General features: G+C 38.1%; 2 protein-coding genes across 2 annotated transcripts; one reads left to right on the plus strand and one right to left on the minus strand.

Annotated features, from left to right (window-relative positions):
- Positions 1–47683: 47683 nt before the first annotated feature.
- LOC109186037 lies at positions 47684–49563 on the plus strand. Its single transcript, XM_019335952.1, has 2 exons — positions 47684–48386; positions 49439–49563. Exons 1-2 carry the CDS (start codon positions 47684–47686, stop codon positions 49561–49563), a joined length of 828 nt encoding a protein of 275 aa, XP_019191497.1.
- Positions 49564–49736: 173 nt separating this feature from the next.
- Positions 49737–50993, minus strand: LOC109186038 (uncharacterized mitochondrial protein AtMg00810-like). The gene has a single exon (XM_019335953.1). The coding sequence runs from the start codon at positions 50991–50993 to the stop codon at positions 49737–49739; it is 1257 nt and encodes a 418-aa protein (XP_019191498.1).
- Positions 50994–60948: the final 9955 nt, after the last annotated feature.

A 60948-nucleotide genomic window follows, 5' to 3' on the forward strand; every position in this document is an offset into this window, starting at 1 on the left:
GTAATGCGTGCTAGATGGGAAAATCTGCACGATTTCCCCTACCCCGCGTTACAAGTTCTAGTAAGTCTGTATTAGATTTAATTTTTACAAACGTCTGGGGTCCTTCTCTGGTTCCCTCAATAGATGGTCATAGGTACTTTGTCTTGTTCATTGATGACTACACGCATTATGTCTCGTATTACCCAATGAAGCTAAAAACAGATATATATGCAATATTCAATGTATTCCGTACTTCTGTTGAAAAGTACTTTTCCAAGTCAATAAAATCTATTCAATCGAACATGGGCGGTGAATACCGTAAGTTGCACTCGATTTTCACCACCGCAGGCATTTCCCATAGTAACAATTTGGTAATTTTGCATCTAGGTCAAATTTAAGGTACTGTGGTTTTCCTTCTTAAGGTGCATGATTTTCCTCATTAAGGTGCGTGATTTTTGTGCTTAAGGTGAGTGGTTTTTGTGTTGTATGTTTAAGGTGCGTTAGTTGTTAAAAACTTAAGTGTCGGTCTAAAGCTTTAGGTGCGTGATTTTCCTTTTTAAGGTGTGTGGTTTGTGTGCTTAAGGTGCGTCAGTTGTTGAAACTTAAGGTGTGTCGGCCTAAAGCTTTAGATGCGTGGTTTTCCTTCTTAAGGTGCGTGGTTTTCTTTCTTAAGGTGCGTTGTTTTCTTTCTTAAGGTGCATCGGTCTAAAGTTTTTGGTGCGTGAGTTTCCTTCTTAAGGTGCTTTGTTTTCCTTAAGTTGTGTTCTTTTCTTTTTAAGATGCTTTGTTGTTCCTTCTTAAGAAAAAATAAAATAAAATAATTTTTTTTAATTTGATAAAGATTTTCATGAATTTCCTTTAGATTTTTTTTTCATCCGAGGTAGGGGTGACCACGGTTCCGGTTCCGATTCCGGTTTGGTTCCGGTTCCATGGATGGCGAAACCGGAACCGGAACCTTATAGTAAGGTTCCGGCTCCAGTTCTGGTTCAGAACCGGCGGTTCCGGTTGGAACCGGAATTATTAAAAAAAAAAATAAAAATAACACTATAATATTTAATTTTTTTCGGTTTGGAACCGAAACCGTCGGTTCCGGTTCTAAGATTTTACAAACCTTAACCGGTTCCGGTTAAGAACCGGAACCGGAACTGGAACCGTACGGACGGTTCCGGTTCGGTTCCGGTTCGGTTCCGGTTTGCACCGGAACCGTGGTCATCTCTAATCCGAGGTGCTCAAATGAGACCATTATATTAATGAATGACACACATTTTTTTTTTAAAAATTTTCATTGATTTGAGGCATTGATCTAGATTTGATCAATGACTCAGATCTGACTCCATATTTTACCTGGGAGCAACCTCGCACCAGAACTCATTCATATATATATATATATATATATATATATATATATATATATATAATCTCCATCTTTGTTTGGTTTTTTTTTTTTTTTTTGAAAGTGTTAGAATATATATCAATATATGCACGAGAAACATTAATGAGTGGCAATTGAGGTTGCGGGATTTTAGCCGTTATTTGAGAAACATTAATTAATTTGGTGGGATGAAGGGACTCCTCCTACACTATTTAGTATTTACTACACCCATGCGTTTGTTTTGAAAAATATTATATAGACTTCTATTTTTTTACTCCCAATTTTTACTCTCTCTTACAAATTTGTGATGTAGACACTTTTCTTGAGACTACATAATGAAAATATCCAATCATTCTCTACCATGTGAAAGAATAAAAGTGAGGAAATAAAATTTAAGATCAGAGTACATGTAATAGAACTCGTTTGTTTTAGGGTCATACAAATTCATACACCTCCTACCTAATTCAATCTTCAACAGGCATGCATGCATCTCATCACTAAATTTTATGGTCAATTTTATTACACCTCTTTCACCTCTGTATTTTATATTTAGTAATGTTTATTCAAACCACGTTGTATATATATCCTTTTTTTTTTTTTTTTTTTTTTTTTTTTTTTTTTTTTGGCGAGACGTTGTATATATGTCTTCAACTAACTTATACAGTGCACTGTAAAAATTTCATTGTTATTTTTTGAATGCAATTTCATTGTTATTATTATTATTATTATTATTATTATTATTATTATTATTATTATTATTATTATTATTATTATATTATTATTATTATTATTATTATTATTATTATTAATCAAATGGTGAGACATGATGAACACCCTAAACATCACACATTTATCCTAACAAATTAAAATCGACGGAAGAGCCAGCGATGGAGACTCCAAACCCATTAGCGCCCATAACCAACTCTCTAAATCAAATCAATTTCTAATTGGGATAACACTAGCCAAGTTTATCGACTTATAGAGTTGATAACCATAAAATTTAAAGTTTTACACTTATTGGGAGCAACTAATTAACATTTTTGGTATGAGTCGAGAACCATTTCTAATTTTTACCTCCTCCCAATTTAATACTCCTATTATATATAGGAATTTTAGTCGATAATATAATATAATATATATAAAATAACAAATTTATAGTTGTAGAATAATTGGGGTATAAAGTTGCAGAACAGATATGTGTTAAAATAGATGTTGTAATAACCTTAACAACAGACGTGAGACAGAAAGAAAATAAAAGAAGCATAGTATTGAAGATGATAATATGATCTTGTCTTGTCCTCACTTATTATAAAACTTGTCTTTGAACCTTTATATAATTGTTTGAAGACTAAAAAATAGGATCAAACAACCTATAAAATAGGATCTTAACTAACTAAAAAGAATAAATCAAAAGTGAATAATAATTAAATCAGTATTATAATACTGATTTAATTATTGTTTGGAATAACAATAATTAAATCAGTATTATAATGATGGTCCAACAATAGTATCACTATCTATATCTAATTTAATTTTTTTTTATTTTTTGAATGCTACGGACTCTATTATATTATAATATCTGTTCAAAGGTTCAATCTCATGACCTTCTACATGGGAGAGGTCATTACATGTCATCTGAGCACAAGGTGCTTGTCATTTAAATTTTTAATTAGTTAAAAGGAAACATGTTTTTCAATTTGACATTATATATAATTTCTATATTGAAGGTGCACTAGGTACTTTGACAAGAAAGTTTATACAACTTTAATTTAATTAAGAGTATAAAATACAATTTAATTGTTTTTTTTTTTTTAATTTTATAAATATGATGTTCATATTAAAATGATTAATAAATACAGAGTATTAAAAAAAATAAAATCTAATGACGTTGATCTAACATAGAAAGCATTTGTTAACATTTTCTTAAAATGGGAAACAAAAATTGATGTATGAAGGCAGGGAGTGTGTTCAAACTGAAGAAACTAAGTCACGGAAAGCTAAAGGAGTGGAAAGCTGGCGAGCTGAGTTATATCTCCCTTCCATGCATGTATGGTCCTTCTCACCTGTCTCCCTGGTTTGAACCCTAAATATATTTCAGCATTTCTTTGTAGTAATATATACTCCGATCCGTTTCCACTTTCAATTTCATATGTCGTATATGTTTCATATGTTACTATGGAAGGTGACATGTGTTAGAGCGTAATGGAGCGAAGTGACTAGTGAGTAGAGTGCAACAAAACATGTAGAGCGACAACACCTGTTTCCCTGGTTTGAATTTGAATTGGATGGGTCGCTGAGTGGGTCAAAGTGCAAGGGAAACGCCTCTAGTAATAGGGTACATGAGTAATTTTGTAAATGTACTGTTGTAATTGTCGGCTTGTAACCTGAATGTTTTATATCACAATTAATAAAGATTCCTCCTCTATAGATGTAGACTCTTTTTTAATTTTCTTGTTCTCTTAAGGATCCCTCACTCTGTTCCTCTTTACAACAAGACCATATTCATACTTTTATTTTTGGGCTTTGGTAGGATTCAAACCTTACATATTGCGGTCATACCAAAATAAAGATTATAAACTTATTTTGAATTGATTCACTCTCGAGTGTTTCTTGAAACAAAGTATCATATCATTCTCCTATGTGAGGGCCGGGTGTACCGTTGTATTTAGGTAAAGCATTAATAATGGGAGAGGTAGCCTTATTAACTCCGTTTCAACTACTCTATCTACTGCTACTTAATAAGTGATAGGCAAGCATGGACACATGCAGAGAGTTTGCATGTGAACATCATAAATGAAAAGAGTGAATTGATTATTTGTCTTGAGATGTTAATTGTGGTCCCCCACTGAGACTTGGGACCGACTGACTTCATTCTACCCAGTCGCAGACCGAACCAGGACCGGGGTAGCTAGCGGCCCATGCATCCTCCAGGCAATCCTTAGTACATGTGTGTATGTGTCTTATATTGTGAGTTTTTGTATTTCGTGTAATGAAATTTAATACTTTAAAATATTAATTTTGTACCTAAAACAAATTAGTAATTGTGTCTTATGTTATAAATTTCTGTGTCTTGTGTTAGTGAAATTTTATGTCTATGAACACAAATTATGTACCTAAATTATATTTGAAAAATAAAAGTAAATATATAATGTGAATGTGTCTTGTGTTGTGATTGTTTGTGGCTTGTGTTATAAACTTATGTACTTTACGAGTATAAATTCTGTACTTCGTCGTTTCGATCCAAAGTTCATAATGCTATGTGGACTCTAGTTCATGATATAAATTGACTCCTCTAGGCCAACTATACCTCTCACAAGTTGTTATGCCATAGACTAGTAGGGTTCACCTTGCAAGGTGGATGATGTGGTAAAATTCACCGGATATATGTACTCGTGTATTGTCGTGTCAAAGTATGTAGAATAGAGTCTCGGGTTATAAAGTCCGAGGGCCGGAGGTCCCAAAGCTCATAAAGGTTCTAGAAAGAAAGAGCCCCAAAAGTCTATTTTCGCAAGCGTCTCACGGGATATTTAAAGAGGATTGTAGGGGACACATGCCGAAGGATCGGCATGTGTGACACGCGTTTCTTATACACTCGGTGGTTGTTGGAAAATTAAAGATGAAGTTTGGAGAATATGCTTAACATTTGTGTGGCTAGGGACAGTGCATATGGCGCCTAGTTGTGGACAGCGCATATGGCGCTTAGTTGTGGACGATGCACGCCCCTTCCATTTTTTGTGGAAGGGATGGAGGGGCTGCTTACTATAAATAGCAGCTCCCAACATCGTTTCAAAACACACCTTGAATTCGAGTCATTTATTCTATTCTCCTTCTCCCTCCCTTCGTCTGAGCAATAGTGAGGTTCGCCTGCGCGATTGCTAGTGCAAGCTATCCTTAGTATGTTTGTGTAGCCTGTCGAAAGCGTGCCAGGGTTCTAACTGCACCGTTACCGGGCAAATAACACTTTTAAGGTAGTGTTATTGTAACACGGCACAGATTTTCTTTCAACCATACACCAATAGTGTTCGTGCTTCTTAAAAGGCTTCCAGATCGCGCATTGACGTTGCAATTTTCCCCAACAGTTAAAAGCGTTATCTATAGCAACAGTCAACTACTCGAATCATGAAGCAGATTATAATATTTTTTGGCGACATGATGGTGTAGCAACAACAGAGATTAGCAGTGGAAGGCAACAGCTTTATACAGAACAATACTGGTGAAGCACACTACTTCGGCTTTTGTGTAACCTTTAAGCAAGGGAGTACAACAGAAATAATTATTGGGTTCATATCGGAGCTTTGACCATACTCCGATGAGGTTTGTTCCTCATATTTTAATATGACACATGCATATTTATATGATAATAGACTATCATATGCAAATGATTATTTTTGAGCACATGTAATCATACATTATTGGGCATTGACCATATTCCCTTAAAGCTATTATAATAGCATAATTTAGAAGATGGTTTGCCTATATCTCTGCATCCAGTTGATTATTATGTTTTGAAAGCATTTGAAACGTGAAATATATATTGTGGCAAACATTTTAGAAATCGCCATTTCATATTTTATATGGTGAGTGCTTTGAATGTTATAGAGAAAATTAACAACAATGTACACAAGGATAAGTGAATTGTTATTATTCACATGGATGAGCATTATGATTTTGTTATGTTAGAAGTGTTGGTTTAACACTACTACTAAGTGATTAAATCATCATCTTGATTTAAAGCTTATAAATTGGGTACTTATGCACATGTCAAATTTATAACATTATGTGTTATATTGTGGATATGTTACAAACATTGTACTATTTGATGAGATACATATATGCTTTTTCAGTCACTTAATCTTAAATATCTGATTGTGTACCGAGACTAAATTCCAAGGCTTTACTCACACTGTGGTGGTAGCATGGAAAAGTCATCCTTCTTGAATACTCTGTCTAGGAAGATGGTTTTTAAGTAAACTTTGGTTTCACCACTCGATCTGGGAGTTTTAAGAAGTAGGGTGTTGATCATGCAGGCTAGTTAGAGCGCCACTTGATCTTCACCCGAAATGAGATTGACTTTCATATGTTGTTAAACAATCAAAGCCTTGTAATAGAAGTTGTTGAAGTACTGCAATAGTAATATTGATCTGCATCCTATGAATGCTTTATATGAGTTTTAATTTCCTCAAGGGAAGGGAAAATTGTGTAAGTGGCAGCTCTGAAGTCTCATTGTTGAGAGATATTCCAAATAAATATGAGCTCAACAGATTCCTTGTGTATGACATTAATTTCTTATAAGAATATGATGTGAAATTTGTGATTATGTTGTTCAACTTGATGTAGCACGTGGACAACATTATTTCTATGGCTTACTAACAATGAGCATTTGTATATATATTATTTAAACTCTTGGTTGAGTCATATTGAAATACCTATAATTCCTAGTTAAAGGGTAATTGTGATCAATTGAGATAACCAAGTTTGTTGAAATATATTCAATTGTTGAGCATGTATCAGGTAGAGTGCGAAGCTTCTATAATGCTCCACAAAGCAAGTCAGCAAAACTCAGTCTACAAAGGAGCTAATGTTGGGCACCAAAGATCAGTCTGGGTAAGAGATCAAATACATTTGACAAAAATATTTGTAAGTGTTGCATTGTGGGGGTAATAAACTCCTTACATTTTCATCAAAAGTTTCTCTGTGGTATTGAGAATAATGATGAAAGATGATGTTTCATGTTAAACATGAAAATCTCAAGAGATTATTTATGAGTAAACGAAGTACTCGTCAAAGTACATGTAAGTTTGGTCAAGAGAATCAACTTACTTGAGGGCTAATTATGAGATTAGTCGCTGACTCATTGGAAGGACTTAAAGTCCAAGTGGTAATGAATTCGTGGTGGATCCCACTTCTGTGGTCAAACGAAACCATGAAAAGAGTTACAAAATAGTACACTAGTTGGTCATTCCGACAGTGTGTGTACTTGTGAGGTTGAGCTACAGCTCTTAATGAATTCATAACTCTTTAAGAAAGGGTGGTTTTGTTGAGACAAACCTAATGAATTCACCGCATAATGACATGAGTACTAAGTGCTCTTGGTGACTTATACTCAATTGGGATGGTCTATGTTGAGGTAGACTTAAAGAGATCTCTAACTTGAGTAGAAAAGGGCTAACCGCCTCTTATGAAAGATAATGGGGTTATCCCAAGAAGCTGAGTGGCTAAGAAACATGGTGATAACCGTGCAGTTGTGGGGGTGTCCAACACCTTCACCACATTGTGATTCACAAACTATCGTTTGTGTTGCAAATAACAGTGCCTATGATAGAAAGAAAAGACTTACAACTGATTTATGTCTTTAACTACTCTATAAGCCTATAATGGTAGTCTATATTAAGATAGACTTGATAGAGTTAAAAGTCTATATTGGGATAGACTTGATAAGACATAAAAAATCTGTAATGCGGTAAGACTTGTCAGAGTTCAAAGTCTATGTTGTGATAGACTTTGACAGGGTAGAAGTCTATATTTGAGACAGACGTAACATTCTTTAATACTAAGGGTGTTCATAAGAAGTCAAAGAGTTTGACTTTTATAGGACTTGCTTTTGAGTTGGTGTGTGCATTTGAGTTCAAAATTTATCTACCCGGTGAGTTCAAGATTCATATCACTCTTGGGAAGAAAATTACTCAGTGTCACTACGTGTCAGTTCAAGTTCGCAAACACTGACATTAAGATCAACTCATTTGTATTGCTCAGACCTTATCCTTTTCCTTTCCTCTTTAAATTTGTGGGGATTGTTGGAAAATTAAAGATGAAGTTTGGAGAATATGCTTAAGATTTGTGTGGCTAGGGACAGCGCATATGGCGCCTAGTTGTGGACAGCGCATATGGCGCTTAGTTGTGGACGATGCACGTCCCTTCCATTTTTTGTGGAAGGGATGGAGGGGTTGCTTACTATAAATAGCAGCTCCCAACATCGTTTCAAAACACACCTTGAATTCGAGTCATTTATTCTATTCTCCTTCTCCCTCCCTTCGTCTGAGCAATAGTGAGGTTCGCCTGCGCGATTGCTAGTGCAAGCTATCCGTAGTAGGTTTGTGTAGCCTGTCGAAAGCGTGCCAGGGTTCTAACTGCACCGTTACCGGGCAAATAACGCTTTTAAGGTAGTGTTATTGTAACACGGCACAGATTTTCTTTCAACCATACACCAATAGTGTCCGTGCTTCTTAAAAAACTTCCAGATCGCGCATTGACGTTGCAATTTCCCCCAACAGTGGTTTCGACGGCTAAGGAGACGCGTGCACGTGTAAGAGTGTATCTTTTATTTGTATTTCAATTTTTTTTGATCAGTTAGACTATATCTAATAGGTTTAATTCTTATAATATCATTTGGATTTATTAATTTTATATCTGCATAAATTTTTTTCTTTATCCCATAAGGTAATAGGATTTTTTCCAAAGTTTATTTTTAATAATTCTATATATTTTTGTTTTAGTTGTTCTATGTTATTATTTCTATATATCTATCTTAATATTATATATTCTCAGAAAATGTATTGGTAAAATTCTTTTTTCCGGTGGTTTCGGCGGGCGGCGGCTAAGGAGACACGTGCATGTGTAAGAGTGTATCTGATTAATAATTATTAGGCTCGATTTGAGTGCTATAGTCAGGATCATATCCAAGTAATTAGGTCGGGACCGAACACATGAAAGTAAGGACGGAAGCTCATTAAGCCGCAGAGACGTTCGGCCATCAGGTCGGGTCGGTCAATCACGATTTCAGGTCGAGTCAGATCAAGAAATGATACTTACCTTGCGGTGACTCATACCCGACCAGGTCCTCTGTATGGACGGGTATGTAGCCCGGGGTATATTCACTATTAGTGGACCATAGTCCTAAATGACGTATAAATTGTGTATCTTTAGTATTGGAATTGTGAATTTCTAAAATATAAATTGTGTTTCTAAGTCAAAACACATAACAACTGTAGAAGGGAATTTGTGAATACAATATAGCAGGGTCATCAAATCTTAATATGTTAATATTGTGTGACTGCAATATTCAAAAGGAACTTGTGAATACAAAACAAGGTAACCAATTACATATATGTTAATATTGTGTGTCCGTAGTATACAAATTGTGAATTTTTTTAAAAATAAATTGTGAACATTTAATATGTAAATTGTAAACATTTGGGGGTCTTGATAATTTGCGGCCTCTCAATGTCTGGGACTATCCATGCATACATGATACAGGTAACACACTTAGCTTGCAAGCAGTAACACTATCTTACTCTTAATATTTTCCGTTAAATATGACTATGAAGGACTAAGCTAAGTACGATTAAATAATTCTTCGTATGTAGGTTCTCTACATTTATCTTCAATTAGGTCTCAAGTGCATGCCACTCTTATGATTGAATTAGAATAAGAGAAACATTAATGAGTAAATTAAAGATGCATGTCAAAACAGGTTTAGTACAACTTGCCTAGCTAGCCCACCACCTAATAACATGGGGGCGGACTTAGGATTCAAAGGCCAACATTACTGGATAGTATTACTTATGTTCATGTTCTTGATAAGGTCTCTCTTTAAAATTTCGACTTCTCTCTTTTTAAAATTTTGACTTACCAATCAATTTGCATAGCCTGCATATCTTTATTGTATTCTCTAATGATAGACTTATGGCGTGTTTGGTTCATGGAATAGGTCGGGAATGGAATACCGTTCTCGGGAATAGACCTATTCCATTGTTTGTTTTGTCATTTTATGCAGGGAATAGTCATTCTTAGGGGACCCCTGGTATTAGCTATTCCCAAGTATTTGGGAATAACTTTAGTACTATAATATCGAAAATACCCTACCATCGCCCCCACTGCCGCCGTCTCCACCACCACCACCACCACAACCACCGTCGGCACTGCTACCACCGTCGCCACCACCACCTCCATGCCACCACCGTCACCACCGTCACCACCGTCACCACCGTCACCATTATCACCGCCATCGCCGCCGCCGCCACCACAACCACCACCGCCGCCGCCACCACCAACACCATCACATATTTTTATAAGGGTATTTATGTCTTTTGAAACATATTTCATTCTATTCCTTAAACCAACCAAACACTGTAATATAATTTCTAAAGTCTATTTCTTCCGCGAACCAAACAATAGAATAAAATTCATATTTTATTCCTTACCTATTCCATTCCTTATGAAATAACATTCCTATTACCTCAAAATTCATTCTGTGAATTAAACGTGCTGTTAGATCTTTAGTAAAGACGAGCCGCCCTCAAAAGCCATTTATTCTCAAAATGTGTTCTTGGCTAGAGTTTTAATTTCAAATCTTTAGTAGATAACAAGACATTACCCATATTTAATATGAAATTTGTAGCCTCCTCATCATTACTTTCATATTAAGGGTTAATGATTACAATAATTTGTATTAAGTGTATGATATGAAATTGTATAAGAATTTGAGAAAAGGAAAAAAGAATCTAAACTTATTATCACTACTACAATATTACGTATTATACAGGTTTTCAAAAAAATTAACAAATAGTTTTTTTTTTTTTTTTTTTTTTTTTTTTTTTTTTTTTTTTACTACAGTATGCATATAGTATATACTACACCTATTGTTGGGTGTCAGTCGAGTTTAACCCTTGTTCTATTCGAGACGTGACATTATGACTTACCATGAAGAGTTGCCGTTAAATGGTAAATATCTACATACTTATTACCAATTGGTTTTAAGAAAAATATGATGATAACCAGATAACTAAAAAATTATGTGACTAAGCGTGTTGACTCCTTGGATGGTGATCTACTGAGAAGTAAGTATAGTGGAGCACTGCGATCCATAACCTAAAAAACTAATATCTTACTTTTACAGTAGTACATACGTGTATTGAAAATCTCAAAATGTTCTCATCTAAGTAAATTTTCATAACATTTAATAACTTCCACACCTTCATGTGAAAAATCTTAGAACAGTATTAGTAGGGTGATAAGTGGCATATAGAATATAATGCCCATGACTAGACTTCAAAAACTCTCTTGTACACATGACTGCAGACACTTCATGGATGTATATTGGCCTACATTCCTGTGTATGTAACGTAATTAATAAAACTTGTTATGAACTTATTATGATTTTATATTCTGCTCATTCCCAATACACACTATTCACATGACCTAGTTTTTATCTCCTAATTAAATGTATCAATCCCCTCTCCGATCCCTTTCCTGCCATGTTCTTTCTCCTTACCAAAAACACATGCATTTTCTAGCTCATGACCTCTTGACTATTGACTATTGATGGTGATATATGACCTAGCCTCTTTTTCACAGGAGGTTGAAATTTGTTTTGAGTTTTGTCTCAAATAATTTTAAAATGGTAAGTGTTGTAATCCCTCTATATGAATCCAAGATTAAAAAAAAAAAAAAAAAACAAACAAACATGTTGTGAGTCTCCCAAGTCCCAAATGGGAGGTCATGGGTTCAATCCTCAGTGGGGACGGTATTGACTCTTTGTGCTTCAGTAGATTGAGAAACTAGTTATGAACAAATACTACATTGTAACAGAGTTAGTATTACTCATAGTAACGGAAGTATTTTGGGGGTACTGGCTCATGCATGGTCATACACTACTATCTTTAAGGAAGCTAGTACATTAACTGTGCGTTGCATGAATAAAATTGTTTTACTATATATTTAGATTATAAAATTAAATATGAAATTATAAACAATTCTAATATTTGAAAGTGTACATTTATTTGATTATAAGATTCATGCAAAAATATCATTCAATTAATGGAATAATATATGACTCGTTTGTATGCAATTATCTTAGAAAAATTGATATGTAATATGATTTATGTAATTATATTATTACTAAAATAAATATCGTAAAAAATAAAAAATAAAAATTTATTTTTACTATCAACAATTATTTTTAGTGAAACAGTTAGCAATCCAAGAGGAAATTTAGGAGAAACTTTTGACTAAAACACATGAGGAGAGTATTTTTGTCCCTACAACAAAATCTACTTATTTTTGTCCATCCCAACAGAATTTCATATTTGTATAAAAAAATCCCATTTCTCTCCACCACTCATGCATAGCTTTATCCTCAACATGCAGACACAATGGTCTTTGATTTATGGGGTTCCGGGTTCAAGTTTAGGTTGCTACAACTACTGTGTCAAACCCTTTTGTAGTTTTGTCTGTTTGGACCCGCAAATTATGCCCTGGAAACGTGTTCACCGTGAATGGTGAACACAAGGTCAAACGATGTTGTTTTTGGGCAAAAAAAAGAAAGTTCGCGGATGTGTAGTTAACGGCGCGCGTTGATCAAATTATGAATTTTCTGTTATGAGATTATGAATTTTCATAAAATTCATAATCTCATAATAGAAAATTCATAATCTCATAACAGAAAATTCATAATCTCATAACTGAAAATTCATAATCTCATAACAGAAAATTCATAATCTCATGGTTCCAAAGTGAATGTGTAGGCATGGTTCCAAAGTAAATGTGCAGGCATGGATTCATAATTTATGAATGCCCGTGATTTCGGACGGGAATGTGTAGGCATGGTTCCAAAGTGAATGTGCAGGCATGAATTCATAATTTATGAATGTCCGAAATCATTGTTCACCTCAAATTAAAGTGAAATCGCAAAATGTGAAAATGAAGAAAAAAAGTCACGCAATTAATTAAGGGAAAAAAAAAAGATAACGGTGTACTAACACCGTTGGAACCGTGTTCACCATTCATGGTGAACACGGTTCCATGGCATAACGCTCCGTTTGGACCTGTATGGTCTGGACCATTACAGGTGGAGCCATAAATTGTGTTTTCATGGGCCAAAAATTAAATAACTCCAAATGGCAATTTATATCCTGCACTACGGCGCGCGTTGCATTGTGCGCCCAAATGTAAAATGACGTCGTTTTAAATTTTTTTTTAAAAAAAATTTCGCTACCCAATGTTTGACAGTTAATTTTCCTTAAAAAAAATCTCATGTTCAAAAATGTACATAATGTTATACTAGAATACACATAATTGTATACATGAATGTACATAATTATATAATAAAATATACATACTCTTTTTTAAAAGATAATACACATAATCTAACATAATACATAATAAACATAAACTTTTAACATAATACACATCAACTCTTAACATAATACACAAAAAATTTCTGATTCGGATGTACATAATTGTATAAAAAAAATGTACATAATTATATAAAAAATGTACATACATATTAAAAAATATACATAATTGTATAAACAAATATACATAATCATGTCAACTTCCTACTGCGTCTCCCAAAACGGCGTCATTTTGGGAGGCGCGGGGCGCACAGTGCACTGTGCGCCGTGGTGCAGGGTATAACGATTGTCAATTTATATCCTGCACCACGGTGCGCGTTACATTGTGCGCCCAGATGCAAAACGACGTCGTTTCATTTTTTTTTTTTTTGAAATTTCGCTACCCCGTGTTTGGCAGTTAATTTTCCTTTAAAAAAAATCTCTTGTTCAAAAATGTAATAATGTTATACTAGAATACACATAATTGTATACATGAATGTACATAATTATATAACAAAATACACATACTCTTTTTTAAAAGATAATACACATAATCTAACATAATACATAATAAACATAAACTTTTAACATAATACACATAAACTCTTAACATAATACACAAAAATTTAATTTCCTGATTCAGATGTACATAATTGTATAAAAAAAATGTACATAATTGTATAAAAAATGTACATAATAAAAAAATACATAATTGTATAAACAAATATACATAATCATGTCAACTTCCTACCGCGCCTCCCAAAACGACGTCGTTTTGGGAGGCGCGGGGCGCACAGTGCACTGTGCGCCGTGATCAGGGTATAACAATTGCCAAAACACTATAAAAAATATTCATAAAGTAATCCATCCGTCTCATTTTATGTGTCTAATTCGGTTAACGAGGCTTGATTGAAATTATTTTTAATTTAATTTTTTATAATATTAAATTTAGTATTAGTATACAAAATTTATATATTTAGAAACTACACTAAAAGTACTATTAAACACAAAAATCAATCTTAAAAATAGTTAAAAACACTAAAGAAAATATTATTTATCCAATGAATAATAATTATGACAGATAAAATAGGACGGAATGAGTATATTAGATTAATTTGAATACGATGATTCACAATTAAAACTTCTAAATTTTATTAACTAGATAGTTAATAGAAATAAATTTAAAAAAACTCATAATTGAATTACAAAACATATTTCTCATCAATTAATTAATCAATATATATATATATATATATATATATATATATATATATATATATATATATATATATATATATATATATATATAGGGATGTTCACGTGCGGCAGGGGCTTTAGGTGCGGCGATGCGGTCAATTTCAGGCCATTAGATTAGATAAATCCAATGAATCACATTCATCAAGGCTTCTCTGATATTTTCGCGCACGTTCTCACTCTACGCGAACTGCAAGGCTAAAGTCGTCATTGGGCACCAGAAGAGGGCAAATCAGAGTGTTGTGTGTTTTATGTTCGTTATTGGTGCATTATTAACCTTACTCTGGTGTATTTGTGGATTCGTGTTGGTGCCTTTCTGTGCGGTCAGTGCGGCCGCACTAATAGTTATACCAATATACACCATCCATATTAGAAAAAGCACACCCAAAAAACATTCACAAATTGGTACGCATCACCAGGACACACCATTAGGTATGAATAAAAGCACCAGAAAGTGTTCGGAAATACACCATTGGGGTGCTGAGTTATATGGTGTATTTTTTGGGTGTGTTGTATGTTTTTTTGGTGTATTTGTGCATTTCATTGTTGTGCTTTTCCTAACACTATTGGTGTCTTTTGTTAACACTGTTGGTGTATTCTGTCAATCGACCGATATAAATGACCACTATAATTACCATAATATGCCCCACTTACCAAGACGCGCTTAAATCTTCAAATCTTCAGAAATTTGCCGCTACCGTTAGATTAAGCAGAATGGACGATGCTGATATGGCCGCACCGCCGCACTTAAAGCCCCTGTCGCATTTGAACTTATATATATATATATATATATATATATATATATATATATATATATATATATATATATATATATATATATATATATATATATATATATATATATATATATATATATATATATATATGGAAGGGTTCAAGTGCGGGTATATGCTTCCCGTGCGATTGTGCGACATAAGTACACAAACCACACACCTTAAGCATATAAACAAATCACCTTAAGTACACAAACCACGCACCTTAAGCACACAACAAAACACCTTAAGAACACAAACCACACACCTAAGGTTTTAAAATGGCTCACTTTATGTTTCACACAACTAACGCACCTTAAGCATACAAATCACATACCTTAAGAAGGAAAGTCACACACCTTAAGTTTCAACAACTACTCACATTAAACACAGAACCTACGCACCTTAAGCTCAAAAACCATGCACCTTAAGAAGGAAAACCACGCACCTTAAGTTTAAAAAAATACTCACATTAAGCACACAACCCATGCACCTTAAACACAAAACTCACGTACCTTAAGCACAAAACTCACGTACCTTAAGCACAAAATCCACGCACCTTAAGAAAGAAAACCACGCACCTTAAATTTGACCTAGATGCAAAAATTACCAAATTGTCACCGTAATTTTTTTTTTTTATAATTTCGATAATCTTGGACATTGATTTAAGCAAGATCAATGGCTCAAATTTAACTGCACAACCGGACCTGGGCGCACCAACCGCATTTGAACCTACCAGTCACAAATTGAAAAGAAAAGATGAGAAGCTTGGAGAAGGGGGATATGGAGGGGGAGGCGATGGTTGAATTACCAGTCACAAATAGTGGAGGAGGCGATGGCGCTATACTGCGACGACGACGAAGTTCTGTTGCATGGTGACGGCCTCTGCTGCACGGCGACGGTGGCGCTCTGCTGCCTTCTGCTATGGCTGTGTCGATAGTCAAATGTGTTCTGCTGAGTGAATGGAGTGTTAGGGCTTTCTGGAAACCCTAATGTAGAAGAAAGTAAAATTTAACAAAAATATTGCGACGGAATAAATTCTGTCGTTAATTCCGTCGCAATATTTAGTCAATAAAATAAAAAATTCATTCTTTTAATGACTGAACAAAGTCGGTCGCAATTTCCGTTGCCATTTCGCGACGGAAAGAAAATTGGTCGCCTTTTCCGTCGCAAAATGGACAACGTAACTTAGTTCCGTCACAAATTCGGTCGTGAATATTTTGCCGCCAATATTTCGCGGGTTTATTTTCTCTTTGTGCCAAAATTCGCGACGAAATTTAACTCCGTCCCCTTTTCCGTCCCCATTTTGCAACGAAATCTATTCGGTCGCATTTTCTATTGCGATATTGCAACGGAATAGTATCCATCACGATTCGCGATATTTGTTATACTGAACGATGTCGGATTAGTGTATATCTGACATCGTAATTTATTAATTGAAAAAAAAGAATTAAATATACTATACAACGTCGGCTCGTTTACAAGCCGACGTTTGTTATAATAAGTCGACGTCGTATTTTGTTACCTTTGATTTATTATTTTATTTCGTTTACAAGCCAACGTTTATAGTTTTACCTTTAAAAGCCGACGTCGTATAGTTTTATGTCGGTTCTGAATAAGACCGACGTCGTAACATTTATTTTAAAAAAAAATTAAGTATACGACGTCGGCTATATATATTGCCGACGTTGTATACATCTCTAAAACCTAATTTAAATTTAATTAATTTGGATTGCATTTTCGAACAAAAAAACTCACCCCTTCCTCAACACACTCTACTTCTTCTTCAACACACCATACGCCGCCCCACCCCTTCTTCAACACACCTCACCGCTGTTGCCACTGCTCCAACCGCTCCTTCTCGTCGCCACCGCCGTCGCCCCCTCGAGATCGTCTTTGCCAGTCGCTGCAACATCCAACTGTCATGTCGCGTCGCCGCAAAAGCCTCGCTGCACGTCGTCTCGCCGCAACAGGTCACTGAACGTCACCTCGCCGCAACAGGTCGCCGGACGTTGCCTCGCCGCAACAGGTCACCAGACGTCGCCTAGCCGCTGCAGGTTGCCGAACGTCGCTTCGCCGACGCGTTCGTACGGTAATATATAATTTTATTTTTATATTTCGAATTTCTTATTTGATTTTGAATTTTATAATTATATTTCGAATTTGTTATTATATTTTGAATTTTATAAATTATTATTATGTATATTTCGAAATTTTAGAAATAGTTGTGTATATATTTATAATTTTATGAGTTATTGGGTAAATTATGAATTGTTGTATGTATATTTGAAATTTTATGAAATATTGTGTATATATTTTCAACTTTTAAAAATTGTTATCTATAAATGTTGAATTTTAGAATTATTGTGTGTATATTTTGAATTTTATGTGTTATTTTGTATGTTATGAATTATTGTGTTTATGTATTTCGAATTTTATGAATAATTGTTTATATATTTTGATATTTTGAATTGTATAAATTATTGTGTGGATATTTGAAACTTTAGGAATTGTTTTGTAAATATATGTTGAATTTTAAGAATTATTATGTTTATATTTCAAATTTTAGTAGTTGTTGTAGTAGTTATTATTATAGAAATTTGTTAAAATAGTGTTAACAAATGTTTAATTGCGGTTAATATTATTTTAGATTGGCTTGTGATGGATAAAAGTTGGATGAATGCTTCTCGACTTAGTACGGAATACGAAGATGGAGTTAGAAAATTTTAGTCTTTGCAAAGAATAACCTTCCGAATAGTAATAAGAGGTTCTTGTGTCCTGGTAAGAAATGTTGTAATCAGAAAAGGTTATGTGAAGAAGACATATATGATGATATAATCGTTAATGAGATTAATCCATATTATACACAATGGATATGGCACGGTGAAAGCGATGTGGCTACGACATCTAACATGTATGTTGACAATGAAGATGATGAGTCCGAAGATCGGTTGGATAAAATGTTTCGCGATGTTGGAGAAGAGTTTACCAATCGGTCAAATGAGTTGGATGATTTATTGAATGATTCAAAACAACCTTTATGGCCGGGGTGTAGTAAATATCCCCGATTATCTGCTGTATTAAAATTATTCAACTTGAAATAATGGTTGCAGTAGGCGTTAGGCGCTAGTCGGGCGCCTGGGCAGCGCCTAGCTCCTAGGTGGCGCTAGGCAGGCACTAAAAAAATAGTGGGAGACTTGCTGTTTAACAATTTTAATAAGGTTGTTTCAACATTCAATCAAATAACACATCCAAATAAATAAAATAATGATAATTCTTAAGTCATAACATCAAAACAATATTAAAAAAAAAAAATACTATCCTAAAAAAATGAAAATAAAAATAAAAATACTGAAATACTTCAATCATCCAAAGATTCAAAGTATCAAACTAGTCTACGAATGGCTGGACCAAACGACATCGGACGAAATCGACCGACTCGGCCAAGTTGGCCGCCTAGGCTGATTTTGGCCGATCTCGCCGCCTAGGCGCCCGACTGATTTTTGGGCGCCTAATAGTGAAAGCGAAACGGCCTAGGGGTGCCTAGCGCCTAGGTGGGCACCTAGGCGCCCGATTTTTACAACAGTGCAGTGAAAGCTGGGAATGGGTGGAGCAACAAGATCTTTACTGCGTTACTTAAAATAGTAAAGGATATGCTTCCAGATGGTAATGAACTTCCCAAGAGTACGTATGATGCCAAAAAGATTTTGTGTCCCATGGGTATGGGATATAAAAAGATACATGCTTGCCCTAACGATTCCATATTGTTTAGGAATGATTACAAAGACTTGCATGCATGTCCAATATGTGGGGCATCTCATTATAAAACAAGAGATAATGTTGCTGGTAAACTATGTTTGAAAAGTCCACTAGCTACAGTTTTGTGGTATCTCCCAATTCTTCTAAGATTTAAGCGCATGTTTGCAAATCCAAACGATGCGAAGAACTTAACATGGCATGCAGATCAAAGAATTTCTGATATCAAGCTTCGATACCCGGCTGATTCTTCTCAATGGATAACATTTGATAATGCATTTCCTGAATTTGGCTACGAGTCGAGAAATCTAAGACTTGGACTTTGTACTAATGGTATTAACCCCCACGGGAACCTAAGTAGCAAGCATATCTCGTGGCCAGTTATGTTGGTAATTTATAATCTACCCCCTTAGTTGTGTATGAAATGTAAATATATATTATTATGCTTGATGATTTCTGGGCCAAAACAACCAGTTAATGATATAAATGTTTTTTTGGCGCTTTTGATTGATGACTTGAAGTAATTATGGGATGAAGGTGTGTTAGTTTTTGACGCATACCGAAAGGAGAATAAGAGATTTCTTGATAAATTTTACCCTTATCAAAAATTAAAAAAGACATTAAATGGGGTACAAGACTATACAGATGCTCCACAACCATTGATTGGGAATCAAGTTTATGAACGAGTTGAATGCATCAATGTTACTTTTGGTAAGACTCAAAAAATTAAATCTCAAAGAGGTAAGAGGTCAAAATATAATGTTGAGAGACCTACAAATGAGAAGAGTCCGTGGAAAAAGAAATCTATATTCTTTGATCTTCCATATTGGAAGACACTGGATGTGAGACATAGTATTGATGTGATGCATGTGGAGAAAAATGTATATGATAGTCTTGTTGGAACTCTTTTAGACATAAAAGGTAAGACTAAAGATGTACTCAATGCTAGATTGGATTTGGTTGAAATGTGTATACGACCTACATTAGCTCCACGTTGTGGGGATAAGAAAACATATTTGCCTCCGGCTGCTCATACATTATCAAGAAAGGAGAAAAATAAGTTTTTGTGAGTGTTTAGGTGGAATGAAGGTACCACAATGGTATTCATCAAATATTAGTAGACTTGTTAATATGCAAGATTTAAAGTTGGTGGGGTTGAAGTCTCATGATTGTCATGTCTTAATGCAACAACTATTGCCAATGGCTGTTAGAGACATATTGCCTAAAAAGTTGAGATATACCATCATAATACTTTGTTTCTTTTTCAATGCAATAGTGGGAAAGTTATTGATCCAGACAAAATAGATGAATTGCAAAATGACATTATTGTTACACGGTGTCAGCTAGAGATGCACTTTCCACCTTCATTTTTTGATATCATGGTTCATTTGCTTGTGCATTTGGTGAGAGAGATCAGACATTGTGGCCCAGCTTATTTGAAGTGGATGTACCCATTTGAATGGTACAAGAAAGTATTAAAAGGTTATGTGAGGAACCGATATAGGCCGGAAGTATCTATTGTTGAAAACTATGTTGCTGAGGAGGTTACTGAGTTTTGTACTGAATATTTGGCAGGGGTAGAGGCTATTGGTCATTCTAAGTATAGACATGAAGGAAGAATTGCTAGGAAGGGTACTCGAGGAATCAAAGTGAATACTATGCCTCGTGAAGATGTTGACCAGACACACGTGTACATCTTACGTAATACAAGTGAAGTCGAACCATATTTAGATGAACACAAGGCCATGATTAGGGAGAAAAATCCCAGAAGGACAGACATGCGGATTGTGGGAAAACATAATCGTACTTTTATTTGTTGGTTAAAAAATAAAGTTCTTAAAGATAATAATGTTTCTGAAACTATTTCATGGTTAGCTCATGGTCCTGGTATGGATGTCATATGTCATAATGGATATGACATTAATGGGTTTTCTTTTTATACAAAAGCTTAAGATGAAAAGAGAACTATGCAAAACAGGGGAGTTACTTTGGTTGCAAATTCAATGCATTTCAGTAGTTCGAAAGATATAAATCATGTGTTTGCAAAGTTGTCATATTATGGTGTGATTGAAGAAATATGGGAAGCTGATTATGTTTTGTTTAGGGTGCCGGTGTTCCTGTGACACCCCGTAAATCTAACCCTTAATTGTGATTAATTCGAATCCTAACTTTCCTTTGATAATTTCCTTCTGAATCCCAAAATTTAATAGTCAAGGGACTAGAATTTGACTAGTCTCCTTAGTCAACCAAGTGTACCTTTTGCCTTATGCTTTGTACCTCAACCCTTGTGTCTTCCTAACTTTAGTAAGGGTAAAGTTGACCTTTCAAACATGTTTGATGCTCAAGTTTTCCCTAGCAAGACATTTCACTCATTTCCCTTGTTAGCCAAGTCACAAACACTTCACCTTCTCTCTAAAGGAATCTTAGCTTTTTCTCCAAGCTAGAAGAAGGGTTCTCTATCCTTGCAAGGTTCCACCTAAACATTCCACCTTTCTACCTCCCTAGCATAGGAAAGGGTAAGATCTTAAGTTGTTTAGTGTTTTTAGTTAGCTTTAAGGTATCTTTATCTTATTTTGGTGTTTTCTTTGTGGTTTGGTTGTGTAAGAAGTCTTGGGTGAGAAAGAGCTTCAAGGAGAAGCTTAGGAGAGTAAGAAGAAAGAGGTTTTTGGTCTACAAAGGTAACCCATGCTCTACAAAACCTATTTTACACTTGCTATTGATATTTCTTGGCTTCTATTTGATGATTCTTGATGTTGTGAGTGATTTGATGCATGATCTTGTGATAATGCATGTTTAGCGCTTGTATTTAGGATTCTTGAATGCCTTTCTTTGAGCTATTCTTGGGTTCAAGTCATATCATTGTTGTGTGTGAGGTTTTGGATGTTTTGGACTTGAACTTGACCTTGGAGATGAATTTCCCCGAAGGGAATTTTTAGTGTACAGGATGTACCCCGCGGGCGGAACGGGCAGTGGCCTATCTGCCGCCCCACCCTTGAGGAATGAAGGTGAACTGTGGCTTGTACCCCGTGGGCAGGCCCACGGGCAGGGCACTACCCGTGGCCCCACCCGCGGGGAACACGTGTGGTAATGCGGGGATTTGATTCCCCGTGGTTCTTTCCTTTTGGTGTGTGATGTTTTGACCTCCCGTTGTTGGATTATTGAGCTTTTGTGAGTCTTCTTGATGTTTCGTATGTCTAGAATGATGTGTTAGGAATCCATGTTAGGATTTGGTGTCTTGAATCGTCCTAAGGGTCCAACCTTGTGATTCGTTGGACTAATATGAGTCTTGAAGGTTCGTCGGAACCATTTTGGTTTACCCATTTGATGAGCATGCTAGTTTGATGTTGTTATGCTAGTATGTATGGTTTGTTCCTTCTTGTTGAGGGTTGGCAACTCGTGTGGTCAATCATTTTGGTATTGGATTGTGGTCCCTTGTTGTTGAGTATTGCTTCATGTCTTTATTGGGATCTCTTGGTTGATTCTTATGGTGTAATCTTGTACAAATCGTTGTACCCTTTGTTGATGCTTGATTGGGCTTTTAATGAGCCTCAATCCTCTTGATAATGACTATGTGTAACTATGAATGAGATTGGTGGTAATATTATTGAGCTTTGCTCACGAGATCGGTGGTAATATTGTGTTATTTAACGGTACCCTCGTGTACTGAGAGATCGGTGGTAATACTATGAGATTGGTGGGGGACGACGGTCCCATGCGGAATAAGGTTGGACTCAGAAGTACAGGGTGGAACTTGGAGGTAATGGTTGGAACTAGTTATAAGGCCGGGGGTAGCCATAAGGTTGGAACAGGGCATAAGGTTGGAACTTGAAATGTGTGTCTTGTCATTATGTGATTGTGTATTTCTTGCTTATGAGCATGTCTATGATGAACTCTACCCTGTGAATAGTAGGTTACATCTAGAGTTGTGGTTGTCGCTTGTTGTTTGTGGTCTCTATTGCTTTGTTGAGGTTGTTGGTCTTGATCTTTATTGAGAGTGTGATATGTTGATTGTTGTCTCATCTTTTGGTTTTCAAATGCTATATATTGTATTCCTCAGTCTCAAATGGTTTTCCAATACCTATATATATATATATATATATATATATATATATATATATATATATATATATATATATATATATTGATACTTAACGCGTATTGGTGGGTTACCAGCTTTATTCGTTGACCGGGTGTTATCCCTTGTCTTTACAGATTTTGTTTAGACTGGAGAGCACGCTAGTGGATCTAGTTAGCGTAGCCTTGCCTTCCTTTTTGTTTAGATGTCGGCCTGTGAGCCTTAGATAGATGTGGCTTGTGTGCCTTAGATTGCGGCCTGTGTGCCTTAGACAATTGTTATGTTTTGTTGGATTTGTAGACTTGGCCTGTGCACCCGTAGTTTTATGGGTGTGGCATAGCACTTTCCCAAATTATGTTAGCTTCCGCTTTTTCTTTTGCTTGATGTTTAGACTCTTAATCTCTTAAATTAAGTTTTAAATTGTTGGTAATTTCGGGGGGTGTTACAAATTCGATGTAGATGGGTAGATAATAAACATGGTGTAAACATTGATGAGTTAGGATTTACACTTGTATATTTCAATCGGGAAGGACACAAAAATGAGCAGTTCATAATGGTGATAAGCTTAATTTCTAGACATTATTTAGAGTAATTTTAGTTAGTGATTGCATAAATAAATTAAGTTTTAGGGTTAATTATATTATAAATATTATATTTACTATATGTTACTAGTTTAGACTAGTTTATATGGATTTTAATAAATATTAGGCTAAAGTTGCATTTTTATTAATATATAAATAAGAGCTTTAGTTTTAGCTATAGTATTAGATTTATTTGGTAGTTTATATCTTAATTTTTAAATAAGTTTTTTAATTATTAAGTTTAGTTAAGTAGGTTCATTAGGTTATTATAATTATTATTTTTAGTTTAACTTAATTGGTTTTCTTTTGTTTCTTTTAGTTTTTCGCGCAGCAGTAAGGAAAGAAGAGAGGGATGAAGGCTTAGGTTATATTGGGCGTACGACGGCAGTAGACGAAAAGAGAATAGAACAAAAGGGGGAGAAGAGTACGTGCGCAGCAGCGGCATCAGCGAGCAAGGGAATTCGAGACTTCATTGCGTTAGAATTTTCGAGTTTCAATCGCGATTATTTTCTTCTGCCTTGAATTATTTCTCTTCCTTACTTTTATTCTTGTTTAGAATTTTAGAATGATGTCCCTTGAACATTGCATACATTTAATTATGATGATTATTGGCTAGAACTTTAATTAGGGATTTGGATTAGCCTAGATTAGATTAATTGACTATTTTTCATGTGTTGAATCTTTCAATTTCAATTTAATAATTGAACTTGATTATATTTATTTTATGTATTTTAATTGTGGATTGTGTGACTGGCCATTGCATAATTCTAAGAACCCTAATTTAATAATATTAGATTAATTGACTATTTTTCACTGCTGCTTAAACGAAAGGACACTGTGATCACACAATTGTGGGAACAACTGTATAGAGCGTCATTGAAGTGGACTGCATCAGAGTGGGCTCTCCAAGTGAAGGGATTTCATTGGACTTCTGTATGCATGGCTCTCCATCTTCAATAATCCACTAAACCTTTGTAGACTGGGTATGTACCTTGTGTGGGGCACTTGGGTAAGATTATTGTATATCTACCTTTGTACATTTGGATTATGATTTAGTGGATTTGACGCCTATGTGATCATCCCCCAGACGTAGATACACACTGTATCGAACTGGGTAAACATTTTGTGTCTTTGACTTTGTGCTGTTATCTTCTCTTTAATCTTCTCTATGATTTATTATTACTGACTGACTTCATCGCTGAATCAGTCAGTACATTTCGTCAGTTGATTAATCCAGTTAATCTGTTTAAAAAGAGGGAATGCAAAATTACATGTGGTATCAAAGCTTTTATGTCTACATAGTGACTTGATCCGTACGGGTTGTTTTTAGTTTTGCATTGTTCTCTGTGTTTTGGAAGTGCCTCTGTGTGTGTTCTTTGGCTGGTTGTTTGTGTTCAGGATGGATGCAAGTATGAAACCACTAGAACTAGATGGACACGACTACTCCTTCTAGAAGGCTCGCATGGAGATATATCTCCAAGCACAAGGTACCAGGGTTTATCGTACTGTCCTAACTGGGTGGAGTCGTCCAACTGTTCAGAATGCGGATGGAACCACTGAAGATAAGCCCATGGAGACTTGGACAGACGATGAAATGAATGCCTCTGATATAAATAACAAAGCTTTGAACTCGATTGTAGGATCTCTGCATGAATCTGTTTTTACTCTTGTCACCGGGGTAAAAGAAGCTAAACGTGTATGGGAAATTCTTGAAACCAGATTTGAAGGAACTAGTGATGTCAAGCAGTCAAAGCTACAAATGGTACTGTCAGAATTCGAAGCCCTTAGAATGAATGAAGAGGAAACCATTTCGACCTTCCACAGTAGGGTTCAGAATCTGATGAATAGAGCCTCAATTCTTGGTGAACTATTCACTTATGAGAGAGTAGTCAAAAAGATCATTCGATCTTTGCCTAAACGCTTCCGGATGAAAGTAACTGCTATTCAGGAACACACAGGTTGGGAAAAGAAGACTGTCGGAGAACTTATGGGAAGCTTACACACATATGAACTAGAAGTGCTTGCTGATGATGATCTTGCAAGCAACAGAAAAGGAAAGTCAGTGGCTTTTGTGGCTGAGGCTGATCGAGAATCTGACACAGACGACATAGATGATGAAACTTTGGCACTTCTAACCAAGAATTTCAAGAAAATCTTAAAAGGTTTCAACAGAAAGAGTCAATGTCAGCCCACTAGGACACAATACAAAGGCAATAACTCCTCATATCAGAAAGCTGAAACAAGACCTTTTTCACAGAACAATCAATCTCAGACTGGTCGAACAAGGCAGAACAGAAACAGTTCCACAGATACAGGGAAGTCCCTCAACCGGTCAGTGCAGTGTGGAGAATGTGAAGGGTATGGACACATACAGGCTGAATGTGCAACGTATCTCAAGAGGAAAAAGGCTATGTCAGTAGCTACTTTAAGCGATGATGAGGAGGAAACATCCAATGATCAGTAAGATGATAATGTGGGAAACTTTGTAGCCTTCTTTACAGCTACAGACATTCAGTCAGACGGAAACCAATCAGATGAAGAATCTTACATATCAACTGATGATTTTGAAGAGAGACATACTCAACTTGAAATAGAATTTGCTAAACTTGTTGCAAGCTGGGAACAACTTGTGAAAGTCAATAAAAATCTGAATGACGAGCTGAAGCAAAGAGATGATCTTCTAAAAAAACTGAATACAGACCTTGTCATAAAGGAAGATCTCATCACTTAGATAAGATCCAGAGAAGGAAAACTGATAAAGGAATTGGAGGGTCTGAAGAAAAATATCCAGATGATGGACACCACATCAACCTTAGATAAGATTCTAGACTCTGGCAGAAATCCTAATGATAAAAAGGGTCTAGGATTTGAACGAGGTGAATCTTCGAATAATGCACCTATGTTTGTCAAAGAGGGTATGTTTAAGACCACAGCAGTTCACAGCTTTGAACAAGGACAGTCATCTCGGTCAGTGCAGAAAATTGACAAGAGAAGGAGATATGATCAGACTGCAGATACTGACCGTGCCAAAGTAACGCATCAATCTCATTATTCAAGGTTCAAAAATAAGCTTGTCAGAGTTAGACATTACACTCCCATTTGTCACTACTGTCAAACAAAAGGTCATACTCGGCCTGAATGTTATTTTTTCTACAGAGATCAAAGGAAGGAAAAATATCAGAACAAGACTATTACACCGTTTACTAGACAGGTTTGGGTCAGAAAGTCAGAAGTTATATGCTTCCCCACTATAGTTCTTACTGCGTCTACAACTGAAGCTAGATGGTATTTCGACAATGGTTGTTCCAGACATATGACTGGAAATGTAAAGTGTCTGATGGCAATTCAACCTAGCAGTGGAGCTATAACATATGGAGATGGACAAAAAGGGGAAAATAGTTGGAAAAGGTACCCTGAATGTACCAGGTCTGCCTCAATTAGAAGAAGTTCTGTTAGTCAGTGGGTTGAAAGCTAATTTGATTAGCATCAGTCAGTTGTGTGATCAAAATTGGAATGTGTGCTTCGATCGTAATTGCTGCAGAGTTAGTGACAAAGCAAATCAACTTGTCATGGAAGGAACCCGGTCCTCAAACAATTGTTATGCTTTGGCAAATGAAACTGCATGTCACCTATCCAAATCTGATGAATCAAAACTCTGGCATAAACGACTGGGTCACGTAAACTTCAGAGATATGGATAAGCTGATAAAACTGGAAGCTGTGAAAGGTGTACCTAAGATCAGAATAGATCTGGAAAAAGTCTGTGGTGCATGTGCTATTGGGAAACAAATCAGAACTCCTCACAAAGCAGTGAGAGGCATCACCAGTGAGAAGTGTCTAGATCTTGTTCACATAGACCTCATGGGGCTAACACAGACTGAAAGCATTGGGGGAAAGAAATACATATTTGTGTGTGTAGATGATTTCTCTCGATACAGCTGGGTATACTTTCTAAGAGAAAAATCAGAAGCATTCAAGGCCTTTAAAACTCTGTGCATAAGGGTTCAGAAGGAAAAGAATGAGTCTATAATAAAAGTTCAGAGACTGAGGAGTGATCATGGAAAAGAATTTGAGAATTCACTATATTCAGATTTCTGCTCCGAGCATGGTATATCACATGAGTTCTCAGCTCCTAGAACTGCTCAACAGAATGGTGTGGTGGAAAGAAAGAATCGAACATTACAAGAAATGGCCAGAGTTATGCTACATGCCTCTCATCTGCCGCAGCGCTTCTGGGCTGAAGCAGTACACACAGCCTGTCATACTGTAAATACGGTCTATCTTAGACCAGGAACGACCAAAACACCATATGAGATCTGGAAGGTAAAGAAGCCAAACCTGAAGTTTTTTCATGTGTTCGGGACAAAGTGTTATGTGCTGGCTGATAGAGAACAAAGAGGGAAGTTTGAACCTAAGAGTGATGAGAGCATCTTCCTTGGATACTCTCCAAACATTCGTGCCTACAGAGTCTACAACAAGAGAATTCAATCTGTGATGGAATTAGTAAATGTGGTTATAGATGACAGTCCAGAAGAATCAGTAGACACAACAGTGACAGATCCAGTGACAAAGCTTCCTCTCAGTGAACCAAATACTGCAGATAGCAACAGTCAGCCCAAATCACAGGAATCCTCAAATGAAGATCAAGAAAGTTTGGAACAGGAGACAAATCTCATAAATGATACAGGTAAAGACAAACCCACCAGAACTCAGAAAAATCACCCATCAGATAACATCATTGGAGATCCAATAGATGGGATGAAGACCAGGAGCAGAATAAGAAATAATCTGATAGAAATATCTGGGTCTGCTTGCTATACCTCAAAGATAGAACCCAGGAATGTTAAAGAAGCTTTACAGGATGATCTGTGGATCAAGGCAATGCATGAAGAGCTACATCAGTTTGATCGAAATCATGTCTGGGATCTAGTTTCAAGACCTGATGGTGTCAACATAATTGGAACAAAGTAGATCTTCAAAAATAAAACTGATGAAGCTGGGAATATAGCCAGGAACAAAGCTCGGCTAGTGGCTCAAGGGTACACTCAGATCGAAGGGATTGACTATGATGAGACATTTGCTCCTGTAGCAAGACTCGAGTCAATCAGGATTCTGTTGGCTGTCGCATGTATTTTGGGATTCACACTGTTTCAGATGGATGTTAAGACAGCATTCCTGAATGGCTATCTGCACGAAGATATCTATGTGGCTCAACCTAAAGGTTTCGAAGATCCAGACCATCCATCATATGTCTATAAGCTTCGAAAAGCTCTGTATGGTCTCAAACAAGCCCCACGGGCATGGTATGAACGACTGACACAGTATCTGCTCCAGCATGGGTATAAACGAGGAAGTGTCGATAAAACCTTGTTTGTGAAGACTACTGGAAGTTATGTAACCATTGCCCAAATCTATGTTGATGACATTGTGTTTGGGTCAACCTTACAGAGATACACTGACGAGTTAGTAAAAGTCATGAAGGAAGAATTTGAAATGTCCATGGTTGGTCAACTGACGTACTTTCTAGGACTACAAGTCAAGCAAAGCCCTGAAGGATACTTTATCTCACAAGAAAAGTATGCTAAGAATCTAGTCAAGAAGTTTGATCTGGAATCATGTAAACCACCCAGGACACCAATCTCTACCTCCACAAAAGTATCAAAAGATGAAACCGGTGTATCAGTGGATAACACAGTCTATCGAAGCCTGATAGGCAGTCTGTTGTATCTAACCGCCAGTCGACCAGACATAATGTTCAGTGTTGGAATCTGTGCAAGGTATCAATCAGATCCAAAGGAATCACACCTGATACCTGTAAAACGCATTCTGAAATATGTAAAGGGAACGATGCAGTATGGCCTCTGGTACTCCAAGGACAGTGAACTGAGTCTTGTTGCATACTGTGATGCTGATTGGGCAGGAAATATTGATGATCAAAAGAGTACATCTGGAGGATGCTTCTTTGTTGGTATGAACTTGGTATCGTGGCTAAGTAAGAAACAGAATTCAATTTCGTTAAGCACTGCAGAGGCAGAATACATAGCTGCTGGTGGATGTTGTACTCAGTTGGTATGGATGAAACAGATGTTGCTGGATTATGGTCTTACTCAAGGGATTATGACACTCTATTGTGACAATGTCAGTGCTATTAATATCTCCAAGAATCCAGTTCAACATTCCAGAACGAAGCATATTGATATCAGGCATCATTACATCAGAGACCTGGTTGAATCCAAGGAGATTGAATTGGAATATATTCAAAATGACAAATAATTGGCGGATATTCTGACTATGCCACTAGACGCAAATCGTTTTGAAATTCTCAGGTCTGCTCTGGGAATTTGCAGAATTGACTAATAAAGCAGTTGGTCAGTCAGAGAGGAGTGAAGGTTTATTTATACAGGTCAGTCTTATGGTTCGACTTCCTTTTAAGACTCCTCTCTATTTTTTTAAGTGGATTCTATAACCTAATATATCTTAAAGATCCTAATCTTTTTTTGAAATTCAAATTTCCTTGGGTTCCGTTTCCTTCCTAAAAAGAAGCTGTACCGTTGTGTCAATCAATCGCGTCTGCATGCTATTTGACTAGCCACATTGATTAGGGTTCATCACCCTTAAGTCCTTTTGTTACCGGGCCAAGAAGAAAAATATCTACAAGTATCTCAACACTCAGACTTCCTCTCTCTCTGCATCCTTGCCTTCCTTGATTTTTTACTTTTCCTCTCACAAAATCTCCAATGGCGGACCCCGTAAGAAATATCATCATCAAAATCGGAAGCAAGACACATTCTCCAGAGGTGGCTTTTAAGCATATTCAGACGCTATTGCAGTTTGCTATGAAGAAGAAACTCAAGCTTGATCCTCTGCTTCGCGATGAGATATTGGTGACTGTTATGACGAACTACCCAGAGTTTTATGCTGAATGGTCTGAAGACGATGCAACTGAACTGCTGATGATGGTTTCTGAAGCCAGTGATGAGGTTTCTCCAGTGTCTATTCCAGAACCCTCGGATGGAAATCGGGCCGGGGCATTTCTTCGACATTTTGCACAACGAGCCCTAAAATCTGCTGAGGTCTCTCGACGGCGAGCAGATTCGCAGCCCCTGTATCTCGAAGCTGCTCAAGAAGAGACAAGACATAGACTGGAGATCCTCCGAAATAGGTCAAACAATTCTGATTCTCCTATTGAAATTTCACCGGATAAACGTGATGATTCTGCTACTCCGTCTTGTGTGCCTGTTAATACTGAAAACTTATCTGCTTTGAACTCTGAGAAACCCCCTGTAAATGTTGATCCTTCATCCCTGCCGTTGAGTGAGTCTGATTGTGTGAAAATTGATGTCTTGCATGTGTCTGATGAGAAAGAAAAATCATCTGATGAGCCCAATAATCTGAGTTTAGTTGTATTCTCTTCTGATAATATTGTTCTGCCTCCTGCTGAGATTGCCGTTGATCCCAAAGAAATTTGCCCTGCTGATGATCCTTTTGATTTACCTTCTAATGTTGAGTCTGTTGACCTCTCAAGCCCCCATAAGTCTGAGAAAACTGGTGGAATCCCAGTCTACACTGCCACATCGTTAGGTGAAAGTCTGGAGCATGTGCGACATTTTGCTGGCCTACCGTCTGCTTCGATTCCTCAACCATATTGAGTGATTCACCCATCTGAATCCTCCAGCGAAGATGATAAGATTCTGGCTGAAGTTTATGGGTCTCAAGCACCTCCATCTGACATTCCAACCGTTGAGGCCACTGCTCATCCTAACTCCACAAAATTCAATATACGAGAGGTTACTAATCTACTTGGTGGCCCTTCTGCTCAAGTATCTGATTCCAGCCATTCTGTGACTCCTGTTCCATCCCCAACCAAAGAAACGAGAAGGTCTAAAAGGAAGAATGTTCCTGTAAAAGTTGTTGTTGTGACCGGTGATGACAGTGCTGATGTGGATCAGCCTGAGAAGAGAAGGAAGTCTAGTGAAACCGTCAAATCTGAAGCTAATCCACCTATCCAACAAGTTTTCAAGACACTGCAATCTTCTGTTAAACAAAAGGGCCCTACGGCTGTTCAACCTGCTGCTGTTCCTACATCATCTACCAGAAAGAAACCATCCACACGTTCCAGAGGTCAAAGCATAACTCCTGAAGTTCAACCTGTTGAAGGATCTGACACATCTGTTTACAAGCCTCAGTTTGTATCCCCTGCTGCTTAGGCCAAATGGTCTACTATGGTCAGAAGAGATCTTATTGTTCAACTGTGGATGAGAACCAGCTGAACTCCGTATGTGATATTCTACCTCTGCTGAATGAAGTAGGATTGCTGAAGACTGTCACTGCCATCTGCCCATACTCAAAGCTCCTCACGTATGAATTCTACTGTAATCTCAATGACGAGATTGACACCTTAATCGGGCCCACGACAAATGCAGATTTTCAGCAGAGGGAAGTGGTACTTTTTTGGGCCTGACTTGATCAATGAATACTATGGACTGATTGCTGTGCAAGAAGAGGCAATCACAAACTGGAACTTGATGGCTAAAACACTTACGGGTGGACAAATTGAAGCCTGGCCTATGGGTGACAAGGATTATCTGCAGAGCTCTCAACTCGCATCCAGATATGTTATTCTGCATCGCCTGGCCCTTCACAACTGGCTCCCATCAGCTCATTTCCACACGGTTGGCAAGCATCTGGCAGGCTTCTTGTTTCGAATTGGGATAAAGATGCCGATTGATCTGGGAAACTGGATTTACTACCACATCCTCACCTTGATCCATCCACGAGAGCAGAAGGTAAGACTACCCTTTCCGAATCTGATTTATGGCATTCTTACAACTCAGGGTCTTGAGCCTATGCCGAGTGAAGTGATCAGTCCAACTCTGCTTTATACTGTTGATAAGCGTCTTCTGACTGGAGATCACATTTGTGATGTTATTCCGGTGACTGCCCCCTCCAATTCTGAACTTGATACTGTAGCTGATGACTCGCCCCATGCAAAGGATGTTCAACTCTCCATTCAGTTGAAGGCAAGGGTTTCTGACCTTGAGACAATACACAGCATTATTGCTAAACAACTGACAGGGGCCCGTACTGAGCTGGCAACTGTTCTTCTTCGTTTAAGCCTATCTGAATCTGCTGCTGCTACTAAACCTGCGAAGTCCGACAGTGACGCTCCCTCCAATGCTTGACCTTTGGCTCTCATTGGCAAAAAGGGGGAGTAGTATAAACTCAGGGGGAGTTTTTTTTTTTTTTTTTTTTTTTTTTTTTTAGTGTTTGTGTACCTTCTGGCCCTGGCTGGGCGTTGTTTTGATGGCACCACTGCATTTTCGAAGAATGATCTTAAATTGTGTTTTGATCTTTTGTTTTGTTTTCGTTCTGCTATGTTTTTGTCTATCTATATAGTCGATGGATGTGAGCCTGTCGTCGGGCCAGCTGGTAGTGCATTTAAAAGTTATGTTGCATTACTGGGACGAATCAATGTTCCTGTCACAATAGATCAATGGCCGAATGTCCCAATAAAGACTAAGGCTACTATTTGGAAAGATATCTTGGTAACTTTTATTTTTTTAAGATTTATATTTATAAAAAAAGTTAATATAATTACATTTCTTACTAATAAATAATCTTGTTTTGTAGAGTACTTATGATATTCCCGACACAATTGATATGAGGAAACATTGGATAAGCTACGTGGGTGACTGGTGTAAAGATTTTAAAACAAAATTGGTCAACAAGTATATATACGATTCTTTTGCAGGTAGGAACACTTGTGAAAAATACGACTTCCTTCAACAAGAGACATGGAATGAGTTTGTTCAGCAGCATACAAGTTCAGAAAATGAGTTATCATTATTATTATATCAATATTTTGAACAAGGGACATGGAATGAGTTTGATTAATATTTTGTATTTATGTAGGCAAAAAGAAAAAAATATCAAGACATACAAGCTAAGAATATTCATCCACATCTTTTAGTTCGAGGAGGTTATAAAAGGTTGGAGAAGATGGTGATGGAAGAGAAGATGAAAGAAAAACAAGCATGTTCTAATTCAGATCCGTCGTATACAATGACTCCTCCAAGTCCTCCACGTAGAGCCAAAAAGTGGAAGAAAGCAAGAATGAATAAGTCAGGAAATTTTTGCACCGAATCAACTAGATTGGTGAGTTGCAAATATGTTGTAATTTACTACATTAATAGTAATTATTATTGAATAATTTTTATATATATTAGGATGTTCTTGAGTTGCAAATTTCTCAAGGAGAATTTGTTGAGGTTGGAAGACAAGATTCATTGAATGTTGCATTGGGTCCTGATGAACATTCTGGATGTGTTAGAGCCATGGGAAGAGGACATGGCATCAAAAGCGTATTTCGCCATGCAAAACGTCGCCAAAAGCTTTTTGAAGATGTTCAACGAATGGTTGATGTTGCTGTTGATGCACATGTTGATGCTGCTGTTGCACAAGCGTTAGAAAAACAAAATCAGCAATTTATTTCTAAGCAGGATGAATTGAGTCAGCGATTAACTCAGCAATTTGAAGCACGAATGGCTGAGATGATGTTGCAATTTGGTTCTTTGCAGATTCCTGTTCACCAATCTGTACAATCAAAGCAGGGGAATGACGTATGTGTGGATGCTGGGACACAATCTCAAAGTGACAAAGCTAGTTCCTCAGACCCTTTTGCTAATTTACTTGCTGTAAGTAATCGTTTATAGTTAATCTTATTATTATTTATTAATAACATTTTATATGATTCTTAATTAAAAATTAATGCAGTTCGGGGCACGATGCCAATTGTTCTTGGAAGATCCAATTAGACGTCCAGTGGCATATGAGACAGCTTACAGTGGTGGATATGTTTATGGGGTTGTACTGGATGTAAATCAAGTGAAGGTGAGCGTAAATGAAGTTATTGATCCACGTGCACATGTACCCACGTGCACATGTACCAATCCTCACCAGTGAGGTTCAGCTTCTATGTATTGCATTTCAACACTTTATTATTTGGCCAAAGAAGCTGGTAGAGTTATGTACTAAAGCTGATGCGGTATATACACTGAAAATATTTCTATTTTAAAATAGCAAGTAATTTACTTTTTAAAATAATAATTTTTAGTTGTATTATAATACACAGTTAAAAGAAAAGACCAAATTTACTTTTCAATCGATTGTGCAATCCCATCATCAAGAATTCACTATAGCTGATCCAGATTCTTTAACCACTGTATGCAAAAAGGCATCTACAATAGCTAGCCGTCTTGAACACAATCTTGTGATTCATGTGGCTTGTGGTATTATGGGCAACATTGAGTATGACTTGCACCTTGAAAGTGTGGAGATAATGTATTTCTTAAATATGGAGATCATCGATATTTCTCTATTTTAGTTCTTTATAAGGTAATATGTTCTTTACTATTATTTGTTCATAATAGTTTTATATTTATAATATCATCATAATTTTTAGTAATCTATATATAATTGGTTGTTTTTGTGAATATGGGTATTTGCATTAGTTTTGAGTTGGCATCAAAAGACATGTATGGCTTCCTAGATCCATATTGCTTTCAACCAAAAATGAATAGTACAAATGAGAGGAAATCGTATATAAATGCCACCATACAATATGGAAAGAAATATGTATATTTAGCTCCACATGCTCTCAAGTAAGTATTAATTACGTTTTAAATAAAAGTACTTATATATAATATACTTCTATTATATATTATATTCACTTAAAACTAATAAATTATTTATTTGTAGTGAGCATTGGATGCTAAAGGCGATTTGTCCTCGACTAAATGAAATTTGTTGGTTTGATTCACTTGGTCAAGGGCCGCGTGAAGACATTAAACATATAATAGAAACATATGTAAATTTATATAAATAATTAATAGTTATTATTAAACTAGTGATGCCAAGTATTTACATATATTTTATGTCTTATATTAATAGGTATATGGCTGCAACAAGCGTGTTGAATGGAAAGAAACAAAATCGTTCACCGAAATGGACTACATGTTCGATAAGTACTTCATTTACTTTGTAAAACATGCAAGCTTATTGTTTTTTATTAATTTTTTTTTAATTTTATTGTAATTCAAATGTAGTGTGCTATACAAAAAGGAACTACCGAATGTGGCTACTATATGATGAAATTCATGTTGGGATTGTTTCCAACAACCCATGCAAAGGAATGGATAAGGCAAGTAATTTAATAATATATCTTTCCACTCCAAATTTTTAAAAATACGTGCGTATTTATTATTTTTATTTCTTTTGAACTTTGTAAACTTTGGAAAGACAAGGAAGATTGCCCTACAACAAACAAGAGATTGATGAAGTTAGAGACAAATGATCTAAGTTTCTTATTGATGAATGAGATAATAAAATGCTTCTTAGTTGATAATATACGTTTAAAATTATTTTATGTTTATATATTAGCTTGATGAATTGTGTTATTTATTAGTTTCAAATTAGTTTATGTTTAGTAGCATGAATTAGTTTAATGAACTGTGTTATTTATATTAGTTTCATGTTTAGTAGCTTGAATTAGTTTACTGAATTGTGTTATTTGTATTAGTTTCAAATTAATTGATGTTGAATGTTAAGTTGTTGCACAAGTTCTAAAAGTTGATGTGAATTGAAATTGTAAAACTGTACAGGTTTTGGTAGAAATCATAAAATAATGTTAGTATTTAAAAAAATACATATACGACGTCGGGTTTAGTAAATCACCGACATCGTAATAATTAAAAATAATAATAATCAATATAGGACATCAGTGTTTTAATAAATATTCGACGTAGTATTATTTTTAAAACGTAATAATTCACTTACGATGTCGGTTTTTACCAATAACCGACGTTGTAAGTGAATTATTATTATTTTTAAAATAGATACGATGTCGTCCTTAACTAAAAGACTGATGTCGTATATTAATTATTTTTTTTAAATAACAATATGATGTCGTAAGTTAATTTTTTAAATTAAATAATATATATATATATATATATATATATATATATATATATATATATATATATATATATATATAGATATATATATATGACGTCGTATTTGATATGTACTACGTCTAGAAGGATGACGCCGAATGAAAATCGACGTTAAAGACATTTTTTGTAGTAGTAGTGCTAGTGCCAATCTAATGTGCAATATTAAATCTTGGTTCAAACAAGTGTGAGATTGCAAATAGGGGAAATAGTTACTCCCGTAATTTCTAACCTAAGTGAATATTTGCTCCCGCGATATAAACACACAACAATGAAAGGATAAGCATTCAATATAAACTCTTAACTACTACCATCTCCCGATGTGCAATAACTAAGAATTAATTATCTAACATATATGCCCTCTCCCAAGTTGCAAAAGTTAAGTGCAAATGTGAGTGTCCCAAAATATGCCTAACTCCCGTTATGACATAAATAAAGCTATAAAATGAGTAATTCGGGCCCTGAACTGCTAGCAACAACAATATAATCACAATTGCAACACAAGTATAAAACTCAAAAAATAATATATTAAAGATTATGAGAACTAGGCACAAAGGTTCATAAATACTTTTACTCAAGAATCTCTAAAGTAAATTAGCCACACATGGCTAATATGAAATACATAGCATAATAAAGAATTTACAAATAATCAAAGTAAGTAGAAGAATAAATAAGTGATTCTCCCAAATCTCCCTAGCTTTTCTTCTTGCTTCCCAAGACAACTTGTAGCTCTCAATTCTTTTTTTTTTTTTTTTTTCTTGTCTCCAAAACTCAGCATGGCTCAACTACGGTTGAGGAAGGCGTGATTTTATAGCGGGAACCAAGCTGGGGACGAATTAAGAAATTTCTACGCCAAAAGGATCTCGGCACAGCCCAGCCCAGCGTTTCGACCTCTCGACGCGTCGAATCCGAGGCGTCGTTTCTTCAGTTCAGCACAGCGACTTCTCGACGCGCCGAGACGTAGCTCGACGCGTCGAGCCTTCGGCTAATCAACTTTGGGAAGGTACTGGAATTTATTGACGCGTTGAGTCGTTGGCTCGACGCATCGAGTCTTCAATGACTCGAACGGATTGCCTTCTGGAAATTTTGGACGCGTCGAGCTATTGGCTCGACGCATCAAATCCTCTGTGTATGCTCCTTTCGGTCTACTTTGGTTCCAAACTTGTCCTTGAACTTCTCTTGCTTTTGCAATTGACCTATAATGGTTCCAAAATAATAACAAACACTGTAAAACATTCAAAACAAGTGTACACCATCTCTAAATGATAAAACAAGGGTATTTGCCATTAAAGTATCAATTTCATGAACTTAATCCCAAGAAATATATTCAAACTAACACTAGAAACATGTACATTTAGGCTCACTTCAAACTCCCCCACACTTAAACCTTTGATTGTCGTCAAGCATAACCATGGAATAAATCACAAGTCAAACACAAATTACTCCTACTCTCTCTTGCACAACTTAACATACCACCAACCAACTTGCCACAAAGCAACATGCATCAAGAGTCATCTCAGTTTGGCACATAAGACCCATTCTCAAGCCAATAACCAAGCACCAAAATTATTAAAGTGTGTGAAGATCAAGTGTGCACAAATACTAAGTTAAGATTATGCAAAACACAGCTTTGAATGAGATCCCATAGACTTGCCTTCCATACTCCCATTAGTTCAACTCTAAGAATACATGTTAAGATCAAGTAGGTCTGTATCAAGCTTGTAATGGGGCTACGAGTGAATGGCTAACAAAGAAGTGGTAAGGAAAATTAACAAAAGAGAGAGAATGTCAGAATTATCTATCTTTTCAAAACTTAGAAGAGATAAGACAATATCAACTAAAGGAGCTAAATGCAACTCAAGAACAAGGCAACAATCTAAATGAAGTGGGGGTCTAAACAACAAACTTTCAAACTTTTATTCTTTCTTTTCTTTTCTTTTCTCTTCTCATGATTTCTCTTTTGATTCTTTTCTTTGAATTTCTTTGGAATACCACAAACTATCAAGGAAACCAACTTTAAACCAACTATCAAGACCCCCACACTTAAACATTTGTAACAAAAATTTCCTTTTTAGATACAAGCTCCATAAGAAACTCTTCTACAAGAACTCTTCTACAAGAATTTTAAAGACAAAAGCTCCATTCTGTCAAGGGTGGAAGGGAAAACATTTGGCTAAGGGCTAAGGGTTTTGATGATGGGGGTTAACACAAAGAAAAACAATAACAATGAAAAGATACGTGCTTAACACTTATTTAAAAAAACAAAAGGCTCAAAGGAGACACAAGAGGTAATAACATATATAAGGGTAGGCTTACATGCTATGGCTACATAAAAATGACCTAAATCACTTCAAAACATGCAATACTTAGACTTCACTTAGGAAGTAATGAGGCAAGTTCTTGCAAAACAATCATGACTGGAATCTCACATAAGCCTTCTCTAGCAATGCATAACACACAAGATCAAGAATTAATCCAATTATTGAGTGGTTAACAAGACTATTGGAAAGAGAATAAATCAATCATGTGTTACGCCTCATATCGTCAATCACAAATTGAATTGCAACAAGTACCACCAAAACAAACTACAAACCCACAAGCGAGAGAAATTGTAACTGCATGCTATGACAAGTAACTTATTAACAAAGAGAAACTGAGTCATCCAAGCAAAAATTTTGAAAATTACTCCAGATTTTGGATCCTCCCCCACACTTAAAAATTTGCATCATCCCTGATGCAAAACAAGAGAAAAAGAGAACAATAGAAAAGAAGAACAAGAGAAAAAAGAAAGATAAAAAGCAATAAAACAACACGAACTAAAATATGATAACTAAGAGACTGACTAGACGAAAATAATATAAAGTAATAAAAATGCAATATGAAAGATAACATGGGGTGCCTCACATGAAGTGCTAAGTTTAACATCGCTAGCTCGACGTAGCATCTTTTGGAGTACTCATCCTGGTAAATCCGCGAGGTTGACCACACCACCCAAGAAGTTGTTCCATTTTTCATGCTCCTCATATGTCATCTCAAAACTGGGATCAAGATGTGCATCCTTAGCAAGGGACTTGCTATTAACCATAAAAGACTTTTCAACCTAATGGGACTTTGGCTCATCAAGAACATTAAATTCCTCCTTCTCCTCTCCAAAATCAAAGACCATTGATGCCTTGCTTGCATCAATTATTGCTCTAATTGTTGCCAAGAAAGGTCCCCCCAAGATGATTTGAACATTGGGATTTTCTTTAGCATCTATCACAATAAAATCACAAGGCACAAAATACTTATCCACACGAACTGGGACATCTTCAAGAATTCCAATGGGGCTCGTAGTAGATTGGTTTGCAAATGTCAATGTAAATTGGACCTATTGTGGAGCTCCCAAATTCAACTTTTGGCAAAGAGATAGTGGCATAACATTAACACTGGCTCCTAGATCATAAAGGGATCTTTTGATCATACGGCCACCAATAACACAAGGGATTGTGAATTTCCCTGGATCGCTATGCGTACGAAGGCTCCTTCCTTCATTACGAGATAAGGCACGGTACTCTTGAGCCATAGCAATTATCTCATGATCCCTAAATTTCATCTTCTTAGCAAAAATATCCCTCAAAAAGTTTCCATAAGATGGAACTTGAGAAAGTAAATCAAGCAAAGGAATTTAAACTTTCAAATTTTCTAACACATCCAAAAACTTTTTGCACTTACTCTCCCTCGCATGGTTTTGAAATTTTTGAGGAAAGGACTAGGGTGGTTCATACCTTCTCACATGCTTCTCTACCTCATCATGGCTTTGTGGCTTTGGTTTCGAGACATCTAGTTCAACTTTTTCCTCCTCAAGTTTCTCCTCAATCTCCACATCAACAATTTTACTTGGAATTGATGTGTCAATTGGAAGAGATGGTTCTCCAAGTACCTTCCCACTCCTTGTGATAATGGCATTGACATGTTCCCTAAGATTCTCGGGGCAAGCTGACAACTTCCCAGTGACTCTAGTGCTAGAAGTTGAGGCTTGATTTGCAAGTTGATTTTCTAGCATCTTATTGTGGGCACTCAATTGATCCAACCTCTCAGTCACTTGTTTGATCATCTCCTCACTTTGCAATTGAGATTTTAGCAACATGCTCATCATGGCTTCCAAGTTTTGTTGTGGTGGAGCTTCCAAAGCGGTTAATGGAGGTCTTGGTTGAGAAGACATACCTTGAAACTCTTATGAAGAAACTCCCCTATAATTTTGTTGGCCTTGAAAACCCGGTGGACCTCTATTGCTAAAATGTTGTGGATTTGTAGCACCCATTGGATTACTCCATGAAAAACCCGGATGATTCCTTGAGGAGTTTGGATTATAGGCCCCTTGAGGTTGAAAGGATTGTTGTGGTGGCCTATTGTATCCTACCAAATTAATGTGCTCCATGGGAGATTGAGAACTAGAATCATTAAGGCATTCTCCTAAATTGTGTCCACCACAAAGATCACACATCAAAACTTCACTATAAGCAAAAGGAGGAGTAGAAGCATAACTCACAGTTTGATTTTTTAGAGTGAGTTGAGCTAGCTTTTGTACCATAGAAACCATGTTGTCCATCTTAGCTAACAAAGCGGAAATTTGCTCCACCTCATGCATGCCTCCTACAAGTTTTTGGGAAGACCTCTGCGAGTACCATGTTGATCCATTCATCGCAATCTTCTCCAATAGTTCTTCGGCTTGAGTTGGTTTCAACATGGTGAATGACCCACTCAAAGAAACATCCACTAAGATTCTTGAATTTTCAAGCAAACCTTCATAAAATGCCATCATTAAATCCCAATTTTGGAAGCCATGGTGTAGGCACTGCCTTCTTAGCTCCTTCAATTTCTCCCAAGACTCAATTAGAGATTCACTTGCCAATTGCTTGAAACTTTGGATTGCTCTCCTCATCTTTTGGGTCTTGGAGATTGGGTAGAACTTCTTCAAAAATTCCCTATGCCTGTAACACCCCGTGTTACGACCCCTAAAACCAATTAATCATTTAACCAATTATCCAAAGAAATAATTAAATTACAATAATTAATTAGGAAAAGGCCCACCATAGTCCGTGGGCCCTCATCTCTAAACCCAACCCCTAGTCCTAAAAGGAATAGAGATAGCAAGCCTATAGTATTGGGCCCTAATTAGGACTCTTAGATATATAAATAGGGGACATAGGAGGCACCTAGAACCCACACCACAATAATCTCTCACCACACAAGGAGCTCCAAGAATTCCCCTAGGAGAAATCAAGAAAGAAGAAAGACTTAAAGAAAGATCCTTCATAGCCAAGGAAATTAATTAAGGCTAAGAGGTAACCATGTCTCAACAAAACCTATTTTCTTAGCTATGATCTCCCTCTAGGCATCCCTCTACATTCTTGTGTATTGATGATTCGTTTATGATATTGATGGTGTGATCTTGGTAATTGATGTTATGCTTTCTTGGGTAATCTTGATAATCTTGATGATGGAAAGAGATTCTTGATGATTGTGTGATATTCTTGATAAACCTAGATTCCTAATGATTGTGTGATATTCTTGATAAATCGTATTGTTTCTTAGTGTTAAAAGATGAATTACGTTCTTGATGATTTAAATATAATTAGAGCCCTAGGATGTATCGTGAAACTCGTATGGTGTTATTCTTGATATATTGGGTGGGAATTCGCATGTTTGGGTGTTAATTATGTTTAGAAAGCATGATAGGATATGTGCCGTACGTTTCTTGCTTTTAATCCGATAATTGTCTACGGGTTATCATCAATCACGTTTAAAGGTGTCTAAGCATGGTTTCGGGTTCCACAAAGGTTCCCGGGGCGTTATTTGTGAAAAAGAGTCAGTGGGGGGTAGGTGGGGGTAGGGGACTCGCCACCTACCCGCGGCCAGTTTTGACGTCGCCAGCAGCGGGCAGGCGACTGCCCGCCGGGCACCCGCTGCCCGGAAATTCGTCGCCGGCGGGTGACCCTTCACCCACCGGCTACCCGCTGGAAATTGTCCCACTTCGGGATCCCGGCCTCCCCGCTTGATGTTCCCCCGACCCCCGTGGTGTCCCAACGGACTCCGTCTATCGTGCATATGTCTAGTTTGATGTTCGGGTACCATTCGTAGGTTGAATAAGTCTTATATATTACATGCTAGTTGAATTGGTATCCTGTTGGCCTAGGTGTGAGAAGTATGAACCCCTTAGGTTTATTCTTAGTATGTGGATGATCACGCATATGTTTCGTTATACGATTTCTCCCCCTTCCCAATGTGTCAATGTGGGTTGCATGTGTTTGATATGTGTTATGTGTGCATGATACCCCAATTTGGTTGCGATCAAATTGGTTACTCCTGAGCTGCGGTTCAGAAGCTGGCTGCGGTCAAATTTACACTCTCGGGCTGCGGTCCACCGTTTGGTTGCGATCAAACGTTTTACATGAGCTGCGGTTCATATTCCTGGCTGCGGTCAGATGACTACTCTTGGGCTGCGGTCCACTGTTTGGTTGCGATCAAACATTATGATGAGCTGCGGTTCACGGTCGGTTGCGATCGACCCCTCCGTGTTACGATACGGGGCAGGGTGCTGCGGGGCCGTGTCAGAGCTATATGCGCTGACCCTCATGTATGGGCATGCGATTGGTCCTGTGGCGCCAACAAAGTGTGCTATGTGATGAGATATGGATGGTTTGATGATTACAAATGTTATGAAAGTGTGACCATAGGATACATGCTAGTAAACCGTATATGCTTGGTTATGACTATTGGCTATGCTTATCTCTATCTGTCGAGTCTGTTCCCTATGCTTGTAAATTGTGTGACTGTTGACTGTGCTTGTCCCTATCTGTCGAGTCTATTTCCTGTTTTAAAAGCTAGAGTCTCTTAGGATATATCTTCATGCTTCGAAATGGTTTTTCTTATATCTATGTATATATCTATATGTACTGTATTTCAACGCGTTGGAGTGGGTTACCAGCATCTCTCGCTGAACAGATATATTTGGCTTTCAGGTACAGAGGAGTAGACACTGGAGCGCGCTAGAGTCTTGGAGCGTAGAAGTAGATAGTTTCCCTTTCGGCCTGCGTGCCACGCTTATGCATTTACATTATTGAGGATATTAGTTAGTTAGCCTATGCACCTGAGTTCTATAGCTCAAGTGTGCATAGCACCCCGTACTCTTTATGTTATATCTTGGGATTTAATGAGAATTTACCTTTATCATATAAGTCTTAAAAGTTGAAAAATTTTGGGGTGTTACAATGCCACTGCTCCCAAGTAACAAAATGGTTGGCTAGAAGTGAGATCAGCCAACCATGAGCTTTATCCCTTAATGAGAAGGGAAAAAGTCGAAGCTTGATGGCTTCTTGAGGAACTCCATTGATTTTGAAAGTGCCACATATACGGAGGAACTTTGTGATATGGGCATTGGGATCCTCTGTGGGTGACCCTCTAAATTGATCAGAAGTGATCATGTGCAAGATGACCGGCTTGATTTCAAAGTTGTTGGCCTCCACACCTGGAACATTAATGGTATTATGCTCCTCAACATCGGGAGCAATGTAGGCAGACATGGATCTCCCCAAGGGTGGTGGTTGATTGAGTCCATTGTCATGCCCCTCACCACTAAGGTTCAAATTGATTTGGTTTCCTGGTCCATGTGCCATCCTTCTTTGTTTGATAAGAAACTTGCCTCTTTTCTCAACCTCAAGGTCCAAAGGCAATAATCCTACATTTCCCAAAGATCGTGTGCGCATACACCACCAAGTTCTTAGATCCAAAACAAAATCACAACTCAACAAAAGCAACTTGTTATCGGTTAGCAAGAATAAAATAAAACAAAAATGGATTAGACTTCTAGAATAAAACTTTCACTAATGTCAATACTTAAACGCCACTTCCCCGGCAACGGCACCAATTTGATTGCAGTATATTTCTCAAACATATAATTTCTCAAAGTAACGAGTTATCGATCCACAGGGAAGTTGAGCGTATCAAACACTAGCTACTAATATATTCTTGTGAAGCTAATCCTAACGAAAGACATGGATGATTGTGTGACACTACTTTAAAAACAAAGTATGCAGGTTTGAGAAACAGTAGAGAGAGAATGAGATTCCTGGGATTCAAGTATTTAATCACCTACTGTCAATCTAATGTGTAATATTAAATCTCACTTCAAACAAATGTGAGAATGCAAATAGGGGAAAGAGTTACTCCCGTAATCTCTAACGTAAGTGAATATTCGCTCCCACGATATAAACACAAAACAATGAAAGGACAAGCATTCAATATAAACTCTTAACTACTACCATCTCCCGATGTGCAATAACTAAGAATTAATTCCCTAACATATATGCCCTCTCCCAAGGTGCAAAAGTTAAGTGCAAACGTGAGTGCCCCAAAATATGCCTAACTCCCGTTATGACATAAATAAAGCTCTGAAACGAGTAATTCAAGCCTGAACTACTAGCAACAACGATAAAATCACAATTGCAACACAACACAAGTATAAAACCCAAAAAAATAATATATTAAAGATTATGAGAACTGGGCACAAAGGTTCATAAATACTTTTATCCAAGAATCTCTAGCTTTTCTTCTTGCTTTCCAAGACAACTTGCATTGTAGCTCTCAATTCTCTTCTTTCTTGTCTCCAAAACTCAGCATAACTCAACTAGGGTTGAGCAAGGCGGGATTTTATAGTGAGAACTGACGGAATGTGGATTTTTACATCCACTTGTAGTGTAGTGGGATGGAGTGATGGAAAGTGTAAACGGAGATGTGAAATCCCCTAGTGTCGTTCTCAAAGGATGGACACTTGGAATTGAATATTGCATTAGCGAACACAAGCACACAAGTGCACAAGGAAGCTAGAGGGAAGCATTGTACGCAAGGATGCAAGGGAAAGAACATAACAAAGGAAACAATTAAACAAGGAAAATAAAGTGGCGAGTTGGATTGAATCACTAGATTTATGCATGCTTTGGACTACGGTGGATTTGGTGCAATGCAATTTTGGCTCACTTTTGGGAGTGTGACTAAGACATTTTGTCAAACACTTATCCCACGCCTCCTTCCGGGCCTTGCCATCTCGGATCGAAGGACGGGGAAAGCCAATATGTAGGACTCCGTAGAATTGCAATCTCTTGCCAATTCTACTCTCCTAAACACCTCACTCATCCCAACCAGTAATGAGGAGAGGATCAACACAATACACTATTCGCAACAAAAGCATCAAGACATAATTTCATCATCAAATCTCCAAGCAATTACGGATCACGCGCACACAAGATCTAGATCATCAAATCCAACACCTAAATTACCTAGCCACACATCATATAATTAAAATCACACAAGTAGAAAATCAAATCTAGCAACTTCAAGAGATGGAATGGAGAAATTAAGGCATGAATTAAAGATACGAAGGAAGATAATTACCAAATTGAATCTACAAGTGCAAAATCTTCTCTCTCTCTCTCTCTCTATATATATATATATATATATATATATATATATATATAACACCTTCGATCTTAAAGCCTAAAGGCACAACAACGTGCACTATACAGCACAACAATGTGCTCTGGAAGAAGTGAAAATGTGCACTGGAACACTGGAAAGACAAAAATGTGCATGGTAAAGTAGAAAATATGAAATACTTATTGAAAATACTAAATTAATGCATGATCTTCAACACACATCATAAACAATCACAATATTCAACTAAAATTAGTAATTAGTAATTCATTCAAGATCAAATACTCTTTAAAATTATATATATATATATATATATATCTATATATATATATATATATATATATATATATATATATATATATATATATATATAACACCTACGAACTTAAAGGTTGAAGGCACAACAATGTGCACTCTAAGGCACAACAATGTGCTCTGGATGAAGGGGCAATGTGCACTGGTACTCTGGAGATCTTAAAGGTTAAAGGCACAACAATGTGCACTGGAAGGCACAACAATGTACTCTGTATGAAGGGACAATGTGCACTTGAACTCTGAAAAAATTAACTAACTTACACAAAATTACAAAAATGTCACCGCGTTTTTTTTTTTAAATTTGCTTCATTATGGACGTTGATCTGATCTGAATCAATGGTTAAGATTACCTCTTATTTCTCATCTAAGGATTTTATTTCACTAGATCCTTTATCCAACGGGTATTGTTCTTTACAAGTCTTTTTCTTACCCCTGTAGATAAAGGCTTTGTCTGATAAAGAAAAATGTGAGAATATAAATTTTACCTGATTGAAAAGCCAAGCTCCAAATTGCTCTTCCTCAATCTTCTGTTTGAGTCTTGGTGATGAAGTGCTAGGTTTTGGGCTATATTTATAGGTGATTTAGGAGTGTTTGAGTACAACATGGAGTTGGGAAATTGAGTTTGATTTTAATTGGGTTTATTAGTGTGGTATGGAATTAGGTTTCTTCTATGTGATTGCTGGAAGATACAGGCCAGTGAATTAAACATGCAGTTTTTAAGGATTTTTTATTTAAATCTTAATAATTCAGCCAGACAGGTGAGTTTTAATGGGAGTTTGAAATTTATTAAATTTAACAGAGAATTAATAATAACCCCAATTCCGCTAGACTAATAATAATACCCTGTTTATATTCCAAACTTTCTCTCTCTAGAATTCTCTCTAGGGTTTTGGGGTTCTTCCTAGGGTTCTGCTAGGGTTTCTGGCTTTCCGGTAAACGTTTGGTGTCTCCGGAATTATTTGGGCGACGGCAGACGGCTTCACCGTCGACGATGGACTCCACGCAGTACGAAGGGAATGCTGAGGACGCAGACCAGCGTGAAGGGGCGGACGAAGCCGTGGAACGGCTGACGCAAAGGTGGGCGGACCTGGCGATTGAGGAGGAGGAGGATGTCGGGCTCGAACCGGTTGGTAATGATGTCGGAGTGGTGGCGGAGGAGGAGGAGAGGTCTTGGGTTTGTGTGGGGCGTTTCTTGACGTCCAAGGTGATCAAACTTGAGTATATGCGGCAAGTCATGGCTTCGGTATGGCAGCCGGTTTTGGGTATGCAAGCTACGGAGATTAGGCCAGGCGTGTTCATGTTTATCTTCTTTGATGAAACCGACATGCGAAGGGTTCTCGATGAAGGGCCATGGTCGTTTGATAACAATACTCTGGTTTTCCGGCATGTTATGGTGGGGGTTCGGCCTGGGGATGTGGAATTAACCTCTGTGGACATGTGGGTCCAAATGTATGATCTTCCGGTGGGCTATACATCCGATGTGGTTTTAGAACAGGCAGCCAATTTTATTGGTACTTTTGTCAAGATGGATGATTGTTTTCCTGGGGCACCATGGAAAACGTTTCACCGAGTTCGTGTGTCAATCCCGGTTGATAAGCCCCTAAAGAGAAGAATGAAGTTGATCAAACGGGACAAGACAAGTTGCTGGGTGAATTTTCGGTATGAACGTTTGCATACCTTCTGCTTCTATTGTGGTATGTTAGGGCATTCATATAAGTTTTGCAAGCTGGCAAGATGGTCGGGGTTGACCCCGGATCAATATCCATACACGGATGAGTTGAAGGCGGGGGGGGGGGGGGGGGGGGGGGGGAGCCCGTGGCTCGCGTCAGGTGGGTGAGCCGTGGCTTGTCCCATTAGATGGGAAGGGGAGGGAGGTGAGGGGTGTGGGCGGAAGGGTGGTGGAGGCGGGTTCGGGTGAAGGAGGGGCGGTGGTTGCGGGTTCGGGTGGAGGGAGGGAAGAAGAGACGGTGGGGTGGTGGCGATGTCGAAAAGGAGAAGGGGGGTTGATGGTGATGTGATCATGTCAGAGGTGCCAAAAAATGGGTTTCCGGCGGGTCCTGTGAGTCAGGACCGCCCTTCATCATGAGTACGATAAGTTAGAACTACCGTGGACTGGGCAATTCACGGACAGTTCGAGAAATTGTGGACCTTGTGTCCCGAAAAAAACCCGATTTCGTCTACCTAATGGAAACAAAGGTGGGACGAACACATGCTGAGAGGTTACGAATAAAGATTGGTTTTGAAGGCTTGTTCTATGTGGACAGTGTGGGTACATGAGGTGGCTTGGCATTGTTATGGAGGAGGAATAACACTGCTAGGCTGTTGAGTTTTTCGAAGAACCATGTGGATATTGAGGTGGCTATAAGGGGGGGAAGTATGGCGGATGACGTGCTTTTATGGTTTTCCACTGAGGAATAGGCGGAGGGAGGCCTAGCAGGTGTTGAGTGGTTTGAAAGGGAGGTCTACGCTACCATGGGTACTACTGGGAGATTTCAATGATCTTCTATACCAACAGGAAAAGAGAGGGGGTAATCCGCATCCGGATAGCCTGTTGCGGGGCTTTGGGGAAACGTTGGATAACTGTGGTTTAATCCAGCTACCGATGAGAGGGCATCAATTTACTTGGGAGAAGGGAAAGGGTACAGATCGATGGATAGAAGAGAGATTGGATAAGGTGCTTATAACGGCGCAATGGACTGATATGCATGGGGGGGCTGGGTTGAGAATGTTCGAACTGGCAACTCAGGCCACTCGGCGCTGTTTCTAAACACTGATACAGCACTGCGTGGACAAGGGGGACCGAGGGGCTTTCGTTTTGAAATGGCCTGGGTTCAGGATGATGGTTGTAAGGAGGTAGTTGAGATTGGATAATGTCTTTCGATTCAATTAGAAACAGGATAGAGATTACAGAGTATATCACAACTAAAACTCTAACTAACCCTGATAAGTAGAACTAGTCTTGACTAACTAATAACAACCACATAATACAAGACTATACATTATACAATAATAATATGAAATAATAACTTCACTAATACACCCCCTCAAGCACAAGGCGGCAGAGAGGCCACATTGAGCTTGCCTCGTAGAGCAGAAAAACACGGTGACGGAAGCGGTTTGGTGAAGATATCGGCTAACTGATCAGTAGTAGACACATAATTCACCAAGAAGTCGCCTGAAGCAACTTTATCACGGACAAAGTGGTAATCAATCTCCACATGCTTAGTGCGAGCATGGAAGACCGGATTCGCACACAGATACGTAACACCAAGATTGTCACACCATAACGTTGCTGGTTGACCAGAGTGTAACCCGAGCTCCTGAAGCAACGAAACAACCCAGGTGACTTCAATGGATACATCAGTTAACGCTTTATACTCAGCTTCAGTAGAAGAACGGGTCACAGTACACTGCTTCTTGGACAACCATGAGATTAGATTAGAACCCAGATAAACAGCGTAGCCACTTGTACTCTTCCTATCAACGGGACAACTAGCCCAGTCAGAGTCCGAGTAGGCATGAATAGCAGTAGACACGGACGGAGTAAGCTGCAACCCAAAGTCTAGAGTGCCTTTGATGTAACGAAGGACCCGTTTCACCAGATTCCAATGCTCCTCCGTCGATGTATGCATGAATTTACAGAGTCGATTGACCGCATAAGACAAATCGGGAAGCGTGATCGTCAGATACTGTAAGGCACCAACAATGTGCCAATACTGCGTCGGATTATCATAAGGCGTATCCACCGGAGTGATTGACTTGGTGACAGCTGCTGGGGTGGCAAGGGGCTTACAATCAACCATGCCGGAGCGGCCAAGGAGATCTGTCATGTAACGTCGTTGCGATAAAAGTAGACCATCATCCACCACAATTGTCTCGATACCCAAAAAGAACCCCAGTGCTCCTAAATCTCGGATCTTGAAGGTTGTAGACAGTCGTTGTAGCAAGGTAGTCACTAGTTTGGCATCATTGCCCATCATAATGATGTCATCTTCATAGACTAGCAAAAACACACGGGAGTCTCTTGCTGTGTAATACAACAAAGAGACATCAGTTTTGGATGCTTGAAAACCTGTGGATAACAGAAAATCATGAAGACGTTTGAACCAGGCTCTGGGCGCCTGTTTCAACCCGTAAAGAGATCTCTGCAAGTGACACACATGGCCAGGCGTCATAGGATCCTCATACCCCGGAGGTTGTTTCATGTAAACTGTCTCGGCTAGATGGCCGTTTAAAAAGGCGTTGTGAATGTCAAGTTGCCGTAGAGTCCAACCTTTGGACACAGTCAAGGAAAATAGCATTCAAACTGTGGTGGTTTTGACTACCGGACTTAATGTGTCAAAAAAGTCCTCCCCCGCAACCTGGTTAAACCCTTTCGCAACCAAACGAGCTTTATAACGCTCTACTGACCCATCCGCAGTACGCTTAGTGCGAAACACCCACTTGCACCCAATAATATTCATATGGGGTTCGGGTGGGACTAAGCGCCAGGTGTGATTGTGGAGAAGAGCATTAAACTCCTGATCCATGGCTTCACGCCAGTGTGCATGACCAACTGCCTGGGAATAACACGTCGGGTTTGTACTGACAGTCAAAGCCTGAAACGGCTCAGCCGTACCCTTGGTCATGTGTCGAAGGCGCATAACATGGTCCCGCCCTTGTGGTTGAACACGCCGCTTACGGGTCCGTGCCGGGGCAGTGTGAGTGATCGCCAACTGTGGGGGATCACGAGCCAAGGGTATGGGTTCAGCCTCAGCTACCACTCGTGGGCCCGATGGGTCAGTGGGCACTATTGATGAACTGGTTGTGACAATAGATGCCGCCGCCCAGGGTAGACTCAGTGGAGGCGGAACTTGTTGCACATTCTTTGCTGAAAAAGGAAATACATGTTCATCAAAACGGACATGGCGGCAGATATAGGTCTTACCACTAGCCAAGTCAGTGCATCTGTATCCGCTAAAGGTGGGAGGGTAACCTAGGAAGACGCACGGGGTGGAGCGATACTCTATCTTATGTCTGTTGTATGGGCGCAGATATGGGTAACACTGACACCTGAAGACGCGAAGAAAGGTATACGGAGGTGGTATTTTGAAGAGACGAGTGTATGGACTATCATAATTTATGGCCGAGGACGGTAAGTAATTGATTAAGACAGTTGCTGTTTCAGAAGCATATTCCCAATATTCGTGAGGTACTTTTCCCTCAGCAAGTAGAGTGATGCCCATTTGGACAATGTGTCTATTACGGCGCTCTACACGCCCATTTTGCTCATGTGTGTACGCACATGACTGGCGGTGATTAATACCTAAGGTTTGAAATACAGTATGCAATTTTCTGTACTCACACCCTAGATCGGATTGGATTGAATTTATAGAACGCCCAAATTGGCTCTCGACCAACACACGAAACGACTCAAAACATTTATATATGTCTGATTTTACCCGTAATGGATAAAACCAGCAGAAGCGAGAAAAATCATCTACAAATAAACAGAAATAGCGATCACCACTAACAGATAATACCGGGGACGACCCCAAAATATCAGTAAAAATAAGATCTAGTACATTTTCACTAGAACGTGGTACACTATCTAACTTAAAACGCCATGATTTCCCGAGATGGCACGAGACGCAGAAACTGACTGTAGCATTTTTATTGGGTTTGACTGGGCAACTTTGTAGGACTTTATTCTGAACGTTTTTATGCGGGTGACCGAGCCTTTGGTGCCAAACCGTAGGGGTGGCCCGGGAACTGACATATGCAAAATGTGAGGGTGACGTCGAAAGCTTGTAAAGGCCGCCCGTAGCAGGACCCCTAAGCAGGACCGCTTTGGTGATGGAATCCTACACAAAAAAAAAAAAAAAAAAAAAAAAACAGGAATCATGAAACTCAAAATATACACCGTTATCAACTGCAAATTTATGAACAGAAAGTAACGGGACCGAGAGATTCGGGATATGTAATATATTATTTAAACAAAGGTATTTTGACGCAGAAGGGAGAGATGCACGACCAACTCGAGTAATAGCCAAACCTGCGCCATTACCCACACGTAGCACATCAGAACCAATGTACTCCTCCGACTGCCCCATCATGTTAGCATCGGGAGTCGCATGCACGATGGCACTGGTGTCCGAATACCACTCGTCTGCAGGAGCATGCACCGGAGCCGGCGGAACGTCGCCCGATACCGCGACGTGAGCTTGCGGCGCGGCTGGTTGCGGATGATATCTCTTGAAGCAGTAGATGGCCGAATGGCCGTGGGAGGGCAAATCTGACACCGAGGGCCTCTGCGGCCACCTCGGTTCTGGCCGCCACGGCCTCCGCGCCCACCGCGACCGCTGGACGAGGAGCCACGACCCGGCTGTTGCTGCTGCTGTCGTCCGCCACCAGAAGACGCACAACGACCCGAACCGGCATAGAACGCCGAATGGGCAGCAGTCCCCTCGGCTGTAGGGAAATCATCCACCAGGATGAATTCATTCTCTTGCAGATAATCCAAGAGATGGGCGAGATTGACTGCATTGCCGGAAGTGAAGGAGGCCGCCAGTGTCTTTAGTTCCGAACGCAGGCCGCGGATGACGTACAAATTCTGCTCCATGAGCGATAGGGGCCGGCCGGCTTGAATGAGAGATTCAACGAGCACTCCCGCACACCCAAGATAGTCGACAGTGGTGGAGTTCGCTTGTCGGAGAAGCTGGAACTGCCCCAAAAGATTGAGGCACCTAGCTTGGCTGGAAGAACCGAGCACCGTGGTGATGGACTCCCAGATCGCCGCTGATGTGTTTCGGCCAAGCGCAAGATATAGGGCCTCATCGGACATTGATGAGATCACGAGTGAAAGGATCGATTGACCTTGTTTCACCCAGGCTTGGTATGCGAGATTCGGAACAACACTGGCCGCCGGAGTGGTGCTTGAATCCGCAGAAGACGAAGGGGCGGCGATCGTCGCCGGCGGGTAGGGCAGGCTGCCATATACGTATCCTAGGAGTTCCTGGCTCTGGAGAAACGGAAGCAGCTGCGTGCGCCAGAATAAAAAATTCCGGGACGTCAGCTTCATAGTCACGTAGTGGTGAGCGCCTGCGAGAGAACTTCCGGCGGCCGGAGATGGGCCACCGGCGGCGACGGCGGAAGGGGTGTGCTCAGAAGAATTCGAAGACATCTCGGTGGAGAGGGGGAAAAATTGACGGTGGAGTTTACGGTGAAGAGGGGGAAATTTGACGGTGGATATGAGATAATATGATCGAGACCCGTCTGATACCAGATTGGAGAATGTCTTTCGATTCAATTAGAAACAGGATAGAGATTACAGAGTATATCACAACTAAAACTCTAACTAACCCTGATAAGTAGAACTAGTCTTGACTAACTAATAACAACCACATAATACAAGACTATACATTATACAATAATAATATGAAATAATAACTTCACTAATAGTTGAGACTGCCTGGCAGGATGGAAGGGATAGGGGTTTGCTGAATTGTCAGCAATATTGTGGTGGTAGGTTTATGCGGTGGGGTGGGGAGCACTGGCATAAATTTGGTGACCGTATAAAGCGGCTGAGAAGGGAACAGGATGCGTTACGACACCGGAGGGATTCAGCTGCTTTGGTTGAATTTCAACGGATTGAGGTAATGCTGGGCCAGGTGGAAGCTCAGGAGGACTGGGTGTTTTGCGACAACGGGCTAAGCAGAACTGGCTCCGGGGGCTGATGCCAACACAAAGTTTTATCACAGGTATGCCTCTGCTCGTAAACGTAAGAAAGGGGAATTCACTGGAAAGCCTGGGATAAGTTGTGTGTCCCTAAGAAGTTTGGGGGCCTGGTTTTTAAGGATCTCAGAAGTTTTAATTTGGCAATGCTAGGAAAACAAGCATGGTGTTTTCTCACAAACCCCAGCTCCATGGTTGCGAAAGTTTATAAGGCTCGGTACTTCCCTATTACATCTTTTGTTGATACCAAGGTTGGCAATTGCCCAAGTTATGCCTGGAGGAGTATTATGGTTGTGCATGACATGGTGGTTGCTGGGGTACGTAGGCGGATTGGGGATGGTAAAACAACTTTGATCTGGGGGTATCCATGGTTTCCTGATGATCCAAGTCCTCTTGTTCAAACAGATATGCCTGAGGAACTCAGACATGCCAAAGTTGCAGGTCTAATTGATGAACAGACTAATATGTGGGATCCCCACATCTTGGTAGATTTATTTGATACTGAGGATGTCAATCGTATACTCAGGATCCCTGTAAGCCCTGGATATGATGATTCATGGTATTGGCCTGGGGACCCAAATGGAATTTATACGGTAAAAAATGCCTACAGGAATATTGTGGGTAATTATGAGCATATGCTAGGGGAATTTGATAGATGGGTTAATATGTGGAAGATGAAGGTGCCCCCAAAATGGAAAACTTTTTTGTGGCGAGCAGTCTGCAATATCCTCCCTACCACTACTAATTTAATTATGAAGAGGGTGTATGTTGAACCAACATGCCAGATGTGTGGTTTAATGCAGGAGAATATTATGCATGCACTAGTTGTTTGTGACTATTCTAGAATTATTTAGAATATTTCAGGATTGCCTGTCACAAATATTGTTACGGATTCTTTCCCTGCCTGGCTAACGGCTGCATTTGAAATTTTGACAAACGAACAGAGAGGTGTTTTGGTGGCGGTTCTATATCATTTGTGGTGGAGTCAGAATTCAGCCGTGTGGGAGAAAACACTCCCCCACCCTGCCGGCTTATGGAGAAGGGCGATCGCGGCTATTGCCTCATACCGCAAAGCAAACCAGCGCCCTCCACCATCGGCGCCAAACGAGCCGGAATTTGAAGCCCACGCCAGGCCAAGGTGCTATGTGGATGCTAGCTACCAGCATGCAACAGGGGAGGCAACCTATGGTATGGTACTTCTCATGCCAGACGGAACCTTTATGTCAACGCGAAATGGAAGATCGCCGACTTGTTTCTCGCCTTTTATTGCGGAAGCCTTAGCTTGCAAGGACTCTTTATCCTGGTTGCTTGAGAGGAATATAGTGGATGTGGACATACTAACTGATTGTTTGCAGCTCCGGAATGTCATGCGCCAGGTGTCAACGACTATAATGTCTTATGTTGGGGTCACAGTAGATCAATGTAGGAGGATGGTGGCTTCGTTTGTTTATTGTTCATTATATTATATTTCTAGACAGCTTAATTCGTCTGCACATGTTTTAGCTTCGTTAGCTTTTACTCAGGACCACTCTATGTTATGGGATGCAATCCCTCCTGACTCTATTGCAGCTTTGCTTCATTAATACAATCATTTATTGGTTGGTTTTCAAAAAAAAAAAAAAAAAACAGAGAATTAATGGAAAAGTTAAATGGGTACCCCCTTTCCATTTGATCCAAAAAAGAATGGAGAATTATAAAACTAATAATGGAGAATATAATTTTTAATGGAAAAGAAATAATATAATTTTTTTTTAAAAAGAGGAATAATATAATATTGTTGAATAGAAATATGAATTTTAATATTTTTTTTGAATGTATATGAATTTTAATATTGTTGTATTATATTACGAATAGAAATTTTAATGAAAATTGTAGTACGAATAGGAAAGTAGGAAACATTATATTTTATTAGGAATAGTATTACACTATTTTACAATATTACGCAAATCTTAACAGTATAAGACTGTTTTGGGTGGGAAGTTAAAATGGAGGATTTTGTTTTTTTATATATAGTACTAGTTTTTTCACGCACATTGCGCGATTGGGATAATGCCCAATGATTATTTTCAAATAAGTACTTTAAAGTATATCAAGACAAGATTATATATTATATTGGAGTTGGTCATGCATAGATAATTGAATGTTGAATTTGCGTGTTTAAATAGGTAATTCCAAGTTTACAAATGCAAGAAAATATAGTCAAGATTGATTATAATTGTCAATAAAATAATTGTATGGGTATGGTTGAAACCAAATACGGGATATAAGGGAGAGAAAATAAAGATTAAAGCATAAGATATTAAATATATACTAATATAGTTTGAGGGGATTCTGGCAGAAGATTGAGTTTGAGGGGGTGCCAGCAATCCAGCATATTGCGTCGTCAATTTGTTTATACAAATAATATTATAGAAACATGATAGGAGATGTACAAACATACCTGCAGAATTTCCCATTGATGTTGTGTCTGAAAGACTAAGTTTCAGAATTCCCCATTGATGTTGTGTTGCATAATAATTTAGGTTTGTACTTCTAACCCATGGGCAATGGTTTAATATATAGACTAATGGTGTAGTTATAATTCTATAAGGATTTGTGGGTTAGAGTTCTATTAATACATTAATATTATAATTAGACAAATGGTGTAGATATAATTCTATATTAGACTTTAATATTAGAGTTAGACTAATGGTGTAGTTATAATTCTGTAAGTATTTGTGGGTTAGAGTTCGGTTAAGACTTTAATATTAGAATTCTATAAGGATTTATAGGCAATATTAACGGTGTATTAACGGAAATTAATGGAAAAGATAATATTTAACGGAAAAGTAAATGGATAATCATATAAGGAATAAGGCTCAAATTAGCCATCGAATGTAACATGAAAATGCAATTGGGCCACTCAACTAAAAAAAATGCAATTAGACCATTCAATATTGTAAAATCATGCAATTTGTCCCAAGTGACTTGCAGTGGCAGGTTACCAACAGGTAATTAGTTAAAAATTAAAAAATTAATTAAAAAAAGGGGCTCCGATCGTTTCCATGGATCTGGAGACGAAAAAACCATGGGCTGCATTTCTGTGCCACTTTGCGCAAGTTCTTCACCGGAGCTCCGTCGCCCTTAGCTTGCTAGCGACCGGCGGTGGATATTCCTGTTCCGACGCCCTGGCTTGAGCCGTGGGTCTTTTGGCGACACTGTGAGACGTCATTTGGCATCTATGCAGTTTGGCTATCAGATTAGCAGAGATGAATTTTCTTGAAGAAGACGAAGATCGATGATCGCCGGCATTGTAAGGGAAGTTTGTTCTCGCCATAAACCGGCTCCATCATCTTCCACACCAAATTCACAATCTTCATTTGCTGTTTTTTTTTTTTTCAAAGCGTTTGGAACCAGTACATTCTTATAATCTTATTCTTAACTAATCATTACCTGGTTGTGGATTCTATAACAACTGAAGTTTGCCCTTCTAATTTTCGTGCATTGATAATAAGGGAAACCACAAGGTGGGTAATGCCTTTGAAAGCGAAATGAGTACTCTAAATCCCTGCGACAGCAAAAGGGCACCCAAAAGACAGATTCCGCCAAGGAGAAGGCAAGAGAGAGGGTTGGACGATTGGTGATCGCCGCCATTGTAAGGGAAGTTCGTTATCGCCATTTGCCCACACATCAGATTTCGCCGCCTCGTCGTACGCCCTCACTGCGTCCTCCGTCGTCTCGTATATGGCAATCTTTCATCTCCAGATCCATGGAGACGATCGAAGCCTTTTTTAATTTTTTTAAGAAATCTCAAGGAAAAATTAAAATTTGAACAATTTGAACTAATCATTTGGTTTAATAATTTGACAACCATTTTTTATACTTATTATAGGCCTAACTTTCTTTGACTCTTATTAGTATATATAGTAGATAGATATAATATAGATATAGATTATTATTATTATTATTACACATATTTATATAAAGTGTTATTATGTCTGTGTATAATAATAATAATAATAATAATAATTATTATTATTATTATTATTATTATTATTATTGATTAGGGGTAGTTGGTCAGCTGGCCAACACTATTGTAAAATACTAAGTAAAGAGAGTGAACGTGCAAGAGAAAAATGAAGCAGAGTAACGTTATGTGTATTGAAAAATCAGATCCTTTACAATGTGACCTGGGGGGAGGGGGGTATTTATATAACGAATAAGGCCTTGAAGACGGAAAGAAGGGAGAAATTAACTAAAATAAACATGGGAAAGCTTCCAAAATTGTATCTTCCTAATGTGAGAAAGGAAGTTACTCTTGGAAAAATAACATTAAAATAGCATTTTAAGTAGCTATTTTGTGGTACAACTATCAGTGGGGTCCACTCCCAATTTGGGTCGGATCAAAGTGAATTCGGGTTCTTCGTAGTGAGACGAAGAGATTGATATATTGTACGCTCAAAATGGATAATGGATGAGTGAGATATTGATTCTCAAAGTAGACCCATTGAGTTGGAAAAATGAAGGGAAAAAGTGAAGCTTTTGTCCCACAATGGTTTGGGAAGAGGGTTAGCCCCACTATTTATACAAGAGCACTTTTAAAGCTTATTGAATTGTATAGCATAGAGGCTCTCTTTTGCGCGCAGGGGGGTTGCAAATCAAATCTCAAGCTGAGATTGAATAGGCTTGATTCAAGCCTAAACTCGTACCCGTGTACACCCCGGTATAGTACGCGTAAGCTTTCCGGAACACTGTCTGGACCGGTGCGGTGCATCCAAAGTCGTCGGTACAGTGCGAGCGCGGTTCACGTCTATCGGAATGGAGAATTAATTCAACTGTTACGGAATTAATTCTAGAATTAGCGAACATCCGGACCGATGCGGTGCATCCAAAGTCGTCCGGAACGATACGTTCGGTTCGCGAGCGCGATTGACGTCTATCAGAACGGTATGTGTCTGTACTGGAGGATTAATTCTGTCTGTACTGGAGGATTAATTCCAGAATTAATCTCCGTCAGTTTTGTGTCTGTACTGGAGGATTAATTCCAGAATTAATCTCCGTCAGTTTTGTGTCCATTCTGTCTGTACTGGAGGATTAATTCCAGAATTAATCTCCGTCAGTTTTGTGTCTGTACTGGAGGATTAATTCTGTCTGTACTGGAGGATTAATTCCAGAATTAATCTCCATATTAAATAGTCAGTTTTGAAGGTTATAATCTAACTTTAAATCAGATTTAATGCTATTTTTTAATGCTATTTACACCTCAATCTCCTATATAAGTTTGTTGTTGGAGCAGCAGAATTACAATCAAGTGAAGGATGAGTGAGACACAATACACACACTAGATTTTACTCTCTCAAAACTCTGCTCTGACTCTAGTCTTGCGGTTGTGCTCTGTCCATGCTTTAGTTCGCCAGGTTCATTCGTTTGGGTGCTCAAACGTTGAATTGTAGTACGTTTTATCCTGGGAAGCCTAGGCCACAACGCTCCTAGCACTCTTGGGAGGTGGCAAATAAGGTTTTAAGGAAAAGGAGTTTACACTCGACTCATACTTACCACTCTTCTTCATCTTCTTTCTTCTCCGATTTTGGGACTATGCTTCTAAGCAAAAATCCTTGTACTACACTTCGTTTCCTTTTGGTTGGAATTATAATCCGAGGATTATAAATTGCATTTCGGTTGATATATATATATATATATATATATATATATATATATATATATATATATATATATATATATATATATATATATATATATATATATATTTCAGATGTATATCGAATAATATTTTATATACTTTTGTGTGTATATATAAATATTATTTTGCGATATTAAATCAACTTTGGTTCATTATTTCTAAAAGTTACTAGGTGCACAAGGAAGGATATTCGCTAAATCTGCCCTTAATCGTCTCTGGAGTGCGCACTCGGTCGGGGACATGCCGACTACCTAGCTTGGTCACCACACCAAGCTGACTAAGGGACCGCTTGAGGGAAAATTATGCTGTGCATCCATATGCACCATGCATGGTGCATACGGATGCAAAAACGACGTCGTTTTATTAAAAACGAGCGTTTCACTTAAAAAAAAAATCAGTTTCGATTCCCAGCAACAACATATGAACTAAAATTTCAGAATCGATGAACTAAAATTCCAGAATCGATGAACTAAAATTCCAAAATCTATGAACTAAAATTTCAGAATGAATGAACTAAAATTCCAGAATCTAATCTATGAACTAAAAATTCCAGAATGAATGAACTAAAATTCCAGAATCTATGAACTAAAATTTCAGAATCGATGAACTAAAATTCCAGAATCGATGAACTAAGTGGGATGCGCAATTTTAATAAAACGACGTCGTTTTTGCATCCGTATGCACCATGCATGGTGCATACGGATGCACATCATAACTATCCCCGCTTGAGTGCTGCATGATCATCAAAACAATAGAAGCCTCTTCCTTCGAACTACTAAGTGTCTTGGGCACCCATGCTTGACTACTGGCCTCGTATCTAGCTGAATGCCCGACTGGGGGGTATCTATCAATGATTATGATGA

The sequence above is a fragment of the Ipomoea nil genome, unplaced genomic scaffold (genome assembly GCF_001879475.1).
Source record: "Ipomoea nil cultivar Tokyo-kokei standard unplaced genomic scaffold, Asagao_1.1 scaffold1376, whole genome shotgun sequence".
Taxonomy (NCBI): Eukaryota; Viridiplantae; Streptophyta; class Magnoliopsida; order Solanales; family Convolvulaceae; genus Ipomoea; species Ipomoea nil.

Bases quoted from the DNA above. Each gene is read 5' to 3' on its own strand.
- LOC109186037 (XM_019335952.1), top strand. From the start codon at position 47,684: ATGGACTCCACGCAGTACGAAGGGAATGCTGAGGACGCAGACCAGCGT. The intron at 48,387-49,438 runs GTATGTTAGGGC...CTGGCAACTCAG, and splicing joins TACCTTCTGCTTCTATTGTG to GCCACTCGGCGCTGTTTCTA.
- LOC109186038 (XM_019335953.1), bottom strand. From the start codon at position 50,993: ATGCTATTTTCCTTGACTGTGTCCAAAGGTTGGACTCTACGGCAACTT.